General features: G+C 46.0%; 2 protein-coding genes across 3 annotated transcripts in view; one reads left to right on the top strand and one right to left on the bottom strand.

The window, feature by feature from the left end:
• The first annotated feature begins 17,835 nt into the window (after positions 1-17,835).
• On the top strand, positions 17,836-39,144 carry LOC112570233 (diacylglycerol kinase epsilon-like). Its single transcript, XM_025248577.1, has 12 exons — positions 17,836-17,982; positions 18,315-18,580; positions 19,067-19,270; positions 19,641-19,851; positions 20,204-20,347; positions 21,311-21,456; positions 21,616-21,670; positions 22,062-22,175; positions 27,514-27,585; positions 29,389-29,516; positions 32,801-32,912; positions 34,557-39,144. Exons 2-12 carry the CDS (start codon positions 18,315-18,317, stop codon positions 34,671-34,673), a joined length of 1,569 nt encoding a protein of 522 aa, XP_025104362.1. The 5' UTR covers positions 17,836-17,982; the 3' UTR covers positions 34,674-39,144.
• A 27,462-nt stretch (positions 39,145-66,606) lies between these two features.
• The window catches only part of LOC112568248 (meteorin-like protein), a 35,463-nt gene continuing 29,980 nt past the window's right edge, over positions 66,607-72,089 (bottom strand). Inside the window, exons 4-5 of one of the 2 annotated variants that reach the window (XR_003100045.1) lie at positions 69,364-69,747; positions 66,607-69,333 (exon numbers count right to left, since the gene is read on the bottom strand). Coding sequence is in view for 1 of the 2 variants with exons in the window: in XM_025245451.1 (XP_025101236.1) it covers positions 69,458-69,747 (290 nt within the window). In the remaining variant the exon portion in view is untranslated. Of the gene's footprint in view, positions 69,748-72,089 lie in introns of both variants that reach the window. The other variant, XM_025245451.1, reaches the window with a different exon arrangement.

Raw genomic sequence — 72,089 nt, 5'->3', positions numbered from 1 at the left:
CTCGGGGCATGAGGAAAGACGGCGCAGCCACACACAGGGCGTAGCGTTCATGCTGGAGAAGGAAGCACAGAAGGCGCTTATTGGCTGGGAGGCAAGAGGTCCCCGATTCATCACAGCGTCCTTCTCTACAAAGAAGAAGAGACTAAAGATGAAGTGATCCTGTGTGCTATGCTCCAACCAACGACAGCAGTGAAGACGCCAAGGAGCACTTCTATGACGAATTGCAGAGCATCCTGAACAGACTGAGTGACAGAGACATCAATATCCTCCATGGGAGACTTCAATGCTAAGATTGGAGCAGACAATACAGGATATGAAAGAAGTGATGGGGAAGCACGGTCTAGGAGACATGAACGACAACGGGGAGCTGTTTTGCTGACATCTGTGCCATGAACAAGACTACGTGATTGGTGGAAGCGTGTTCCACACAAGAAGATCCACCGAGCAACATGGGTTTCACCAGACCATGCCAGAGAACCAAATAGACCACATATGCATCGCAAAAAGTTCAGAGATCGTTGATGGATTCAGGGTCAAGAGAGGAGCAGATGTGGGCGGGGGGGGGGCGTCCGCCACCACCTTGTGACAGCAAAGCTTAAAACTAAAGCTGAAGAAGAACTGGACAGACCACGAAGTAGAAAAGCAAGATACAATGTGAACTACCTGAAAGACCCCAAGGCGAAAGAAGAATACAAGACAGCAGTCCCACAACAGATTTCAAGCACTCCAAGAACTACTTGACGAAGAGACACCCCAAATATCGAGACCCAGTGAACAACATCAGAGAGTCTTTCAATACAGCACATGCGAGGAAGTCCTTGAAAGAAGGAAACAAAACAGAAAGAATGGATCACACCAGAAACACAGAAAAGACCAGAAATCCTCGAAAAGAAGAGAAAGAAAACTGAAGTCAACAACAGCAGAACTAGATCGGAGAAGGCAATTAGCGCAGAAAGAGTATAGCACAGCGAATGCCGAAGTGAAGCTGAGCATCAAAACAAGACAAGAGAACTACATAGAGGAGCTAGCAAACAGAAGCAGAAGAGCAGCAGCAAGTAGGAACATGAAGAGACTGTACGATACGACAAAAAGCTGACAGAAAGATTAGACACTCAGAGCGACCAGTCAAGGACGGAAGCGGTAACACACTGATGGGAACAGACAGCAAGCTGAACAATGGGCCGAACACTTTGACGGAACGTGCTCAACCGACCACCACCAGTAAAGTCCAACCAGACATCGAAGAAGCAGCGAGAGACCTACCGATCAACTGCAACAACCAACCAAAACCGAGATCAGAAGAGCCATAACACAACTGAAGAATTAGTAAAGCCCGGACCAGACGAGATACCAGCAGAGGCACTGAAAGCCGATCCTGACCTATCCGTCAACATGTTGCACAGACGTTTGAGAGGGTTGGGAAAGAGGAACAGGTCCCGGCAGACTGGAAAGAAGGACATCTCATAAAGATCCCAAGAAGCGGGGACCTCAGCCGATGCGAGAACTACGAGGCTCACTCTTTTGTCCGTGCTGGCAAGGTCTTCAACAGAGTCATACTGGAGAGACTGAAGGGCCCAGTGGACCTGAGATACTTCGAGAGCAGCAGCAGGCTTCAGACAAGACCGATCATGCACAGACAGATAGCAACACTGCGGATCGAATCGAGAACAGTCCTATAGAGTGGAACTCGCGCCTCTCTACGTCAATTCGTGGACTACGAGAAGGCATTCGACGTGTGGACCGAGAGACGCTGTGGAAACTGCTGAGACACTATGGCATCCCGAGGAAGATCGTCACCTGATCCGCAACTCTGAGGGAATGACGTGCCGAGTAGTGCATGAAAGACAGCTAACAAGAGCTCGAGGTGAGGACAGGGTCAGGCAAGGCTGCCTGCTTTCACCGTTGCTGTTCCTGATCGCATCGACTGGTGATGAAGCAAGCCACCAATGAAAGGCGAATGGAATCCAGTGGACTCTGTGGAACCAACTAGACGACCTTGACTTTGCAGAACGATCGGCACTCCTGTCCCACAGCCACCGACAGATGCAAGAAAAGACATCAGAGATCCAGTCAGCCTCGGCACAAGTGGGGCTACACATCCATAAGGGCAAGAACCAAGATCCTGAAGGTCAACACTGACTGTGAAGAGCCAATCAGGTTGGATGGGGAGCCGCTAGAAGAAGTCGACACCTTTACCTACCTCGGGAGTGTGGTGGACAAACAGGGAGGGACAGACGCGATGTAAAGACAAGAATTAACAAGGCAAGAGGCGCTTTCATAAAGCTTGGAAGGGTCTCGGAACTCCGGGAGCATAGGCTACACGACAAAGATCCGTCTCTTCAACTCCAACGTCAAGTCAGTCCTACTATACGCGAGCAGAAACGTGGAGGACGACCAAGGGCACAACGAAGAAGATCCAAACGTTTGTGAACCAGTGCCTTCGCAGAATCCTCAGAATTCACTGGCCAGAAGAAATAAGCAACAGCCGACCTGTGGCAGAGAACGAAACAACAGCCCATAGAGGAGGAAATCCTGCGGAGAAGATGGGGTGGCTAGGACACACCCTAAGGAAACCAACATCCAACGTCACAAGACAGTCGCTGACATGGAACCCCAGGGAAAGAGAAAGCGAAGGAAAGCCCGAAACACCTGGAGACGGGACCTCGCCGCCGACACCAAGCTCACCGGATTTGGATGGGGGTCAGCTGGTGACGGTAGCCCAGGACAGGAGGCGTTGGAGGGCGGTCGTCGATGGCCTATGCACCAGGAGGGGCGAAGGGCATAACTTCATGTTCGACGTTCACGGATTTCTTGTAAATATTAATAGGTCATTACTACCTTGTGAATTAATTTGACCGTTCTATTTCTACTTTCCTTTAAAAAAAAAACTAATAAAATTGTCTGGCAATTTAACGTATTTTTCTCTCCTTATACGACGACTAGGTGTCAAACTGTGCAGGTTTTTCATCACCTCGTAAGTAACAAGTGACAGTTGGTATTGTGATTGTCATTCTCACTCTATCTGTTGTAATATGCATGCGCCTGCTCTCTCTCTCATACACGCACGCATGCATACTATCAGACATACAGTTAGCGACAGATGATAAAGAATAGGGAAAACGGAGGGAGGTACTAGGGAAGAAAAATTACTTTGTAATCTATTAGTTAACTTCGCCTAAATAAATTAATAACATTATTGCAGAATCTGTCATGGAGGATTTTTTTTTATCTCCCAGTGTGTTGCACCATTCCTTTCTCATTGGTATTTTGCGCCCACTTCTGTCCACAAAGTGTTGAAGTTTCTACAATCTGTTGGGTAAAGGTATACTATTCCGCTCTTTGTTTATTTGTGGGTTTTTTTCTATCATTCTGTCTGTTCATTATTTCTTTTTTTTTTTTTCCCCGTTATTGAAAATCGGCTTAGAAACTAATGTGTTTAAACAAAATTGATGGGGACATTTTTGTGTGATGCACGAGACCTCCTTGTATCGTTCGTGGGAAAAGTTAAATTAAATGAAAATGCGGGCGTGTTAAAAGCCATTGAGAACTCACTGTGCAGGTCTCCTTGTATAAGTCTGAAGTATAACGATGGGACTTGTTCCTGACGAGTAGAACACTGAAAGGAAAGTGAAATCTTAAAAAAATATTGTCTTTGCAAACTGAAGAGGTACAGATGTCAGAGAAAGAAGACGATAAATGTGTTGATCACACTGACTCACTATCTCCATTTTTTATGGTCATTAATTTGAATACGTCGCCTGTCACACACTTTGATTCACTGATTCAATAAACAAGAGAGTGAATAAGCAAGAAAGATAACACGAAACACGGTGTGACACAGTTTACCCACAGACTCCTATGATCAGTAGTCTGTGGGTTTACCCATCAACATCCGAACTTTTCTCCAACAGATAACTCCACACTGGTTGCTGGCAATGCCTACATGCTTCCCTCCCCTTATATCAGCCATGAGCTTAGACGGAAAAGTGCTTCCGCCTTAAAGGTGATTTCGTACTGGGAATCTGGGGAAGAGGGGAAGGAGGGTAATATGTGGAGTGGAGGATGGGGGGGGAGAGCAAAGGTAGGGGTTTGGGGAGGTGTGGGAGGAGGGTGGCTATTCAAGGACGCCGCAGGTGTTGTTTACTGTCTGGTGCGCTCTTATCAAGTTGTTGTCACCTGATTTGTGTCTATGTGTACTGTTATGGTTGCCAGACCAGATGTTGCAGTATTCTAGACATATTTAGTTTTAAGAACTTTTGGTTGGTTAAGGTGGGTTATTACCCATTTGTGTTCTGTCGAATTTTCGTTGACCATCGAAAATTTCCATCACAGTACATTTTGTCAATGAACTTTAAGTTTTTCAAAAGTCCCAAGAAACTCCCCGTGAGTTGGGTACATTTTAAAGGTAACTGACATCACGCAAGGTCAGATAAGGATAAAGATGGCATCATTCAATGTATGTCTCAATTCGATGCGAAACCAATTAAATCAATTAATATAATCTGCTATATGTCTTTTAAAAGCCCACGGGGCCACTACATTTGACACTTTTAGAGGGCATTGCATGTCAGGCTTTCTCTGATGTGCTTGCAATATTTTCTAATTAATTTAATTCTGTTTCCATTTTCAATAACCTGCCATTGATCACTATTGTATTTTATATACCAACAATAGAGACGAATCAATTAATTCTTTCAATGGCATCAATTGTGGTCACATAAAAACCCTATCTTACCAACAAAACGAAAATCTCAGTGGAGGTAAGTAGTGAAATAAAGTTGATTTATTATGCTTCCATCTTCCGGTGATTTCGCACTATGGGTGAGAGGAGGTAGGGGAGGAAACTGGAGTACCGGGAGAAAACCCTGACGTCTACCCCCGTGGATAGATGTCACATTGTGTTTTGTGTCCCGAGACGAGATGTGAACCCTGAGCAGCTCACTGCAGTGGTGACAAGCGAGTGTCTTAGCCACTACACTACCTGGCACCCCACAATATAAAATAAATGGTCTTAATAAAAATTTTATTGTATCGGTCATGATCACAATTGACTACATGATGACAAACAAATTATATGATAACAAGTATATTAGCACAAACAGTTCACTGTAACGTGGCTTTTACAAACAGTTCAGTAAACTCTTATTTACACCTTGTTTTATCTATCACAGCGTACAACGTTTGCTTGATTAAAAGGCATATGGCAACCTGTACATATACAGAAAGCGCAGCTGAGCAAAACGCACCAAACGAACATGACCGAAATTCAAGGTAGACAACTGATGCGTGACGAAGACGTTGAATCTAGCGTAGCTATGTCCCCTGAAAAAGGCTTTGTGCGTGCGTGCGTGTATCACAGAGAAGACAAAAACTAAAAATAAATAGCAAAAAATAAATAAATAAAAATAACAAAATAATACTCGAGAGAATCAGCAAAAACAGAGACAATGAACAAAGTTGGGGCGGGCGTTGTGTGGATCACACGTTCATCCAAGCTTTTATATGTTGCTTTACTCTCCCCATCATCATAGCTGAGGCGTCTGTGTGGTTTCCACCAGCTGATTTATTTTTGTAAACATCTCAGTGAAGGGAAAAACTTCGGAAGACTTCGGAAGCGTGACGTCAGCGACCTCAGCAGTCCGCGCTAAGAGGAACCCTCCGCTTCAAACTTTGAAAGCCATGAAACTTGTTCAAGCGCTAATTCAACAACTTTCAAACACTATGAAGGGCTGAATAAAGTTTATTGTGACATGTAAAATAACTCAAGGCCTAAAACTGGTGACAGGTTTCCATTCTGACGCTTTTCAATTGAAAGAAGAAGTTACGTTTACACCAGATACAATTCTACTTATTACTTATTATTACAACGCGGCGAGGGGCTGATGGCAGGGAGGGCCATGCTACATATGCGCTTGTCACTATGACAGTGAGGATCGGTTTTCGCAGCATCATCTTGATCAGTCACACGTGTTTCTGGAATTTTTTTTAAAACAGACAGAAATGTTTCAACGTTTACGCAGGCAGCTAATGGTATACAGCTCAAGAATTTTAATAATAATAAATGCAAAATTTGTAAAGCGCATACTCACACTCCCAAGGAGCACACTCTTAGCGCTGAGGAACAAGAAATATTTTCAAATATTTATTTACAGATAACAGAGATGCCAATGACACAGACCGTGACAGTAAGCGAAGGAGTGATGGTGATGGTGACACGTGACAATAAAAAGGACAGAATTATTTTCTGTCAATATTTAAATGTTTAGTGAAGTTTGGAGGCGGATATCGCCGTAATGTTTATGTCACATGTTTGGTGGGGAGGACGGAGAAAGGGAAGCAGACACGTCTGTAGGATTAACCTTCTGATAAAGAAATGGAGCATAATCCTGAATTAATTGGGAAAACAATTATTCGTCAAGAGAGTTAAACTTCCAAACCACTCAGTATATCGGGAAATAATATATTATTTACGGCAGTTAAAACAGCGATCGTTAAAGCAGAGGTGACGGCCTAAAAAGACAAAGAATCGGGGGCTCCTTCGTCGGCGAATGCCAGTAAAAACACCATGTTTATAGCTGCTGTGTTGTTATTTTCTTTTTCTTTTATATATTAAATACATTCTGATAGCACAGTCCTGTCCACGCGGCGAGGGGCTGCAAGGCGGGGGTGGGGATGCTGGCATATTTCACCACTGGGCAGGAGCACCACCACCTGATGGTTACCGACAAACCTAGGTTCTTAATTGTAATATATAACAACACACACGGACACGCACACGCACACACTCACACACACAAACAAGCACGCACGTACGCACAGAAAGAATAAAAAGACAGAAACAGAAGACAAACACACAAGTTAAATAGACATGAAATGATTTTGTTTCGCTAAAACCCCTATGAGGATACCACAGCATAACAAATTTCTTTCAATCGAAAACAAAAGGAAAGTACGGTTTATTTTTTTGCGGTCCTTTATTTTACAAGAACATAAGCTGTAATAATAAATACAATACATATGATTTCATTGTGAAACATAAACTAACTGCTGTTACATGCTGCCAAAAGGTCAAGTCACTATTCTACGGCTACAGTGGACATGTAAACAAATTATCTTCAGCTTACACAAAGTTCGTGTATTCCAGCCTCAACGTGAAAATCCCTGGTGCCGAGGTGTTTCTCTTTCAAGGCATCAGCTGGCATGATGCCCAAGCCCTGTCCAGGCAGGCGTGACACTGCTGACGGCGCAAAGGCGGGGTGGGTGGGTCGGCACCAGCTTTCTTTACTGGGCAGGAGCACCACCCCGGCTGCAAGGCGGGGTGGGTGGGTCGGCACCAGCTTTCTTTACTGGGCAGGAGCACCACCCGGCTGCAAGGCGGGTGGGTGGGTCGGCACCACTTTCTTTACTGGGCAGGAGCACCACCGGCTGCAAGCGGGGTGGTGGGTCGGCACCAGCTTCTTTACTGGGCAGGAGCACCACCCGGCTGCAAGGCTCGCACCAGCTTTCTTTACTGGGCGAGCACCACCGGCTGCAAGGCGGGGTGGGTGGGTCGGCACCAGCTTTCTTTACTGGCTGCAAGGCGGGGTGGGTGGTCGGCACCAGCTTTCTTTACTGGCAGGAGCACACCCGGCTGCAAGGCGGGGTGGGTGGGTCGGCACCAGCTTTCTTTACTGGGCAGGAGCACCACCGGCTGCAAGGCGGGTGGGTGGGTCGGCACCAGCTTTCTTTACTGGGCAGGAGCACCACCCCGGCTGCAAGGCGGGGTGGGTGGGTCGGCACCAGCTTTCTTTACTGGGCAGGAGCACCACCCCGGTGCAAGGCGGGGTGGTGGGTCGGCACCAGCTTTCTTTACTGGGCAGGAGCACCACCCGGCTGCAAGGCGGGTGGGTGGGTCGGCACCAGCTTTCTTTACTGGGCAGGAGCACCACCCCGGCTGCAAGGCGGGGTGGGTGGGTGGCACCAGCTTTCTTTACTGGGCAGGAGCACCACCCGGCTGCAAGGCGGGGTGGGTGGGTCGGCAAGCTTTCTTTACTGGGCAGGAGCACCACCCCGGCTGCAAGGCGGGGTGGGTGGGTCGGCACCAGCTTTCTTTACTGGGCAGGAGCACCACCCCGGCTGCAAGGCGGGTGGGTGGTCGGCACCAGCTTTCTTTACTGGGCAGGAGCACCACCCCGGCTGCAAGGCGGGGTGGGTGGGTCGGCACCAGCTTTCTTTACTGGGCAGGAGCACCACCCCGGCTGCAAGGCGGCAGCGGGGTGGGTGGGTCGGCACCAGCTTTCTTTACTGGGCAGGAGCACCACCCCGGCTGCAAGGCGGCAGCGGGGTGGGTGGGTCGGCACCAGCTTTCTTTACTGGGCAGGAGCACCACCCCGGCTGCAAGGCGGGGTGGGTGGGTCGGCACCAGCTTTCTTTACTGGGCAGGAGCACCACCCCGGCTGCAAGGCGGGGTGGGTGGGTCGGCACCAGCTTTCTTTACTGGGCAGGAGCACCACCCCGGCTGCAAGGCGGGGTGGGTGGGTCGGCACCAGCTTTCTTTACTGGGCAGGAGCACCACCCCGGCTGCAAGGCGGGGTGGGTGGGTCGGCACCAGCTTTCTTTACTGGGCAGGAGCACCACCCCGGCTGCAAGGCGGGGTGGGTGGGTCGGCACCAGCTTTCTTTACTGGGCAGGAGCACCACCCCGGCTGCAAGGCGGGGTGGGTGGTCGGCACCAGCTTTCTTTACTGGGCAGGAGCACCACCCCGCTGCAAGGCGGGGTGGGTGGGTCGGCACCAGCTTTCTTTACTGGGCAGGAGCACCACCCCGGCTGCAAGCGGGGTGGGTGGGGTCGGCACCAGCTTTCTTTACTGGCAGGAGCACCACCCCGGCTGCAAGCGCGGGTGGGTGGGTCGGCACCAGCTTTCTTTACTGGGCAGGAGCACCACCCCGGCTGCAAGGCGGGGTGGGTGGGTCGGCACCAGCTTTCTTTACTGGCAGGAGCACCACCCCGGCTGCAAGCGGGGTGGTGGGTCGGCACCAGCTTTCTTTACTGGGCAGGAGCACCACCCCGGCTGCAAGGCGGGGTGGGTGGGTCGGCACCAGCTTTCTTTACTGGGCGGCACCAGCGGGTGGGTGGGTTTTCTTTACTGGGGGCAGGAGCACCACCCCCGGCTGCAAGGCGGGGTGGGTGGGTCGGCACCAGCTTTCTTTACTGGCAGGAGCACCACCCCGGCTGCAAGGCGGGGTGGGTGGGTCGGCACCAGCTTTCTTTACTGGGCAGGAGCACCACCCCGGCTGCAAGGCGGGGTGGGTGGGTCGCACCAGCTTTCTTTACTGGGCAGAGCACCACCCCGGCTGCAAGGCGGGGTGGGTGGGTCGGCACCAGCTTCTTTACTGGGCAGGAGACCACCCCGGCTGCAAGGCGGGGTGGGTGGTCGCACCAGCTTTCTTTACTGGGCAGGAGCACCACCCCGGCTGCAAGGCGGGGTGGGTGGGTCGGCACCAGCTTTCTTTACTGGCAGGAGCACCACCCCGGCTGCAAGGCGGGTGGGTGGGTCGGCACCAGCTTTCTTTACTGGGCAGGAGCACCACCCCGGCTGCAAGGCGGGGTGGGTGGGTCGGCACCAGCTTTCTTTACTGGGCAGGAGCACCACCCCGGCTGCAAGGCGGCAGCGGGGTGGGTGGGTCGGCACCAGCTTTCTTTACTGGGCCAGGAGCACCACCCCGGCTGCAAGGCGGGTGGGTGGGTCGGCACCAGCTTTCTTTTACTGGGCAGGAGCACCACCCCGGCTGCAAGGCGGGGTGGGTGGGTCGGCACCAGCTTTCTTTACTGGGCAGGAGCACCACCCCGGCTGCAAGGCGGGGTGGGTGGGTCGGCACCAGCTTTCTTTACTGGGCAGGAGCACCACCCCGGCTGCAAGGCGGGGTGGGTGGGTCGGCACCAGCTTTCTTTACTGGGCAGGAGCACCACCCCGGCTGCAAGGCGGGTGGGTGGGTCGGCACCAGCTTTCTTTACTGGGCAGGAGCACCACCCCGGCTGCAAGGCGGGGTGGGTGGGTCGGCACCAGCTTTCTTTACTGGGCAGGAGCACCACCCCGGCTGCAAGGCGGGGTGGGTGGGTCGGCACCAGCTTTCTTTACTGGGCAGGAGCACCACCCCGGCTGCAAGGCGGGGTGGGTGGGTCGCACCAGCTTTCTTTACTGGGCAGGAGCACCACCCCGGCTGCAAGGCGGGGTGGGTGGGTCGGCACCAGCTTTCTTTACTGGGCAGGAGCACCACCCCGGCTGCAAGGCGGGGTGGGTGGGTCGGCACCAGCTTTCTTTACTGGGCAGGAGCACCACCCCGGCTGCAAGGCGGGGTGGGTGGGTCGGCACCAGCTTTCTTTACTGGGCAGGAGCACCACCCCGGCTGCAAGCGGGTGGGTGGGTCGGCACCAGCTTTCTTTACTGGGCAGGACACCACCCCGGCTGCAAGCGGTGGTGGGTCGGCACCAGCTTTCTTTACTGGGCAGGAGCACCACCCCGCTGCAAGGCGGGGTGGGTGGGTCGGCACCAGCTTTCTTTACTGGCAGGAGCACCACCCCGGCTGCAAGGCGGGGTGGGTGGTCGGCACCAGCTTTCTTTACTGGGCAGGAGCACCACCCCGGCTGCAAGGCGGGGTGGTGGGGCACCAGCTTTCTTTACTGGCAGGAGCACCACCCCGGCTGCAAGGCGGGGTGGGTGGGTCGGCACCAGCTTTCTTTACTGGGCAGGAGCACCACCCCGGCTGCAAGGCGGGGTGGGTGGTCGGCACCAGCTTTCTTTACTGGGCAGGAGCACCACCCCGGCTGCAAGGCGGGTGGTGGGTCGGCACCAGCTTTCTTTACTGGGCAGGAGCACCACCCCGGCTGCAAGGCGGGTGGGTGGGTCGGCACCAGCTTTCTTTACTGGGCAGGAGCACCACCCCGGCTTGCTCTTGGCTCTTGGCTCTTGGCTCTTGGCTCTTTCTTGGCTCTTGGCTCTTGGGCTCTTGGCTCTTGGCTCTTGGCTCTTGGCTCTTGGCTCTTGGCTGGCTCTTGCTCTTTGGCTCTTGGCTCTTGCTTGGCTTCTTGGCTCTTGGCTCTTGGCTCTTGGCTCGCTCTTGCTCTTGCTCTTGCTCTTGGCTCTTGCTCTTTGGCTCTTGGCTCTTGGCTCTTGGCTCTTGGATCTTGGCTCTTGGCTCTTGGCTCTTGCTCTTGGCTCTTGGGCTCTTGGCTCTTGGCTCTTGCTCTTGGCTCTTGCTCTTGGCTCTTGCTCTTGGCTCTTGGCTCTTGGCTCTTGCCTTGCTCTTGGCTCTTGGCTCTTGGCTCTTGGCTCTTGGCTCTGGCTTTGGCTCTTGGCTCTTGGCTTCTTGGCTTCTTGCTTCTTGGCTTCTTGGCTCTTGGCTCTTGGCTCTTGGCTCTTGGCTCTTGGCTCTTGGCTCTTGGCTCTTGGCTCTTGGCTCTTGGCTCTTGGCTCTTGGCTCTTGGCTCTTGGCTCTTGGCTCTTGCTCTTGGCTCTTGGCTCTTGCTCTTGGGCTCTGGCTTGGTCTTGGCTCTTGGCTCTTGGCTCTTGGCTCTTGGCTCTTGGCTCTTGGCTCTTGGCTCTTGGCTCTTGCTCTTGGCTCTTGGCTCTTGGCTCTTGCTCTTGGCTCTTGGCTCTTGGCTCTTGGCTCTTGGCTCTTGGCTCTTGGCTCTTGGCTCTTGGCTCTTGCTCTTGGCTCTTGGCTCTTGGCTCTTGCTCTTGGCCTCTTGGCTCTTGGCTCTTGCTGCTTGCTCTTGGCTCTTGGCTCTTGGCTCTTGGCTCTTGGCTCTTGGCTCTTGCTCTTGGCTCTTGGCTCTTGGCTCTTGGCTCTTGGGCTCTTGGCTCTTGGCTCTTGGCTCTTGGCTCTTGGCTCTTGGCTCTTGGCTCTTGGCTCTTGGCTCTTGGCTCTTGGCTCTTGGCTCTTGGCTCTTGGCTCTTGGCTCTTGGCTCTTGGCTCTTGGCTCTTGCTCTTGGCTCTTGGCTCTTGCTCTTGGCTCTTGCTCTTGGCTCTTGGCTCTTGGCTCTTGGCTCGCTCTTGCTCTTGGCTCTTGGCTCTTGCTCTTGGCTCTTGCTCTTGGCTCTTGCTCTTGGCTCTTGGCTCTTGGCTCTTGGCTCTTGGCTCTTGGCTTGCTCTTGGCTCTTGGGCTCTTGGCTCTTGGCTCTTGCTCTTGCTCTTGGCTCTTGGCTCTGCTCTTGGCTTGGCTCTCTCTTGGCTCTTGGTCTTGGCTCTTGCTCTTGGCTCTTGGCTTGCTCTTGCTCTTGGCTCTTGCTCTTGGCTCTTGCTCTTGGCTCTTGGCTCTTGGCTCTTGGCTCTTGGGCTCTGGCTCTGGCTCTTGGCTCTTGCTCTTGGCTCTTGGCTCTTGGCTCTTCTTGCTCTTGCTCTTGGCTCTTGGCTCTTGGCTCTTGGCTCTTGGCTCTTGGCTCTTGGCTCTTGGCTCTTGGCTCTTTTGCTCTTGGCTCTTGGCTCTTGCTCTTGGCTCTTGGCTCTTGGCTCTTGGCTCTTGGCTCTTGCTCTTGCTCTTGGCTCTTGGCTTGCTCTTGGCTCTTGCTCTTGCTCTTGGCTCTTGGCTCTTGGCTCTTGGCTCTTGGCTCTTGGCTCTTGCTCTTGGCTCTTGGCTCTTGGCTCTTGGCTCTTGGCTCTTGGCTCTTGGCTCTTGGCTCTTGCTCTTGGCTCTTGGCTCTTGGCTCTTGGCTCTTGGCTCTTGCTCTTGGCTCTTGGCTCTTGGCTCTTGCTCTTGGCTCTTGCTCTTGCTCTTGGCTCTTGGCTCTTGGCTCTTGGCTCTTGGCTCTTGGCTCTTGGCTCTTGGCTCTTGCTCTTGGCTCTGGCTCTTGGCTCTTGGCTCTTGGCTCTTGGCTCTTGGCTCTTGGCTCTTGGCTCTTGCTCTGGCTCTTGGCTCTTGGCTCTTGGCTCTTGGCTCTTGGCTCTTTGGCTCTTGGCTCTTGGCTCTTGGCTCTTGGCTCTTGGCTCTTGCTCTTGGCTCTCTTGGCTCTTGGCTTGGCTCTTGGCTCTTGGCTCTTGGCTCTTGGCTCTTGGCTCTTGGCTCTTGGCTCTTGGCTCTTGCTCTTGGCTCTTGCTCTTGGCTCTTGGCTCTTGGCTCTTGGCTCTTGCTCTTGGCTCTTGGCTCTTGGCTCTTGGCTCTTGGCTCTTGGCTCTTGGCTCTTGGCTTGGCTCTTGGCTCTTGGCTCTTGGCTCTTGGCTTTGCTCTTTCTTGCTTCTTGGCTCTTGGCTCTTGCTCTTGCTCTTGCTCTTTGCTCTTTGCTCTTTGCTCTTTGCTCTTTGCTCTTTGCTCTCTCTTGCTCTTTGCTCTTGGCTCTCTCTTGGCTCTTTTGCTCTTTGCTCTTGCTCTTTGCTCTTTGCTCTTTGCTCTTTGCTCTTTGCTCTTTGCTCTTTGCTCTTTGCTCTTTGCTCTTGCTCTTTGCTCTTTGCTCTTTGCTCTTGCTCTTTGCTCTTTGCTCTTTGCTCTTTGCTCTTTGCTCTTTGCTCTTTGCTCTTTGCTCTTTGCTCTTTGCTCTTTGCTCTTTGCTCTTTGCTCTTTGCTCTTTGCTCTTCGCTCTTCGCTCTTCGCTCTTCGCTCTTCGCTCTTCGCTCTTCGCTCTTCGCTCTTCGCTCTTCGCTCTTCGCTCTTCGCTCTTCGCTCTTCGCTCTTCGCTCTTCGCTCTTCGCTCTCAGCATGTCATCCATTAATTATCTCATCTTTGTCTATCCATCCACCACCCATCCATGATCATTATCCATTATCACCATCCATCTGTTATTATCATCATCATCCATCATCGATTGTTTAATAATTATCATCATTATAGATCCTTGATTACCATCCATCAGTACAATTCATTATCACCATCCATCATCATCATGATCACCATCCATTACCACAACCATCACCACCACTACCATCATCATCATCGTCATCTTTACCATCCTCCATACACCTTCATCATTTCCATCATCATCGATCATCAACATCAACATCATCATCCATAGAGCAAAGGGAGAACAATCCCTAAATTACAATAAGGTTAGCTTCATTTGTTAGTGACACACAGCATGTCAGCAGTTGAAGCACATAATACACCATATAGCATGTCATCAATTAAAGCATAGAGTAACACCACATTACATGTCATCAATAAAAGCACATCTACTTTCCATACATAATTGCAGCAAATGTTTCAAAACAGTTTGTCAAACCTTCTTATCTTTTAATTCCAATCAAAACCAGGGCACAGACACAGAGGACAGAGTTGTGAACGAAAGACAAGACAACAGTAGAAACAGAGGCTAGGCCCTTTCTGTCGAGGGAACTCTACAATCTCCACACACCCGTGAAGCTGGAGACGGGGTAGACTGCACACAGCCCAACAAAGTTTTCAACTTAACTTACTACACCACAGATGAACATCTATACTACAAGCCCAATGGCAGATGGCAGATGGTGGGGCAACAAAGTTTACATAACTTACATCAAAACACAGACATTACTGTCAACCATAAACAGCATATCAATGTCATAGATGACTTTCAACTTCTCCGTCATTCAGTTTAGTTAGACAACTGTTATTTTAATGGTTATCAAAATTCTTACTTACGGTTTGGATTCTGTCCAGGGAGGTTCACTTTCTTGAATAATCTTTCTTGAAACTTCCTTGAATATTCTTCCTTGAAAACTCTCCTAAGCTGGGGCCGCTGGGGTTGACCCTCTCCCTCCGGCTGACGATGTACTTATCTCAGAGCAGCGAGTGTCGACTAGGCGGACACACCTGTATACGAGATGCAGGCTGGCAAACTTAACAGTGAGGGCTGACGAGGCAGTCACACCTGACTTCAGTGTCCCCGAACCGCAGGTGCACACTTGGCAGACACACCCGACTGGCGACGATACACTTCAATAACAGGAACAGCGGGTGCTGGGGGGCAGATACACCAGCTGCCTACGATACTCTTCCAATCGTCGTTCCTTTCCTCTTTAATTCCTTGTCCTAGGTAATTCCTCCTCTGGGTAATTCCTGAAATGCTTAGCTTACTTTTAGATTCGTATTGAACTTTATCACTATTACAATAAGAACCACAGCAACTCTCTCCATTATCATCACTTATACACACATTAAATAATTTGACACCATTCTGTCACCTATGTGGAGGTAGCCAAAAGCAATTACTGAAGCGCCTGCTATCTACTTTTCTGTTCTGTTCTTATTATCTGTTATCTTGTTTACAGTGGTTGTGGTCTGGTCACAATAACACAAACACTCTGCAGCAACACACAGTATAAACACCAAATAATTCTACTGAGACAACTCCCATAGAGAAAACTCAATGCTAACTATAGCCTCCCGCACTTCTCAGTTCCACGCTAAGAATGTCAAGTTTCTTAAACTTGTTCTCGCGTCTGTCTACTTGCTAATCACAAGATTGAGATGACACTAGTCCGATAGTCCGATGACTAGTGGCAACACTGAAAAATTTGAGAAAGTCGAAAATAACACTTACCATTGCCGTCAGTCCGTGGTCGCCCGATGTACGATACTCTCACCAATCTCAGCGCCAGGAATGGTCTTCCCCACACAATCACTGTTGGGCAGGTGAGCTGACACACTAGCAACTACACTGACACGCCACTGCACATGTTGCCATGGAAACACCAATGCTGGTAGACACTTCCAGACTCTGTGGCCTTGACATTAGTGGAAACATCGACACGAAGCTTGATTCCTCGGCGACCGACAAGGGAAGAAACTCCAGGGCTACCCGGATCGGTTCGAGCCACCCAGTGCTCCATCGGCTGACAGTCATCCCTGGGTGGGTCCTGTGTAGGAAGAAGGTTCTCAGGTCCTCCTGTAGTTAGGGATCCGTTTCAGCGGGTCCTCCTTAACTGTTCCTCCACATTAGTTCCTGTAACTTAATGACTAATGAGACTACCATTCACTGCTAATATTAGTCTCCCTGAGTTAAACTCATCACCGCATTAGTTCCTGTAACTTAATTACTAATGAGACTCTACCATACACTGCTACTATTAGTCTCCCTGAGTTAAACTCATCACCGCATTAGTTCCTGTAACTTAATTACTAATTAGACTCTACCATTCACTGCTAATATTAGTCTCCCTGAGTTAAACTCATCACCGCATTAGTTCCTGTAACTTAATTACTAATGAGACTCTACCATACACTGCTACTATTAGTCTCCCTGAGTTAAACTCATCACCGCATTAGTTCCTGTAACTTAATTACTAATTAGACTCTACCATTCACTGCTAATATTAGTCTCCCTGAGTTAAACTCATCACCGCATTAGTTCCTGTAACTTAATTACTAATGAGACTCTACCATACACTGCTACTATTAGTCTCCCTGAGTTAAACTCATCACCGCATTAGTTCCTGTAACTTAATTACTAATTAGACTCTACCATTCACTGCTAATATTAGTCTCCCTGAGTTAAACTCATCACCGCATTAGTTCCTGTAACTTAATTACTAATGAGACTCTACCATACACTGCTACTATTAGTCTCCCTGAGTTAAACTCATCACGTGATTTCTTATTGAACGTTAAGATTTTTCTCATGAAACAATTTAACAATACTTTTGCCGTGAAACCAGAATTTAGAATTCAGGACAATATAAAAACATATTTGTTTACCTTTACTCGGCAAGGAACTAAAAGCACAGATTCCCCTGTCTGTATTTACACCTGTACAGGTAGGACCAAGCGTCTCGGCGGCTGCGGTGGGAATGTCACACACTGTTCACTGAGCGAAAAACCTGGAGGTGAGCTGTCGTCTCTAGTGTCACGTGTCATCAGTTGTGCTCCTGCACGGGGTGTACGAATTACAGAGACACACTCGTACATACTCGCGAACTACGCTTACACATCAAAAAAGACATTTCCCTGACACATGATCCTTATCTTGCAATCATCTTGTAACTAGCACTTGTTTGCTTAGTTTATTTTTTTTACTCTTTTGTTTATTTTTGTGTGTGAGCACACTTGTTAGTATCCCTGCACGATGAAAAGCGTTTAAGGTATGTTGTCATTCCGAAATACAGATATAAAAAATTAAATATATTAAAACAGAGGAAAATATTGCTTAAAATTTTTTTTTAATCGATCTGTTTTTGTTTTCCCAGACTTTCTATGAGCACGCGAGGCACGAGGTCCAAAGCGGGACGTCTGGTCTCATTAGAGACTTTGACAAGATTGACCATCTCGGTTACAGCGACAGTTGTTGGTATACAGAAAAAAGATAGAATACAGCCCTAAGGTCAGTCAGTGCACGTTGTGACGGAGTCAAAGTTCAGTTTGCAAGTTCTCGCTGCTGCCTGTTTATCTGGAAATGAATTACCTCTCTGCTCGCAATCTGTTGGTCTGTAAAATTTAATTGAGCTTTTTTAAATACTGAGCTGTCATGTCATGCCTCGCGTGCAGGTTTCTCTTTTTAATTTGTTTCTGGCTGTTGATGTGTCTGTGTACGTTTGTAGGCTGACATGTTTTAGTCCTTGTTAGTATGCCATTATAATAGGAAGATGCTCGGCTTCTGGGGGGTTAGCTTTGCTCTGACAGTGAACGACATTCACATTCCTGCCTCAGTCTCTGTTTTTGAGGGGACTGCTGCTACAGTGACAATGACCAGCTATTTAAATCCCAAACATGGGAAATGTGCTCGGTTACTATATAATATATATAAAGTTCTAGTCACAGCGTTTAAAGAAAGAGCAACTGATGTTCCAGCATCTACGCTGTGTGCGTTTCTTGTCTGGGGGATGCAAGGGAAGTAATGATGCATGAAAATATATTTTAAATGATAGTAGCCTCCCTTGACAGTTTAGGGGGGAGGGGGAACCAGCATGGCGTCGTTCGAGACACGCATTGACAAGCCCATTAATTTTTTCTCTGGTCATGTCGAGTCCATTTGGCTAAGCATTAAACATGCGATTCGTGTTCAGCTGTAAATACTTTTGTACTCATATCTTGCTGAAGTGGTAAGTGTATTGTACGTCGAAGTCTTTTTTCTCTCTCAGAAAAGGAATCGTCGAGATCTTTCTGTGTACTGTTACTAGTTCTGTGTTATTAGCGATTCTAGCACATTTTAAACATAGTATTTATAAAATCAATCATCAAAGTATCACTTTTATATGATTAACTTAGCTCTACTGTATTGTTTACGACATATAGTTTCCGTCTAATCAATATAGTTTCGTTGTAAAACAAGTTGATCAGTGATACGCCCCTCTTCATGAGTCAAGCGCAAAAATTCAAGTTTCTTCGTAGAAAATTCTCTATCATTAATGGAATTATTTTGTGGCTTTTTCAGATGGATACTATTAACCTGTCTTTAATCGTGATGCTGTCATTGCTGACTGCTCTCATCCTCTTGATGCGTTGGTACCGACAGTATCGTCTGCACCACTATGAGGTTCCTGTCTACGACTTTCACAGAGGCCATCGTTTTTTCATGGTGGATATGTTTGCGACACCAACATACTGCAACATTGACCATACACATATTATCCATGGTGCACAGTGTGATTCTTGTGGAATCTGTGTAAATGATCACAGGATGATCGAAGCAAATAAAAGGTTTGCTTAGACAATGCTTAGACAGTGCGAACACGCTCACCACAAACTTGTATTACCTATACACGTCCCTGCTCTCACACATCAGCACACATATTCCCATTTGTGTAGATGTGTGCAGTCTTGAATATGTGTATGCACTTGTGATCTTAATAGTACCACACATTTACAATTTAAAATGTATAAGATTGTCTATAATATTTTTAAACTTTTCAGTGCACATGAGTAAGCAGTTAAGACAAAAAGATAAAAAACTACCTAATCAAAAGAATTAATATCATATTAGTAATTGTATTCAATCAAGTTTCCATAAAAAATTTAACATTTTACTATTGTTAATTACAATTTTATTATTAGACTAAATATTGAAAACAATTTGTAAGAATGGCATTATTTGATCCTCATGCAGTTAATAATATTCAGAAAAATAATCTTTTTGTAAATGCTTTATTTTGGCATGGGTTTTGTCTTTCTGTTATCTCATAAAAGAATTCTTTGTAAAATACCATCAACAAAGAGTGCGCAACTGCTTCACCATTGGGTGCAAGGCAATCTTCCATTATGCAGCAAGTGTGCGGTGTGTGGAGAGGAGTGTGGGACACGTCCAGAACTGGCTGACCTCAGGTGCTGTTGGTGTTGTCGCACTGTACATGACCTCTGTGCTGCCAGACTCAGTGTGTGTGACATGGGAAGGCAAGTGTCGCAACAACAATTCTGTGGAAGGATTTTAAAGGATTGTATTTATGTTTGTTGTTATTTCATGTTGCAGTCCACTACTCTCAAAGCTTGAGATGTGTCTTGTTCTTTTGATTAAGCTCTCTGTGCTATGTTTAATCCGATTTAAACATCATTTTTCTCTTAAAACTAGTTTTAGACTACCATCTTATAGAACTCTTACTTTTAATTTTTTTAAAGCTATAATTTATAATTATCTGAAAATGATGAGCTTTTATTTACCTCTGTGATAAAGTTTTTGTAAGTTCAATTTCTTTTTTGCAAGCCCTTTTGTATTGCTACATATGTTTATAATCTTTCTTGTTTGCTGGATTGTCCTCTTGAGCAGATTTAGGCGACTTATTGTGCCTCCAAATTGCATAGAGCTCACATGGAAAGGTCTAAAAGGTACCCGGCAGCGCCACCTGGTGGTGAAGAAAGTGAAGCATCCAAATATTGAGGACTGGACACCTCTCATTGTTATTTCTAATGCAAAAAGTGGCAACAATGATGGGGAACTTCTGCTGCGACATTTCCGTTCAATTTTAAACACACCACAGGTAACAATAATGATCTAGAGGTAGATATAGGAATCAAAATTGTTTTGTATAGAGGCAAGAATATATGTGTTTAAAGATTTACTAGAGGGTATATGTTTATTTGGCTTGGTTCAATTATTATTATTAGCTGTTAAAGAATTCTATCAGGAGCATGTGGTAAACCAGTAGTATGCACAGTTCACTTGTGAACTTGATGGCTGTTATGCAACAACCTGTTTCAGACAGATTTGATTGATGCTAAAAAAAAAGAAATAAACAGCAAGCAGTAAACTATAGTTTTAAAGCTACAGTTGTGGTGTTACATATGCCTGTGAGTCTGAATGCTGAATTTATTAGAATGGCTTCCTTACAGGTAATTGACGTGCATGAGATTCCTCCAGAAAGTGGTTTGGAATGGTGCCACCTCTTGCCTGATGTTTCTTTCTATGTTCTTGTCTGTGGTGGGGATGGCACCATTGGCTGGGTTCTCAATGCGATTGAAAACTTAAATCTTAAGGTAAATGAGGATTTATTGGTCATTTGTTAATATCATCGGCTATCTAATTACAAATTTACTTTATTTTAGTATGCATATATCTTTGTATGCACTTATTGCAAGAATCATTCATCTCAAGACATGAAATACAAAAGTATTCAATTTTTTTTTAAAGTAACAATGCTTTTAAAGAACAGGCAAAACAAAGCTAGTCAAAATACAACTTGTACTTAACTGATGAAAAATCATTTTTGCAAACAATCTTGCTGTAAAATTGTGAACCTTGGAACAGTCATAAAAAGTTGATGGAGAATACTGGTGACCCAGGGGATAATTACAAATAGCAACATAGAGTTTCATGCTTTGATCATGCAATTTTTACTCAAAAAAAAAATTCTGCCCACAATTTCAGTTTGTGAACATTGAAGAAGGGCAGTAGATGAACCTTCTTCGGCAACACTTTTGTTGAGAACGGTTTGACTAACAGTAACATTTTCACAAATCCTTGCACACAAATGAAGCCCTTCTGTTTTCTCGAAGTAAGATGCAACCAAGACTGGTCTGCCATGCCTTTCCATACATTGCAAGCTATAAATTGAGGTCATGATGGCCAGTTGACAAAACTGCACACAGTATTGCAGCATTGTTTGAGACTTATTTTGAAATGGGTCTGCCACAAAACTGATAATACTGCTATAGCATTGCTTTTGTCCACTGGGCACACCTGCATGATGCACTAGAGTTAAGCTGTTCTCATTTGAGAAAGAGTACAAAATCATTGTGGCTTTATAGAATCAGCCTAATTTATACAAGATTGAAAGTAAATGTTTCATTTACAACCTGCAAATTTTGAATAAGATTGAGGACATTATTATCTATCATGTAAGTCTAGTGTATCATTTTCATATACACATTTTCTGAAGAAATGGCTCCCTTGCAATCTGCTGTAAAGTTTTGATATACTGTATGCATATGTCTTTGCAGAATCCACCAAAGGTGTGCATACTTCCTTTGGGTACTGGCAATGATTTGTCCCGCGTGCTGGGGTGGGGAGAAGGCTATGCTGGTGATGTGGATGTCACAGATATTTTGGACAATGTCCTCAATGCACATCCTGTTGATCTTGACAGGTGTATTTATGAACAGTTTACTTATATCTTAAGAAGTTTAGTCTAATGGAAAAGAAAACATGTTTGCTCTTCTTTAGGTTGTTGGATAACTGGTGTGACATAACTTACTAGTTTCCATTGAGAACCAGTTTAAAATGACTCTTTTGCTCTTCTTTTCAGATGGACCGTCAACATTAGGCACACAAAGCATTTTGGATTTGCCCGACCTAAGAAGGTAAAGAGTTCGTTCTGTCAGTCTGTTGGCATTTTTAATATCTCTGTCCAACATCTTTTTTAAAACAGTGATAAATAATTATTGTTTGATAACTACTTATAAATAAATTCTGAAATAAATAAAATTTGATAAATATTTCTTGTTTGAGGTTTGAAGTAGTTGAGTAAGCTTTTCAGTGTTTCTTGTTTGAAGTTTGAAGTGAATAAAAATTATGTTGTTTTGTGGCATATGCTTATTATTGCTATGTGTTGTTTTTAATCTTTAAAGACTCTGAAATTTTAATAATTTACTAGAAGTTAATCTTTTTTCCATTAGTGATTATATATATCATTTGTGAGAAGGATGTTTGTTTACCCTTTCACATGATGCAAATTGTTTGATTATTTTTTAGGAAGTAGTAATGAATAATTATGCCTCACTGGGAGTGGATGCCCTTGTGACACTTAACTTTCACAAGAGAAGACAAAACTGGCCGAGGATTTTTGCCAATCGTATTATTAACAAGGTAATGTCAGCATTGTTTCATGTCATGAAAAGTGGTAAGATTTTTACATAAATGCTTTTATATTTCATTATGAATACAACACATATCATACATTAAAATTTAATGAGAGCTAATTTTAATACTTTTAAAACAAAACTACTGTATTTTACATCAGGAAAGTGTTGGGGTAGATTAATACTTTTGGAGATGTAAAATTAGCATTATTGAGCTTGCCAATGATATAACCGCTGTGTATATACATTTATTTAAGGTACAGATATGTGTTGAGATATGCAGGAAATGTAATCAGACTCGACTTGTAGAAGTAAAATGTTTTAAAATAGCAAAAAGTAGCAGAGATCAGAGAAAAACACTCCCTTCTTATATCTGGTTGTCTCCCCTAGAGTGTTGGTGATTTTCAGTGGCATATACTGATTGTACTTGGCACAATAACAGTTTCCCCTAGCACTGAAGTTGCCATGTACATCTGACTTTAACACGGACTCAAAATTTGCGTGACTTTGGTTTACCTCTGTAGAGTACTGTCACTTCTCATCAAGTGACTTTGACAAGCAGTGAAAATAATATTTTCAGGTGGGTTGGGGAGGATGCCCTGTGTGGATCTCACTTGCAAAGTAGTAAAAATAGAAAGACAAGTTTGGAAGAAAAGATTTTTTAATTTTTTCTAGCCTTTCCACAAACTCTTTCTTTCTGACTCTCTTATTATCTCTTTCATTCTCTCTGTCTTTCTCTCTTCTGTCACCACTAACCAATCCCTTTTTTGTTTTCCCTTTGTTCACCTCTCCATCTTCACATCTTTGTCTCTCTGCCTCTGTACCCTGCCCCCACTCTCTCTCACTCTTATTCAATGCTATTCTCATTCCTACGACAGCTTCACAGATAGTAGTATCAGTAGGTATCCATTGCACAATAGACCTCCGTGTAGCAGACATAAAACAAACATAATTTAAAAAAAAAAAACTTCCTCCTCCACCTAGTTGTTTGAAATCGTAAGTTTCTATGGGTGTCCAATGGCAAGAGCTAGTTTTATAGTTGGTTTATGACGCAAACCAAAGGTGCACTGGCTGCCCTAAACAATATCACCACTCCGCCCCCAACTCCTCCCTCTGCTAGACTTTCCTAACCGCCCTCTCGTCCCCATTGTGGGGTGTGTGTGTTGGGGGGGGAGGGTGACGACGGATGACGTGCTGTTTTTCTGCGCTTGATTGCGCTCCTGTGGGACGCACGTGCAGAGAAGAAAGGAAGGTGATACTCGATCACCAGGGGGCGCCCTGATCGCACCTATTAACGGGCTTATCGCACAGTCAAAGAATCCTTCTAGTTCCTGCCTCCTATTGTTCCGGCCTGATGGGCCATAGTTTTCTCCATATGGGCCACCTTTCACGTCGCACAGAGCAGAAAGTTCTCGACGGCAAGATTGCGAATCCCCGTCGACGGATTCATTCAGTTCTGCACATTCCAAGCCTTTTTGCTGGCATGAAAACTTTGCAGAAGGGAAATTTTTTTGTGTAGTGGTAATTAAAAAGTTTGGAAGGTTGCTAAGGTACTTCTTTACTCTCAAGGCTAGCTAATTTAAAGAAGGGCAGTTTTTTTAAGACACTGCAACACATAAATATTAATATTTTTTCCTAAGGACAATTTATTTTAGCGGGTGGAAGACTAGGTTGTCTGTGGTTTGTTGCTGACACGATGTTAAATACCAGCAGCCATTCCAACCAATCCACCACCCTGGAATATTGTCTTGTTTACCCCTATCGGGGTGAGCTGTACCTCATGTTATTAGATACAGCCTTGAACATGTGCATCAGAGGTGTAAGGTTTTGTGTTTATGGGGTTGAGAAAGAGGGGAAGGCTAAAAGTGAGGGTGGGGGATGAAAAACTAACGCCACACAAACAAGTGCACGGCAAGTGATGCTTGACATGATAGCGAGCTGTCCAGGTTCTGGTACACGTCGTCTAGGGAGAAGATATTAGACAAAGGGACAAGATCCAGTGTAAGGCCTGGTTGTGTAAGGGCTTACTCCCGTACAGAATTGTTTTCAAGTGGTTGATTACAAAATATCTTTCTCCCTAAATTTGAATGAATAACGCCTTTTCGTTCGCGAGATACATTGAACATAGTAATTTTTAACTTCGTGTTCAAATGATATTTAGATTCCATTTCCTGATGAGGGTGTACTCACTCTAATGAAACGCCTCCTTAAATGTCCTTTCGCATTGTATTATGCTTTCAGTGATGTCAGACTTTAGAATTTAAATCTCTTCTTATCGCCTGTCAACAATACAGTGAGGGCTGTCCTGGGTTCAAACCTTCGTCTCGAGCACGCTGTTCTTTCTTTGCATGTGGCATCTGTTTAGAGGTCTGCCTGCTAATATGGCCTTCGTTACTGGCTTGTGTAAAACACCTATCCCCCCCCCTCCCAAGTTATTATCCTCCCCTGTCCCCCAACAACAAAATAAAATAAATAACAATCCCCGTTTTGTGGCAGGCTAATTACAGCGCTGTAGAGAGTACCCGTAGCTTTTTTTTTTTTATTTGGACTCGGGTGAGGCTTTAAGACGCAGGCGCGGATGTATTTGAAGCATGCAGGGTCGCGGCAATGTCCCAGGCTTGAGTCTGCGTTTGCTTTGACAATGCCTGGAAGATCTGATAAACTCTGCCTGCACCCAGTGCTTCCACTCAGTCACCCACCGCGTGACCGACAACAATACAAGACACTGCCTGACACATACTGCAGCCCGATTGTCACACACGAGATTGAAACAAATAAATACTGGCACAAACACTGGCGCCCTGATGCGTTGTTCGCATTCTGCGGACAGCATATCTACCTGGTAGATGAACAATTTAGGAGGGGATAATGGAGCGGGGAGATGTTATCAGACTTTCCCCGTGGTGCGAAGGGCTTCACCCTGGCTTGCCGACAGTTGCTGAACCGTGCAGCGTACTTTCTCCTGGCTGTGCACAGGCCGCCACTCGTGACCACACAAGAGGTGCAGACAGAACTTGTGCATCGTAGGTCGCATTGACAGAGGTTTTCACGTAGATAAATCGCATTTTATGTTTACAGGGTGACAGTTTGAAACCGTTTTGTGTTTAGATTTAGAGTTGCAAGAAGAAGTGTGTCAGTCATCTTGTTGTTCAGTTCGCCTGCCTGAGCGTCAACAAACAAGTTAAAAACATTTGAAAAGTAGGGCGAAATGGATATGGTAAATGTATACTGGTTTGGACTCGTATTGCACAATACTTAACGCTGCATACTAAACAGCATTGTCAGCTTTAGTCGTCTGCACTATGTTTTCTGGTTTGTGGTTTGTCTTTTCTCAGCCAGAACTTGCATTCATGGCCATCGGCAGCATGCACATGGGTAAAATTGCCCTGACTCAGATGGCAGGCGGACTAACTCCCAATCTACTATCCACCGAGTAGGCGAACTATTCAAGCAGGGTGGGAAAGAAATTACAAAGGCTTCACTGTTCTGTACCAAAAAGTCTAGAAATGTACCGAGAATGTCACGAAGAATGAACTATTCATACCCCTCCCCAAAAAAGGAAACAGCAGACAGTGTCAGAACTACAGAACCATAACCTTGTCAGCCACCCATGCAAACTCCTGTAGAACCACATCAGCATCACCGCGAAGTAACTGCGAGCAGAACAGGCTGGCTTCAGGCAGATCTTCAACTGTCGCATACTTATAAAGAAGCATCTTCAGTATAAGCGGAACCTCTGTCACAGCTTTATAGACTTTAGCAAGGCATTTGTCGAGTCTGACACTAGGAGCTGTTGCATGTGACGGGGAAATTCAACATAGAAGAAGGCCTCGTTCTATTCATCGAACGCAGTATAATAGTTTAACGAGCGCAGTACTGCTTGACAACCAAATGGTAGAAAGGAGGGTTGTTGTTTTTTTTGTTTTTTTTTAGTTTTTTTATCATATTTGTCTAAACTCTGGTCATAGCGTTTGTCATGATATCGTCAGAAAAACGACATCTTGGGTCCCTACTAACATGTCGAAGGTTGAGACCTCACTGCTAGGATGGTGGGCAAAGATGCTGCCCTCTGGTGACCGAGGTTCGAGAGAGGGGTTCACTTCCTACCTGTAACAGTTAGCCCTCGCTCTGGTGTCACATTCGTCGCCACGATGCTGCCTGGTGTCGACATAAACTAGCGGGTCAGGCAGGGTCACAATCGTACCTGCAGGGTTCACAAGGCGGACGTCAATTAGCGGGTTTTTACCTGGGCTGCGGCAGGTAACCACGGACACAGTATCCCCCTGAGAACGCATGCCTCACAAACCCATTCGCCTCATGCTGCCTTCTCCTCTAACCGTCACCAGTTCCAACAGGTGGTAATTTCTCGAGAAAGGTACTCTCTCTGTACTTGTCGTCCCTGGGAACCGTGTATATGTTTACTTCTACGGGAGAAATGTCGCTTGGATTGTATTTTACGATTGCACTAGACTGACTAGAGTCCCGTGACTTTTCTTACATCCCATACTTATGGCGGGTGCAAAGCTGTTCAATGAAAAGGCTGGACGCTGAGTGCCTCCTCACTGAATGTCAGGTCTAGTGGCGATGTACAATGCAGGCTGTACGTGATGTAATGTTTAGAAACACATTCCTCTCCCCTCGCCTCCACCTCGGACTCCTCCGTCTTGGTTTTTTTTTTTTTTTCCTATCTTTTTTTCCAGCCCTTCCCATTCAAAGTAAGTGTTTATCTATTCCGCTCCGTGTCTACTGAGGCACATCGAGGCTTGTTAGCCTCAAAAGATTTCTGCACTTTGTGACCGTCCTTCATCCTCTCAAATCTGTCAGTTGGTTGTTTGGCCGGTTGGTAAACATCGTCGTCTCCATTTCGTCGTCGACTGTAGTCCTTGCGTTCTCATCATTGACTTGAACAGTTCGCATAATGTGATAGTTAATGTCGACATAACAAACGGCATTACACAAAAATAAGAACAAGAAAACAAATTCAAAAGGTTCAAAATATCCTTTCTTGACCGACGAGGTGTTAAAATAATCTGTACGTGTACTTTTGGTTGTGCAGGCGTCTGTGTGTGTGTGAGAGAGAGAGAGAATGACCGCATCTGCTCAGTATCTTACTGCTGCTTAGTATGGGTTGAGGATAAAATTACATCACACACATACATCACCACACATACATCACCACACATACATACACATACATCACCACACATACATCACCACACATACATCACCACACATACATCATCACACATACATCACCACACATACATCATCACACATACATCACCAGACATCGATACCATTCTTGACCACACATCACACATTACAGCCATTCTTCTGTGTTGCAGCTGACTTATTTCACGTATGGCACCAAAGATGTCTTGGAGAGGGAATGCAAAAACCTGCACCTGAAACTAAAGGTAATTAATGGTAAATAACGGGATCAGTTTTATCCTTGGTAGACATCATGAGACGAGCGACAACTCCAGATCAAGAACTTGGCGGAGGCTGCCTGAAAGTGTAGAAGAGTTTATGTTATAAATCTCGTGGTACAAGACGTTTGTAACAAAGTGAAATACAATATTTCGTCATTGCTGCATAAAATGAAGTATACTTATTTATCTTTGCGTATGATATAGCTATGTACACGAGGATGCAGAAATGCTGGTGGTAATTATAGATGGCGCGTAGGAAATAAGGACAGGAAAACGAATCAGGTAAGAGTTGGGAACCGATAGACATGCTCCACACTATGACGATGACAATTCTTTATTAATGACAGATAAGAAAATGTTTTCCCATTTAGCCATCGCCCTTACTAGGAAAAGAATAAACTAGGTAATTAAATTATGTACTATACAGACAATGTAGCTGTCACAGTAAGGACATTTGTAGGCAGGTAATCTGTGACTGTAAGTTATAGAGTGTTGGGTTTTTGTACTCTCGGCAGTCAGCCACTAGAGCAGCAGATGGTCTATTTTTATGGCCCGAAGGGCTCGCGAGTTGCAGAAGAAAATAAAGATGGTGCAGGACTTCAAAGGGCCGGCAGAAATGGGCAGAAAAACTAACCATTGGCAGAGAATACTAATCGAAGGACACCCACAGCTTACCCATGCCGTGTTGAGCTTGTAAAAGCGAAGCCCTCGGGGCCAGGTTGACTTTCTTTGAACTGCTGCTATCGGTGGAAGATTCGGAGACCTAGGACAATGGCTTGGAATATCACAGCAAAGGGAACCGGTCACTGTCTTCTCCCCCTTAATGACCACAGTTTCCGGCACGAGTGAGGTGTTTATCCTTTGCAATGGCTTGATTATTGGTTTCACCGCTAGCGGGCGCCGCGAGAGTTCTGCGTGGACGGGAAAGTGCTGGAGGGTGGGACCAGAAAGTGATGATAAACAAAGGGAGAACAGAGAGGCGCGGGGTATTGCTGTTTATCTTGGTCCCCCCTCTGATGGTCGCTTGTCCTTGCCGGAAGTGAGACCTGTGTGTTGGGCTGGACCACCTGCAAACTGCAGGACGCTGTGACCTCCAGCTGTCTGTCATCTTCACTGAAGCCATCTAAACTCTGTTCATCCTGGTCCTTGTCACTTCCGCAATATGATGCAGTGCAGATGCCTTCTTTGGACAAGGTGGCTCGCATATTTGGAGCTGTTGACCTCCTCAAGATGTACTCCTTTTGTGTAGATATCTGCTTTGCTGTCCCCGTTGGTGTTAACCATGACTTTGTTCTTGTCAGAGATGGTCTCCATTCCATACGCATTCGCACTGTCTGTTAGTAATGTTGTAGTTGGTTGTGTTGCTGTTGTTGTTTGCCATCAATAAAAATAAATATCAGGCTGCCTATGGGTCTCTCACAGATGGACAGGGAGGTGTTCTGATCATAAGATGATTCTCGAATGATTTGTTTTTTCAAGACGAATACCCATTGCTGTCGAAAAATAAATGTCGCTAGTGGCTGTCGAGCAGTACCACGCCCATGGTGCTATTGCACATCGCATCTATGACCTGAATGTTGAATACTACAAGCTTTCCTGCCAGACTCGGCCGGCGACATTGAAACTTGGACATTACAGAGTGGATTGTGTCTGTATTTAGATTTTCTTTCGGGATGTTGAGGCTCAGTGTTATTATTAGTGTTAATAGTAGATTCTTTATCATCAACTGTCATTAACACTGAATTTTTTTTTATCAGCAAGTATTATTCATAGAATTTTGTTCACCAGGTGGAGCTGGACGGAAGAGTTGTTGACCTGCCAGAGATCGAAGGACTTGTTGTGCTCAACATCAGCAGCTGGGGCGGGGGATGCCGGCCTTGGTTTATGGGCAAAGAGGACACATTCTTACCTGCCAGGTAAGAGTTGATTGCCAGCTTCAAGGCGAGGACAAGATGCCTTGGGTGACATATTTTGTCTCATGTATTCCTTCTTGCCTGCATATGTCAGCATCCCTGTTTCATAGTTTCCCTCTGTATATGTGTGCCTTCGTTGTTATAGGTAAAAGGAAAAGGCATTCCCGTGACATATTAGATCACTAAGGAGTGTAAAAGTTTTACAGACCTCTTTTCTTTGGGACCAGTTGTTTTTTGCTTGCTTGTTTGTTTTTTTTTTATAAAGGCAGTGTCCTCTCTGTCGATGCTTACTTTTTTAAACCCTCTAAAGAGTCAGGTACCCACACCCCATAGTCGTGTCAACTAGGGAAATAGGTTGCGCCCATGAGTCTCGAACCCTGTAGTGTTTGTGTCTTATGGTTCGGACGCAGTTGCTGTGAGCGCTAGGTTCTTCGCTTTTCTTGCTGTGTTGTAGGCCACGTGCGTACTGGGCATGGCTGCTCGCGATTTTGTTGTTGTCCCTGATGTTTGTCTGGCGCGTCAGCCTCTGCGTGCTGCGAGCGACGCCCGCCGTCACACTGCACTGGCCATGTTTACGTGGCGGTCTGGAGGCAGACTGTTAACGACCACGTGATGACGTGCTGATGCCTGTGACCTTACTGCACCTGTTTCGACTTCACTACGTCCTCCTTGCTTTCTTGCTTTCTTCGTGCCCCCGCCACAACACCAGCATCTACCCAACCGCTCACCATCACCCCTTCCTCTCTAACTTCACTCTGCTTTGCCTCTGTTGCTGGTTGTCATTTGGAAGTTTCGGCCTTCCAAGGGTTTCTGTCTGAGGTTGCGAATGTAAAGTGCATCGTGTTTGGTTGCTGGAGCTGGGCTTCCTCCGTCTGGTGGAGAATCTTGCTGGCACCACGGACCTTCATTCTGTGCAGACTTGGTCTCCGACCCCCGCGTCCTGGTCTCGTCAGAACGAATTAACATCGGAGGGGGGAGAGGAAAATCTCTCGACGCTGCAAGTGGTTGGCGGGCAGGTTGCATGCAGTGTACGGGGTGCGGCAAGAAACTGCATGCGCGGCTCCGACGGACGCCAGCGCCACCTGCTGCAATTCGGATGCCGGCGGAGTGCGGCGTTATGACGGACTGGCGTCTCGGGTACAAGTGTCTGACTGAGATGGAGAGGTGTTCGGGTGGGGGTTGTGGGCGCCAGACGCAGTCGTCACGATGGAACAGCAAGCAAAACTCTCACTTTTGTCTCTCTCTCTCTTTTTGTCTTTTTCTCTGTCGTGTCGTTCTCTTTCTCATTCTGTCGCATTATCTCTCTCTTATTATTGTAGCTTTCTCTCCTGTGTCGCATTCTTTCTGTCTCGCGCATACTCTGTTTACTTAGCGAGTTAGCAGTGTCGAAACTAACCATTATCGAAATTCATACCATGGTTATTGTCAGTCGTCACTGAGGATACCGGACAAGTGTTTGACTCACAACATCGCCACAGCTGCCCGGCACGGACGAATCTCTGGGAGAAGTCTCTCTCCTCAGTACTCATCAAGATAACTCACATGCAGGTTTTGTAAGATGTCAAAGCCAGACAAAAGTGATTTAAGTCTCTTTGGTCGGTTAACAAACCTCAATATTCCCCACGCTAGAAACTGAAGATCTTTGAAGTTTGTGTGCTGTTCACAGGGATGGCGGAGAGTGGATGGTAGGGAATGCATTTCGACTGGAAGAGATCGGCCAGCAGTCACACCTGGCAAGCTAAGCAGAACGGAAGGTAGTCGAATGTTCCAATAGCTGTGATGGGACCATGTAGTCCTGGGAGGATCTGTCATGTCAGAGTCGTGTGTCGTGGCAGTGCAGACAGCACCCAGTCTGCTGCGGCTCCTGACGGGAGGCAGGCAGGGCCAGCGGCGATGGAGTTGTGGTTGTCTACGTGCTGGCATGCTGCGACGTGCCGACAGTGGTTGGCGATGGGCCTTGTGGGAAGTTTAGTTTACACCTTACATCCGGCGTCTTTCAAACGACTCCTCCTGACATGCAGCAGGAGTGCCCCGCGGGCGTCGTGCACAGCCGTAGTTTCTGACCTGAAGTAAATATGTCGGCTGCTGCTGGTGATGATGAGGAAGATCTTCCTCCACTTTTCCTAGCTGTGGTCCTTGTAGCGCTGCGCTGTAGATATTTTGACGACCTGCTCTTACAGACCATTGTAATGGTTTCTCTTTGAGGTTTTTTAATTTTTTTTATTTGTTCTTGTGGAATGTCTCATCTTTACAGAGCACCTTAACTTTCGTTGTACTTAAATAAGACGCCAACACAAATTGTTTTCCTTGATTAATTTATTATTTATTGGGGAGTTTGTTTTTTTTGGACAGAGGTTCTGACCTCACCCCGCAGGCCTTTGTGCCTTCCAGTGGCTATGCCCCCCTGGTGTATAACGAGACATCTGCGGACTGTTTGCCGAGGTTAACGACTTGTGGCTAATGGGCAGGCAAGACCTCCTTTCGCCTCCCTGTCATTCCTGATCGGCGAAAACGTGTTTCCAGCTGAATTGGCATTTTACCTGGTGCTGACACGCACTTCTTCTCCCACCGGAAGTGCTAGACGCTTGGCGCGCGTCACCTGCCCTGCTGGGCCCAGGAAATGATGTAGGAGGGACACCACACCTTTCTTGTGTGGGAGAGCTGGTCAGCGATGGAAGCCCTTTGCCCTGCCACTAGGAAAACACCGAATGATCACGCAAGCCTCGTATCAGAAAGCACTGGCTTGTCCACTTGTGAACGCACTGTAATTGCTACCCAATCGTTTGTTAGACGCCATTTTGGTACAAGAACACCCTACATGTGTGACATTTAAAATAAAATCTGTTTCCCCAGTGACATGAACGTACGCTTAATTTGATTCGCAGGAGATGATAATCGTCTCAATCTTCGTGGTACTTCACATTGTTTGTTTATGTCTTGTGCACCAGGAGTGGAGGCCAAAGTGAACAATTGAATGGCGCTTCACGAACATGTTGCAAAAGTCCAACGTGTTTTGTTTTGTATGTTCGCGAAAGGAGAGAGTCTGTCGATCAATGGAGGACACTTTCATCATTTCATATTTTAGCGATTTCTGGGGTCAGTGTTTTCTAGTAATCAATAACAATGTCAGAGAATGCTTTTTAGAAGGAAAAAAAGAATTAAGAATAAATAATGAAGTTGTTTAGAAGAAAAAAAAAGAATTAAGAATAAATCATGAAAGTAAAGTGTAGCTTACTTAGTGTCAGCAGTTCTCCCTGTTACCACTTCGCTCTTTGGGATTGTAACAGGTACGATGACGGCTTGCTGGAGGTCATGGCCCTCTACTCTTCCTTTCACATCGCTCAGCTGCAGGTTGGCTTAGCCTCCCCCATCAGGCTGGGTCAAGCCTCCAGGGTCAAGGTGAGTGTCAAGGCCATTATTTCTTTCTTTTGTCGCAGACTCTCGATCAGCTGGGGGCCCAGTTGGCTGTTTCATGACATTTTTATTTGCTACATCAAAGACAATAAATCATCACACGCAGTCGGTGGTCAACAACAAAATACGCTGGTGGGTGTGCTGGGCTGCAAATAGAATTGAAAAGTCGCGATGCTGGAAATAGAAAGTGTGCGATACTGCAAATAGAGTGTGCAATGCTGCTGGTAAAAATGTGCAGTATTGCCGATAGAATTTGCGATATTGCTTTTAGAATGGCAAAGCGATAGACTAGGAAGAACAGCTGATGTAGATATTGGTGGTGGGAAATACTACGATGTTGATGTCGTTGGGAGTGAGTGATGGGACTGAGCGTCCTGTGCCTGTGGGTTAGACATTCGCATGACACCTGCAGCTTGCCTTTCTTCAATTTCTCTTTCTCTCTCTCCTACACACACAGATACTGGGTAAAAGTGTGTGTGTGAGGGTTGAGGGGGCATCGCTCGAATAGTTATCTAGTATTTATATATCATCAGCACTACTAGGGGCGCGGATTGCGCCATTATGAACGAGAGTTTGCGAGAACTTGAAAGCCCTCCCTCGAAGCCATTCGCCCTGCCGTGAACTATTTTATTGTACAGAAAAAGACGAGCTGATTAAAGCCTCCACTTAACTACACGCGTCCATTAAGAGAATCTTATCAGATAAAGAAGTGGTGCGTTAGGTTTTGGCCGGGTTTCTGGTTTGGGGCTTCGGGGGGCCAAACTTTCCGCTTTCTCACGGTTCTTTTCAGCGACAAACAACCTATCGTCGGGCGATTACTTGTAAGGGAGACTGCCTTGGAGTGGAATATTTCAAACGAAATTAAAGACTGTAGTTTGCGAGGATCATGCATGCACACTTGCGAGGGTCTTGCCTATCGCCATGATGGAGGCCCTCGCCGTCTCTCCACGCCGTCCGATTAAACGTAGCGACGTGTACGCTCCTCCGATAGCGGCTGCTAACAAGTTGGGTCTGGAAGAATCGGCCGACTGTTTGCGTCAACCACCAGATGTTTCGTGTGCGCCAACCCATCCCAGCCTTGCTCTGACAAATTCTTACCGATGTTGGCGATGTAAGGGCCAGGAGCTGGCGATTAGGCTTGGGGAATTTACTTTTGGGTGAATGTGTGTAATTAGATGAGGAGAGTGTCTACTTGTAGATAATTATGTCAAGAAATTAAAAAGTGCACGGTTGAGCTCAAACATCTGAAAACAGTTATTCAAGTTTACATATTAGCAAAAATTAGGACAAAAAAATGAGCAAAAAGGTTACATACAGATTCTCTACTTTTCGCTGAATATTAGTACTTTTATTTTAATGGTAGCGAGACTCAGTCTCTCTTTTCTTTCTTTTAAAAGTGATAAAGGGAGGTAGGTGTGTTTCATTGCGTTCACATGAATGTTGTATTAATCATTCTTATTATCTAAGATGGATGTAATAAAACTTTGACTTGCTGCCAGTGCCAAATGGGATACTATTGAAGAGAGCCAAAAAAATTGTGTGCGGGCAAAGAGTAGGTGTTTTTACCCGGTGCTGGCTCTGCTCCTTAGAAAAGTTCACTTCTAATCATCGTGTTCACTCTTGTGGCAGATCAAACTGATGGGCGGTAACGCCCCCATGCAGGTCGACGGCGAGCCATGGGAACAGCATCCAGGAGAGATCACTATCACGCACCGAGGACAGGCTGCGATGATGGCCCTCGACTAGCGAGCACTTGCTCGCCATACACGCCCGATGTTGTTTGCCTTTTCGGCAACAAGTTTATGGCAAAGTTGTTTTTGTTTTAAGGCAGTGACAGGAGGTCTTCGTGAGTTGACGAAGTGCTAGCGCGAAGAGCCTCCTCCATGTTCAGACAGACCTTTCCGATGTACGCTGCAAGACTGAACGAGGTTCTGTCGATGGAGTAGTTTTTTCATCCTCGCACTACGTGCTTGGCGAGAATAAATGGCGCACAGCACGTTGCAATAAGGTGAACATAGTCATAGATTGAGGTGTCTAGGGTAGGGGGATACCCTATTATTACCCAGGTATTTGAGAGCTCAGTGGCCGGAGGCGTCGTAAAGGGACTAAAAGTTGTTTGTTGTTGTTGTTGTGGGGTTTTTGGTGGTAGGGGGAGGGGCTAGTTCAAATGATATTATCGCTATACAGCGATCTGTGCAATATTTGACGACGAAATATCACGATGAAAGTCAAAACTGTGACGAAGTCGTACCAGACAATTAGTATTTATTGCGGTGTTGTGTGTCCGAGGGACGCCGTATTCTGGACATGTCCTTTATTTATTTTTTTTTTTTCAACGCTTTGGCGAGCGCCTCCTGAACCACAGCGAGCTTCCTGTGCAGTGCGCGGTCAGGCGTGCCAGAGAGAGGCAATAAAGACTGGTCACCATCGTGTGCTCCTTCTACCTGCACATACCTCGCAGGAGGGACAGTACCCGCGGTAGGGATGTACAAAAATGTTCATTGCATTTTGTTCATTCTCACTCCGTCAGACCTTTTGTATTGTTTATTTATTTATTGGGTTTTGCTTTAGCTGTAAGAAAGTGCAAAGTGTGGAAACATATGTATGCAAACTGACTCGTTATAGTCATTATACTGTTATAGCTGTAAGCACTTATTTTGTCGTTGTACACGCGCATTTTGAATATTTGTTGGCAATGTGTCTCTCCTTGGCTCCTCTCCCCATCCACCCGCACTTCTCCTGCTTGCTCGGGTGTTTTGTCGCAGCTTTCGCGGGTCTCGATCTCTCTCTCTGTGGACTTGCTGAACTTTGGACCCACGGCCAGAAAGCGATGCAATAGAGTGAATAGACGATCACTATGTAGATGAAAGGATTCAATATTCTACAATCAAAGGTTGTGAGCAGATCCCAACCGTTTCCTTCCGCCGCCTTTTATTCCCCCTCCCTCCCTAATAAACCAGTTCCCCATTTCTGCTGTGTGGGCAGGTACAAAGAGTTTTCCAGTCACATACTCTGCAGGCCTCGAACTCGAAAGAGATCGGTTCAAACTCCAAGCTAAGGCGGATTAGCCACCGGGTTTGAGAATCTTTACATGAAGGCGGTCATCCAGTCCTCAACTTGTAGAAGTTGTCACGTTTGCGATTAAAGTATACAGGCGACCCTCTTGTCATATATGTTTCCCACGCTGCCGTCAGTCCTGCTCCACACCCAGGGTAAGCTGACTGCAGACATGGTGATGACTGCTGCATCCCATTTCATCAGGATATACATCCAAAGTTCACCAGAGGCCACTTCAAAGTCCGTTATTATAGGTCTGAGATAGGTAAACAGGACTTCGTGACTAACTGCCTATATCCAGGCTATTCCAATACCGTGCTAAGGCATTTTGTGTCTTGCAAAGCTCTCCAACCATTTGGGCATATGGTAAACGGGATTTATTTTTTTAACTTGTGAAATCTGTGGTTGGATTTGAGCTTCAGATGTTGGCAGTTTGGAACCGTATAGTATTACAATAATATCTTTTACTTATCTTTTTTAACAATGTACACAGAAAAAAAGCTTTTGGTAAAGAATGCGAAGTGCCTTCAGATGAGATTCCTTCAATCGGAAAGTGTGCACAGCTATGGATAGGAATTGTTAGGTTTAAGACAAAATGTACGCGTCGGGTCACATGTCATTCGTCAGAAAACGAATAAGAAAGAAAAAACTGACAATGAGCAGAAATATTTTATGAAACACATTTTTTATGTCGCCTGTGATGAAAGAAAACATTTAACAGTGTGATTTTTAATATATTGTACTATGTGACTTTACAGGGTTTTACGACTACCAGCAGCATTTCACTGTGGCACAAAGTCTGAGGGAGAAGAGGGTGGGACGGTAGGTGGATGTTGTATCTTTGTGCCCAGTCTGTGCTTGCGCGATACCAGAGGATGAAGTCCTAGCTGGACTTTCATTCTTCCAGTCGCAAAGCTGCCTCAGAACAAACAACATCGTGACTTCTCATTTTCTCCACTTCCGTCAAGTAAAATTAGTCCAAGAAAGACGAAGTTGCCGACATTTTGTGTCCGCAAAAGGTGATAATCTGTGAATAATGGCATTACAACGCACAGTGCTAGTCCCTGGTCAGTATAATTGTGTAGTGAGTGTATTTAATGTTGTCTGAGGTTTAAAAATATCACGACCGTACAACTAAAACACAGATATACGTGTGCATATATACACTTATATGTATAGACCTATTTCGATAAAACTCGGCACCTACATATCGTTAAAAATCTGCAGTTTCATTGATTTACTTCAGTTTATTAATGTCAGCTGGCATCTGATGTGTTGAGATACAGATGGACGGAATATATAAGTCATTGCTGCACTCGGTCTTACTAGGGTACACGAAACCATCACACTGCTTGAGCCAAGGTGAACAATTTTATGACAGCAGCACTTAGCAGCTGCCTGTGTGATGTCTGGTGACCACAGAGACTGCAAGGCTCGGTCCTGATGGCCTGTCATAGGTCGGTTGTCATGGTGATACTGTTTATTATTCTAGCTTTACTCTTACTTTATTGTCGTGGCTGCATGTCTGGAAGTTTGCTCGCACTTCGTTGTCGTAGGCAAATTCGCTTCTTGCTTGTGCTGATCTTGTTCGTGATGTTCGCAGCTTTTCTTCCTGAATGAAATATTTGTGTTTCTCACTCTCCCGGCGATGTCCATGACAAGAAACCTCAGTCTGCAGATAATGTGATTTTCATGTTTTATTTGTAAGCTGTATAGTAACATATACTACACCACTGCTTTCATTGTTTGCAGGTGTGCATGCCGCAGGCTCTACCTTCACTTTCTGCATTGTTTTTGTTTCACAGTCAGCACTGTAGGGTAGAAACATCATGTAACCCGACCCCTGTGGGCAGGGACCCCATAGAATCGTAGTTTAGAAAATGAAGGACGTGTCACGGGGAGGATATGGGGTACATAGGGGGGGAAAACGAATGGGAATAATCCGTTAAAGTCATACGCCACCTGTTAAAGGGAGATGCTTTACAACTGACAGATGCAACAAGACGAAAGGATAAATGACATATTGCTTGTGATATATTGGAATATAATATTTCGGATGGTTCGTTCTTTAGCGTTGTCTTCAGGACCCCAGGACGTTAAATATAAGTTGCCGTAGGTAGGTGGGTCGTACGGTTGTTGTTTAATCCAAGGAAATTTATTATTTCTTTCATTGTGTTCTTAGAGGTTGACATGAACAAGAGTTTAAGGTCCTTTTGCTCAGAAATACAAGCTGGAGTTTGTAAGTGGACACATTCCATCGTTACCAAAGAATACACTGAACCGTTTTAATTGCCGTTCAGATTTAACCATGACCCTGTAGGATAGGTCTTCACAAGGCGAAACCACGTGTGCTTTGAGTCTTTAGCAGGCAGGTCAAACTGAGGGTCTACCGAGGGCCGCATGGGTCACGTGTGTTGTCCTGAGGGCCGCACGCGTGTAGTGTCCTGTGTGCGGGCCGCAGGTGTGCTTGCAAGGGCCGCATGCTTTATGTGCATGCCTTTAGTCATTCAGCGCTCCTTTAACTGCCGGAAATGACTGCAGTCATGACAGCACTTCTCTGACTGCCGGAAATGACGCGCACGTCGCCGTCCTTGCTATTACAAGCGAGTTTTTGTCCTTTTTGTGATATAATGCGACCAAAAGTACATTGACAAGTCAGGCGGGAGTATTTCAAGGTGATATTGTTTTAATATGTTTCTTTTATTTTCATTGAAAAGTCATTAGTCCGACATTCGTAACGGTATTGGTCTTAGCTTCTTTTCCTAACAACAAATATGTATATTCCCATGCACACACACACACAGACTGTCTTAACATGCATTTGGCCAGACTAGTGATGATCTAGCAGTGAGCTAGTCTGGGTGCTAGATAAAAGAGTTAAGATATCTATAACATGTTACTCGTCAAGCATTAGCTGCACTATCTAGTTCTAGTCTGCTGTCTTCACAACTTCCATCTGAAGTTGATTGCTGGTGAGGATGAAGCTTGACAAGTGATATTTAGGATGTTTGTGTTAGTATCTTGATATCATGATCATTCTCACACATCAAGTATTTACTCTTTGCTGTTGTTTTGTTGGATTACTTTGTTTATAATGATCTCGCTTCTTTCGCCCACGTTTTAGTTTATTATTATTAATAAACACGTTATTTCTGTTAAATATTTGTCTGTTGTAACTACTTATTACAAGTGGAAGTGTGACAGTCGTCTTTCTTAACTTTTTTTTAACCAGAGGATATTTTAGCGCAGTAGGCAATGTTTTGAAACTCATTATGTATGCTAGTGAATTATTCAATGGCCAGCAAAGTCTAGAATGCTGTTGTCATTGACAACTAGGTGTACTGGCAGTGCAGTGGAGGGAGCAGCATGAAGTCGTTTGTCACCAAGATGTTGGAAGATCGTGTGTCCTGAACTGGACTCTCGTGTCCAGTACAATTAATTTCTGGTTGGACAGGACACTTGTTTGCGGGGCTGGACTAGTCGCTATGATTGTTGCTGACACTTGTTTACAGGGGTGGACTGTTATCATCGCTGACTCGGCATCAAAGACATACGCCGACACCTTCATAATAACAATAATGAACACAAACAGCAAAAGCAGCCTCCAACGATGGAGTGGACCCTGCTCCGACTCAACATCCGAGATTAACATCAACCGCCGCCTGCTGACACAGAGTGTGTCCGATGTCTGTACCTGACCAAGTACAAAACCTGAGATATTTCGAAGAATATATTTTCGCTAAGGTTTTCGTTTTTGATTTGCTGGCCTCAGCAGTTCTGTGGGTGAGGGAGAGGTTGGTGTCCACCTGCATTATTAACTGGATGACATGGCGGACCGACGCGACAGTGTCCTGAATGCCAGGTGAATGAGTCAGCTCCCACCCCGTTAAATCCACCTTTCTTCCATTCCGTTGGCGGTCCCGTGGATTGTTGTCCCGACAAAGGGAACTAGTCTCTGATTTCCTCCCCAACCGCCTGGATGAAGAGCAGGTAACCCAGTTCACACGCGAGAAGAGACGTGAAAGCCACCACAAGTTATTTTAACAATGAACTCAACTGAATCAACCATCCACCCGACCAGAAAACATGCTCGCTCTCTCTCTCTCTGTCGCTAGCTATCATGCGCGCGCACGAATACATAGACAACAAGAACTGTGAGGCATGTGACCACTCGGTGCAGATGATCGAAGCATTTTTGTGGTTAAAATGACATCCAGTGTCGCTGGCACTTTAAATGCCTACCCGAGACGATTAAAGGGAATCAGGGCGTGAGAAAACTGAGTCCTGGAGTCTCATCCGTGACACCAACTGACAGGTGAGTGAAGGAGAGGTGTGAGGCGTGATCAGACCTCAGTCTATTGACACACACCTGTTCCTCCATTGAGTCCATCCCCTTCAGCACCATCAGCTTAGTGCACCGAGGCGGCGACCTTTCATTAGCCGAGTCTCTCCACTTTCAAACTACAACAAGCGATGGTTTGGGGATGTATGTAGTGGTTGTTGTGGAGTAGGGGAGGGTCTGGAGCACAAATCTGTCAAGTGAGTTTTTCTGTGAATCATTTTTAATCACTTGAGTTGGTAGCTGGCAACCAGGCCTCGACAGGTCACAAATATATACACATGCTACAAAAATTTAAAAAAAACAACCGTATACATAAATATAAGATATGCTAAGTAGTAGAGAATGTTATCTATTCATTCTTGCAAGCATCTATGAAATCATCATTGTGATATTTTGATCACGTGTGGGAGTGGAGGTATCAGGTCTCATGCCCGCGGGTTAATTTTCTCCTCGAGGTAGTTTGAATTTTTCCCCAGCTTGTGTATGTACATATGTAAAAATGCTTACAGGCTCACGTGTGCCTCAGATGAAAGGGAGCTGACGATGCATACATCTGCGAGTGTTTCTGCTCGTGTTTAGATATGTATCTGCGCTTGTGTGCGAGAATTGCATATGAATGCACGAAGGTCTCTGTGCAGTGAACCCAAAGGTCAACAACGCCGCGCCACGTCGTCTGTGTCCTCGCCAGTGAAATTCCCGGCAGCTATTCACTTGGCTTCTCCTCCCTCGGCCACCCCTGGACTTGTCCCCTCCCTACCCCACCCCGAACACACACTTTGTGCAGTTATGCGAAGATGAGTCATGATCCGCGTGCACAGCTATCAGCGAGCTCACCTGTACTCAGGTAAAGAATGGCGGCTGACAGGCCGCTGAGAAAAATCACATTGCGTGACGTGTGCAGACGACTGAGTTGCTAATAGCAACCACTGCCGTTAATGAACCTGCCGGAGGTTTGAACTGTGGAGTGAACGATGTAAACACTGAATACCGTAAACATTATTTCACTCGTTACATTGTTGTTGTTATAGGGTTTGGATTGTGTTTCTGTCTGAAAGTTTGTCGTTTGTTGTCGCGGGCGTTGTTGTTGCAGACCCTGATGAGGTCGTGGAGATTCATGGGCCGTAACTTCTCACCTGTCCTGCTGACGAGGGCTTTTATTTTCTTGGCGCTTTCTTAATGTGCATCGTTAGCACGAGGGTAGCATGTATACAGCAGCCATGGTCAGGTCTAATGATGGTCTAATGATGCAGCGAAAGGTAGGATAAATAAACAATAGAAAGCATCACTTTTTTATAAAAAAAATGAAATGATTTGCACATCGCTATAAAACACACGATTATCATACCTTGCTTCATTACAGTAAAGGTAGTGGATCGCCAATTTTCAGGTGGATATGAAGTGTTAGAATCTCACTTTCATTGCGGTTAGCTTTACGAGACGGGGGTACAACTGACTTCACACCGGCTGTGTCGACAGGGAGACCTGACCTGCGCCACATGGGTATCGAACCGGTGCACCTCTCCGTTCCGATGCCAGCGCTCTAACAACTCAGCTATACACTCTCCATAATAATACAGGACATTGTTATGAATCCTTTTTATGAAATTTGTGTTTCCTGACTAACATTAGACTATAACTTTATACAAAACATCAACACATACCATAAAGGCACATAAAATATTTATATCCCAGTTCTGTTATAATAATGAGGATCAACACAGTTCTTGAAGAAACCGTGTTGCGTGGTTTTATATGTTGCAAGTTGTTTGGTATTAATGTATTGGTAATGGTTTGTCTTTACTCTCTATGGCCATTCCATATATTTGTCTTTTTTCTGTCTGTTTGACTCTGTGTCTCCTCCTCGTTGCCCTCCGCCCACCTCCTAACCTGCCAAACAGACGTCAGGGTCGTGTGCAAACATGGAGATCAGTTCGGAAGGGATTCAAAAAATTGGAATACTGGCCAGGACGTGTGCGAGACGATTTTTTGATGATGTTGTTTAGCCAGGAGCTGGATGGATGGGGCAATCTACACCCCCCGTGTGTTTGGTTGTCTGGAGGGCCTCGTGCTGCTGGAGCCACCGTGTTTGCACCTGGATGAGAAGGACGTGTTCACCTGTAGGAACCCGAGTCGTTGATTGCCTGCTTGCTGTCTGGTGGTCAAGTGGACAGTCGCCACATGTAGGACAGCAGACGTCCATTGACACTCAACTCTTTTGTTATTGTTGTTGTTGTCATCGTTTAAAAACAGTTTTAAAGATAAGAAATTTGTGAAAAATGAATTACGGTACGGGTGACTATCATTGTAAACGAAATCATAAAAAAAATGTATGGATTCGAGGTCTTGATGGCAGTAGTGACAATACAATGATGACAATTATCTATCCCAAGGACTTGGTTATTAAAGTTTGATGAACAGCACTGCAAAGGAAGAAGTCCTTGCTCGTTAACTAGAGTGGCTCAGTGTACCTACCCGCCCTGACTTCAACTGTCGTGTTGATGTCCACTTCTTCACCGGCTGGCGATACGACATTGTTTTCATCTTTTATTTCAGTAAACAGACGAGAAAGTTGGTGATTGGAGTCTTGCGAGCAGATAATGATTTAGTCGATCAAATTTCAGTATCTGTAATGACTGAATCTCTAGTCACGTGATAACAATTTTGCACTCTAGTAGGCCTTAAAGAAGTGTTTTTGTCACCACATCATTAGACAGGATCCGCCTGGAGAGAGCAGACCACGTGATGTCTCCCTCTCTCTGTTTGTTGTCGATGATGAAGTCAGCCTGACCGCGGTGTATGACAATCCACAAAACACCAGGATTATGGGATGTCGACCGGAAGTCCTGTGGAGTCTCATTGAGGACATGGCGCTGTTGCTGCAGGGACACAAGAACGGTAACTCTCAACAGCAAACATCAAAAACGGATAAAGACGCACGCGCCTGTTTACACGTGTGTGCGTGTGTTTGTGTACAGATAGAAAGGCTTAAGGGTTTGGAAAAATATTCTATAAGCAATCCCAAACTGAAGTATTGCAACAAATGAGAGAAAATGCAAACATCTTTCACACATTCTTTTTTCTTTCTTCACCGTCCTGTCTTCCCTCCCCGACACCCACCAATGGATGTATATGCAGACTCAGCGATTTCACGGATAACAGAGCAGACGACATGGAGCAGTGTTTTAGGGGTAGCTTCTCCCACCCCTTGGGTGGCAAATACCTTCACGAAATCAGCTTCGCACCCACCAACTGCTACTTCATTTCGTCCTAATCGCTGGGGGAAACGGATGCCACCCGGGGTAGAAAAATGAACATACGATTTAGTTACGCTTCTTTGCTCGGGTTGCAGGAGTAGGGATACGCGGACAAAAAGAAGAAAAAAATAAATTCGATGGACACCTTGAGGCCGTGGGAATGTTTCACCGGCATTGAAAGCAGTAACTATAGCACCTGACAAGTACCTCCCGGGTACTATGTGAGGCGACACTTCACCCGCCCTGTACCCGCCTTCACACACAGACGACTAACAACGGGATCACCGACCTTGCCTCTCGGCCAACTCACCTTGCAAAGAAGAAAAAAAAGATAAGTAAAAGACGACTCAGGTGGAGTTGGGGGAGGTGGGGACGCTGCTTATTTCCGGTGTCCACTGGATTGATAGCCATGAGAGCCTCGGGTACAGTGTGGTGCAGGATGCCATCCTCACTAGAAGGCCCCAGACATCCCGTTACATACCCCGTTACCGCCTGTCCCGTGAGTGTGTTTGAACTTTGCTGTTCGAGCTTTATTATTTGAGTTTTATTTTGAACTTCGCGATTTGAGCTTCAGTACTGGAGCTTCATTAGTTGCTCGAAGACGGGAAGGTGCAGTGCGTGTGAGAGGGAGGACGGGTGGGACTGCCGGGTGGCTGGCTGATGACGGTGAGCTTGTGTAACCTATCATCACGAGGTGGTTGTGTTTGAGGGTGGCAATGGTGGGTATGTTTTTAGGCATGCTGCACGAATGACAGGTATGTTATGGACATGGTACACACCTGACAGGGAGGATATAGGCATGTTGCATACACAGGACAAAGCTGCCCTTGTCAGAGACTTTTGCTTACTGGCGAATGAGCATCTTCATTTTAATGAAGTTGAATTTTTCTTTCTTTTTTTTTTTAACCTTTCCTCTTACCCCTTTCCTTCCATTAAATATCCTCTTAGGCCTTCATTTCATTTTTATTGCTGTGATTTCATTTCCTGTAGCCTCGGCCTTGACTCTGTAAAATAGGCGAAACAGTTCGCTGTGAGTGAAGAGTGAGATCCTTCCTCCCATCCGCCTCACGGAGCAAGCAGGTGAGTTGGTAAGATGCTGGTTCAGCAGAATATACATCTCAAGACGTTGTCCATAGCAACAGGCAGTATGCCAGTATGTATATTCCTTGCCTGTGGCCATCCCCATAGATAGCAAGGGCTCGGCCATGTCAGATTGTGTGGGTGAGGTGGGCACCGTTAGGGTGGACTGTGACCCAAGTCACGTGACTCCGGTGAAGCAAGGAGAGGGAGACGAGGTGTATGAACCACAGGACGGCACGTGAGGTTACAGTTCACCAGTTCATCACATCACATCACATCACATCACTCCTGTGGACATTTGCCTTCTGTCTTTATGTCTCTCACTCACACACTCTCTCTCTCAAGGGTGTGTATGGATAGCACAAAGAAGGATGGAAGGAGAGACCTCGCCATCTCGCCCAGGGCACATCCGGAAACTGCTCTTTGCCCTGAAATGACATTATGCACGCGGACTTCTTGACTTTGTGTGAGGCATTGCCATTAAAATATTTAGATGTTATCATGAGCCTCGTACCTTGCAGCTACAGCCTCGTCAGCCTCAAAGCGCCGCTTGGAATACATTTATCATTCATTTTCCTGTTTACTAGACCGACAGACCAACGGGTCCGCCTGGAGAGTGTTCCAAGGGAAGTAACTGTGATATATATATATACATATATATTTTTTTAAGTGCAAAAAATAAGCTATCGCTGTTTGTAGTTCGTTAGCATGAGCATGTCACAGGACTAACGTGTCACAGGTGACAATTCGGGAATTCGTATGACAGTGATAACAACTATCACGAGCTTCACATGTTTGCTTTGATTTGTTTACTTGTCCCAAGTTATCACATAATTTGTCAACATTGTAATTTGCATATTATGCAAAGTGTCAAAAACGATTGCATAGTTGGAACATCCTGACACCATTGCCAACTTGAAATATGATGTATTCAGGTGCACGACTGTAGATAACAGCGATGTATTCAGTTGATAACAGCGATGTATTCATGATAACAATGATGTATTCAGGTGATAACAGCGATGTATTCAGGTGATAACAATGATGTATTCAGGTGCACGACTGTAGATAACAGCGATGTATTCAGGTGATAACAATGATGTATTCAGGTGCTTGACAGTAGATAACAACGATGTATTCAGGTGATAACAACGATGTATTCAGGTGCACGACAGTAGATAACAGCGATGTATTCAGGTGATAACAATGATGTATTCAGGTGATAACAACGATGTATTCAGGTGCACGACAGTAGATAACAATGATGTATTCAGGTGATAACAACGATGTATTCAGGAGCACGACAGTAGATAACAATGATGTATTCAGTTGATAACAATGATGTATTCAGGTGCCTGACAGCAAGCAGGTGAGTCACTACCGGCGCAATGCAGCAGACGCTGTCTTCTCGGGTTCCTCAGCTTTTTTCATTCACCAAATCGTCAAAGCCTCGCCGACAGAGTTGAGGAGTTGAGGGCGTCGGCTCGTGCCAGGAACGTGAGGTTCACGTCAGATTCACGTCAGCGACCCTTGCCCTTCTCCACCAGCAACCCGAGGGTCGCGTCCTGGAATGCATTCACCACCGCCTTTCTCCTCCTGCCATCCACCCCACCACAGACTCCACTTTCACATTCCTTGCACCCTGTCCCCCGCCCAGTCTGTCACAAAAAGTGCAATCTACTCTTTTCTCCTCCTTCTGTCGGAGTTCGCGCCGGTGGGCGGATGAAAGGACGGGGGGCCTTTTTCAGGTATACTTCACAGGTCGTTGGAAGAGTGCCTGACATGGTTTGTTTTCTGTGTTCTTTCAAACTTAGAATGCTTTCTGCTGGCGTAGCAGAGTGCAGCTGATTATTTCGTACCTCCAGGCTAGGAGAGCGTCAAAGGGACAGCACTCTCAGTCACTCAGGTTTGGCGGCCATCATCCAGATTTTATCTGAGTGAAGCTGTTGTCTTTTTTTTATAAACAGGGGAAAGTATGCTCCACTTACATTTCAATAAATGTTGTTCTTATTGAACTGTAGTCTTCAACGAGTGACACGTGGGACAACAGTTCTTGTGACGTATGAAACACGCGCGTTCTTGTCAACTTACAAATAACGGACCTGTTGTCTGTTCTATAGTCACATTCAAAATGTGCAGCAGTTTTGTTGACACCTTCCGAGACTTGAGATCCTGTTTTTGTTTGCCAGCTTAACATAGGATGTAAACATTGAACAAATTCGTCAAACGTCAGTCAGTCCCTTGACCTGCACCTGTTGGGGAGATGGGGGATAGGGGGTAGTTAGCCTGCCACCAGCACAGTGGGGGTTGGCTGTCCTGGGTTCAACTCTCGTCTTGGGCAGGCTGTTCTTTCTCTGCATGTGGCATCTGTTTACAGGGCTGGCTGTTTACAGTGATATAGCCTTATATTGCTGGCTCGGAGTAAAAGACAAATTTCTCCTGGTTCAGAGCTCTGTACAAATAAACATTTACATTCTGTCTGACGAAAAGGTTAGTCTCAGACTCAGGACCGCCCCAACTTGTGACAGGTAAAAAATGACCCAGCAGCACTCCTAGTTCTCGCACCGGGATCCCATGACAGTGTAGGAACTGGGGTGGGGGTCCCCTCAAAATTGACACAAGAAGGTAAGAATGTGAACATCCTCCACTGTCAGCATGGTGTCCACCCCTACCCCCACACCCACCACCCAAGCTGAACATCCTCCAACGCCACTGCATGCTACACCTACACCTGTACACCTGTGTCACACCTGTGTCACACCGGCTTTCAGGTGTCACTTGAGGTGGTGTGACCCCAGCAACAGTCCACCTTCTCTACACTTGCAGTATCATGCTGGCTCCCCGACCACGTGACATCTCAAGGAAACATTTATTTTAAGAAGTGGCCGTTGGCGGAAATAACTTGTTTAATTAATGAGTCCCGCGACATCGTTGTAGATTTTTGTACCACCCCCGGCCCTCACCCCATCTTTCTCTCCTCCATGTTAGCTGAGGACGGGCGATAAATCTCGCTACAAGAGGCGCTCGTGCGAGACACGTGCTGGCCCCCTCCCTGCTCTGCTAGCCCCCACCCACACACGCTGTCAGCAAGAAGTGGGGCTGGTGCCACCTCTTACCCACTGTCAGCCATGTAGATACCCTCCCTCCCTTCCTTCCCGACCTGCTTCCCTCTTCCCTCCATCTCAGTTCACACCCTCAGAAACACGCACAGAAACACACTCACACTTTCTCTCTCTCCTGTTGTTACCAGAACTTAGAATGACAAAGTTACAGTTCCTGCAGGGACAGTCCAGTTGTAGTAGCAGCGATGAAAGCTGATGACAACAACAATGAAAAGCTGATGACAGCGACTTAGACTGTCAGACACCAGAGGCCGGTGTAGCCTCCAACGACAACAACCTTAGTGTACATCAGCTGACACTAATCAAACTCTACAAACAAACTAAAATAGTCTAAATAAACATTTAGCGCTGTGGAAGCTGGTCGTGATGTTGTCATGTCGATGAAGTAACTTGGATCATAGAAAAGGTTGCTGAGCAACAAACTGACCCACATTTTTCATCCTCCTAAAAAAAAAAAAAATCCACCAATCCCGAGGAAGATGCAAGACCTACATAAGGACGATGTCACCCGACAGCAGGCCACCCGGGGACTTGTATAAGAGGCACTTGACTGCAGGAAGGAGTGGGGAATATATTCTTGCCATTCCAGGAGGCTTCCACCAAGCGCCCTCTTGGAAACAAGGGCGGTAATCACACACAGGACCCTCACACGCCTTATCGTGTGCCCCTGTCAGGAAATTCACCTGAGGGGCTCCCCTGAGTGGCAGGTAGTTCTGGTCCCGCTGGGCCACTCACTCCATCCTGTGTGGATTGCGTGAAAGTAGCATCCATAAAACCTTTCATCTTGTAACTTCTACGGGCGCTGGATGTGGGCGCGAGCGGGAATTTTTATGATTTGTAGTTTCTACAAACACAATCTATTCTATAATTATAATATAATTGTATAATTAGAGAACTCTGTCTAAAACTAGAGAGAGAAAATTGATATCGAACATTTCACAGTTTCGATCCACATGAATGAATGTGATAGGAATAAGCTTTTAAAAAGTTTCTCATAGTCTGTGATCAACAGTTGCTGGACCTGCTGTGTCACTGTCTTCATCTCACAAGTTCTTCCTCAGTGAATTATGTTTCCTACACTTCGTTACTTTACTATGATAGTAATTGGCCTAAACGAGTTTATTTGTTCTCTTCTGCTGATGAAAAGACCAATGAGCTCACATCACCTGCAACTTTTACCTGATACACATGTAGACTCAGTTCTTGGCTTTTGACCTTTAGATACGAATACGAATACGTAGACGAAATGTTGAGTTTGCACCACAGAGCTCGTACTTGTAACAAGCTCTCTCTTTGAGGATTTCTGGCTCACTGACTTTTCACCTGACTGAAAATAATTACAAATAAATGTTTTGTATACAATGTATGTGTGTAGTGCATAGTTAATTTATTAATACTACTATACATTATATCGCTAGAATGCAATCTACTACTATAGAGTTGAATCGTTTATACAAGACGAATTGGGTAGCATCATCTAGATTTCACCAAAGTTTCTCTAATTATAGAATCAATTATAATTGTAAAATTACATTCTAGATTCTTTAAAGCTCGAGAGAAAATTCTAAAAATTCTTCTGTCGGCGCCGTACGGTTGTGTAGAGAATTAAAAATGTCTGACAGCTTGACGGTTATGACCTGCGAGACCCCACCCGCCCATAAACTGTCATCCCTGTCCAGCAAGACGGTTACATGCATTCATTTTATATTTAGATATCTTCATTCCTTCTTGGTTAATGTGTACCGAGGGACCTGTCGTCAGCGTCTATTGGATGACAACAGACTGTCAACACCACCGACTTGGAAACGACGACAGGAGACTTCATGGCATTCACTTCGCTCATTACTTGATTAACGGTTGTTGAGGTCACTGGGTGCGAGACTTTTCCATGCGATGACCTGTAATAATAATTAATAAAATAGAAGTCAGTGCATTTTTTAAATCCCAGCTAACGGAATTGTAAATGTTTGTGTTACATAGTATTTTATTTTATAATTTCTGTACCTGATGATGATAATGTCTGTGTGGTGTTTCTTGATGGTCAAGTGAAAGTGTCATCGGACTTGCTGCAAAAGCCGTTAGTCTGTAGAAACTGAGAAGCTGCCGCCATCTGACGTCGACAAGGCACGTGACCTTCTTGTCAGACAGGTTGGCATGTCACGTTGTAATGACCAGAGAGTGTCACAAAGGCTGTCAGCCTGCCTCTCGGCAGAAAGCAGTGACCTGTCACTTAGAGACGCCTCACAGAATCCATCATCATTGTCGAGGGCTCGCCCCCCGCGCCGTCCATTAACGGTTGACAGCAGCGGCGTCTTTGCAGTTTGTCCAACAGGTTTGGCGACATCAGGTCCTCGTGCTGGGGTCACGGCCAAGGGGAGAGGGTGCGCGAGCAAACAAGAGAGAGAGAGAGAGCGAAAAGGAAAACTGCAAACTGACCCAGAGATCACCTGGACTGCTGTTCGACTGAGTAGCCATCCCATCCGGACCTGGCAGTTCTTCAAGCAGCTAATGACTTCTGTGGACAAGTGGCAGACGTCAACAACAGCGGCAAACCGTCTTCTCTCCTGCCGACAGCTTCAGAAGCTTGAGGACAAATGAGGGACAATGTCTTTGACGACTACATTGACAAAAATGGCGATGGTCAGCTGTCAGCATCAAAGGACGAGTGTAGCCGGGATCCTGGTACAAAGGGGAGACTTCGCACGTGCTGGGCACGAGACAGGAGCTGGTTGATTAGCTTAATAGGAGCGTGCTTGTACGTGGAGGCGATCTTGCACTTTGGTGAAGAAAACGCAAAGATGAGGAGGGTGGAGGAGGGCAGAAACAAGAAGACTAAGGTTACATTCAGCAAAAGCTGTGGAAGTCTTGTGTTACACAAACATTCACATCCTTACAACACCCGCCATCATCAAAAATCTTCTACAGCGGACCTTGAACCCGGGCTGCAACTCTAGTAGTTAACGGTGACAAGGTTTGATGACAGTGAGCCTTAAAGTTTATTGAAAACTTTACTACTGCTATTGTTATATAAATAACGAGTTTAAATACCGGTTATTATTTTTTTTCACTAGTTCCTCATTTCATCTCCTTCTCTCCCCACGTGGCCACCTGCGCTTTTACAGCCACTGGAACAAAGAACTTTCGGTTGAACTTTTCAGATTGTTTTAATTCTTTGTCTGTTGTCCCTACTGCAGCCTGTCGTGAACAGAATGTCAAAACACTCAACACTCCCAAAAATGTAATCATGTTTCCCATTACTCATTTCAGAAATTCATGTTTGTAAATCGTAGTCCAGGCTGTGAGTCAGTTACGACCTCAACATGGCGCCACCCTGGCCACCCTCCTCACCAGCCTGACTGTGGGGCAAGTTAAAATAACACACACTAAGCTCTGTTTACTCTTTCTTTGTTTGTTTGGGTTGGTTTGTTGTTTTTCTTTTTTCTTTTTTTACTTTTTGTTTTGCTCGCATTTTTTAATTATTTTGTTATTCTTCTTTACTAAGTTTACTTTATTTTTTATTTCTTTTATTTTTTACTTTTGTTTTGTTCAGTTTTTTCTTTTTTTATTATGTTATTGTTGTTTTTTACTAAGCTTAATTAGGTTTTTTTTTCACTTTTTCTCTTGTCATATAGTGGATGAAATATTAGACATACATTTTTACAGCCGGTTACATGGTGAATTTATTGGTCTTTCCCCAACCACCAAAACCCATTTCTGACATCAAAATGTTAAAAAAAGAAAGAAAGAAAAAGAGAATGAGTGTGAGAGAGAGAAACGAGTGATGATAGCCATTCTCAGACCTTTCACGACTGTAAGAAGACTCGTCTATTCTATTCTACACTCAGCTTCTAAATGTTTGCTAAACTTGATGGCGATATTGGATGAACACAAACTCTCACAACATCTTTTCATGGTTCGATGCCATTTGTCTAATGAAGCACGTCGACGCAAAATATTTCTGTTTTCACAATTTTCCCTGCACTACTTCTCCCAGCTTTTGTTTATTTATTTACTTTATTCTAAACGGCTTGTTGGTTCATCTTCAGGATGCTGACATGCACACTGGTGTCAGTGGCACCACATCGTGACATGCCAGTCAGTGTCAACAAGTCAGTGACACGTGACACTTCACGGCAGACTGCTTTCGCCAGTTTGTTTATTTGTTTAGCCCCACGCATGCTCGCACAGCCCAGCGAGTACAAACATCCCCTTTTCCTCCGATGTGTCCTCATGTGGCGGAGAGGAGGTTCCCCCCATCTTCTGGTTAGAGGAAAGCTGACCCACAGGTCACATTAATGACTTATCTGGGTCTTGCATGGGTGATCAAGTGTTGCAGGGCGGGCATGACCCAGTGTGACATGTGTGTCAGTCCTTCTCTCTCTCTCACGTTCTCTGTTCCTCACATCACTCTCCCCTTCTTCTCTCTTCCTCACACCACTCTCCCCTTTCCTCTCTCTACCTTTATTTCTCCCTCTCTCTCTCAAACATAGATATTTATCGCAATGCACTGATACAAAATATGCACATGTGGTCACACCCATGACCGCACATACCTGCTCCCCCCAAACACAGCCATGTTGTACCCGGAGATGATAGGGTGGATCCCACCGACTGTAGGGTTTAACTACCCCTCCCCTACCTCCCGACAACTTTATTTTAAACAATGCAACTGTGATTGTTTTTAAAACTGAATGAACTACTTGCTCACCCACTGACATCTCCTGTCAACATCCATCACACTTCTCTTCTCACGTGCCCCAGATGATGTGAAAATTGTGAGAGAGAGAAAGAATGTGTGAATGTATTTGGACCACAGGTTAAAATTCTCTGTTAGTGCACTTTATGCATATACCCTGTCACAAAGAATTTTTTTAAAAATACTTTAAAGTTGATCTTTTTCCAGAAATACATAACATTCATTTTTTCTTACTTGTGAGAGAGAGAAAAAAAAACCTACAGAAAAGGAAATAAAAAAGCAGCAGGTAACCACGTGCAAGGTTAGAGGTCGCACGTATCACGTGTCCGGGTGCGATAAGGTGACCTGTACACTTACCTAACATGCCCCCCGCCGTGTGCGCGCGCATCACCTTGGGGAGGAGGGCGAGGGAGGGGCTGCAGCTCGCGCCGGGGAAGAAAGAAGTCTTTGAGCTCGTCACCTCCACATCCTCAACGCCTCTATTCTCCGTGCGTCCATCCAACATATGGCGGCAGAGATAACCAAGTGTTTGCAGACACACGATTCCAGACAGATTTTTTTTCTTTTTTTTTTTACTGGTTTCTTGTAAAATAAATTTGTGGAGGCTTTGTTCCCTCCTCTCATGTCCTCCCTGTCAGCCGCTAGCCTCCCATAAGGCCTGAACTCGCCAAGCGCTCGGTTTTATTTTGAAGTTTCAGTCATTGTTTGGATTTCTTTCACGTGCTTTTGAACTTTTTTGTATTTATGTATTAAAAATTATGTTTTCATGAACACTACGGGATTTTTACAGGAAGGTAATTACTCTGTTGTGTGTACCGCTGCACGTGGAGACACGCGTTTTATGTTTATTTTTATTTTTGTTTTGTATGTATACGTGTGTGCGTCCGTGTGTGCGTGTGTGCGTGCGTGTGTGTGTGTGTGTGTGTTTTGGGTTTTTTTTTCTTTTTCTTGAGTGCGTATTTGCATGAGGACAAAAATTTCTGTTTGTGTGCTCGCATGATGCGTTCATGTACGAAAGACTGAAGGACGACTAGACTGATAGATGACTGGTGGATGATGGATAGATAACTGATAGATGGATTGCGAAGAGGAGATTATCTGTCACAGTAAAATGCCTTCATCAGTCTTGTTAACTCCAGTGACGACGACCTCGTTCCTCATGGAACCCACACCATGGAACGGACACGGGGCCTGCGCAAAAAGAAAGTTTTCGAGAAACATCTCACACGATGCTTGTGTTGCTGTGATGCAGATGATATATGTATATGTTGGTGCTAGTGGTGGTCGTCGTCGTGGTCGTGGTCGAGGAATAAGATGAAGAAGGAGGATGATAGTAGGGCTGAAGTAAAGTTGGAGGAAAAAATTACAAAGCAGAAGGAAAAAAAGAAAGGCGCGGAGGTAGAGTGGCCAGGGGCCAGGGGTTGGCACAGGATGTCAAAGTTCGATTTTTGGAGAAACAAATAACGGCGCATGTCAGGCGGTCTCTCTCTCTCTGTAGTGGTGAGGGTCATATACACAGCCACTGAGATGATGTCTTTACTCGTTGTTCTCAACCGACTTGTCACTTCCTGCAGACAAAAATATGGAGCTGATGGACTGGCTGGCTGCAACATTTGCAGTTGCTAAACTTTCTGTTTCTCATTATATCTCAGATAGGACTAATTTACTTTAACAAGCAGAGTCGGCCATAGAAGACATCAAAAAGGACACCGGGCGGGGGGGGGGGAGACAGAAAGTAATCTTACCGCTGGCTCTGCTATAGAACTGGATGCTTCTCCCTGTTGCACGACTTATGTGTCTAAGGCGAAGATGTTAGCACGGAACATACACCTGTAGGGTACAGACGCCATCTTAAGTCACGTGGCCTCTGTGTGCTTTACGAGGAGACAACAAAGAATATGAAGAGTGGAGCGATGGAACGGTTTATACACCCCCAACCCCTCCCATGAAGCCCGCAAGTAAGTGAGCTGGGGGATTTCTTTTTCTTTTTTTTTTTTTTATTTTTAGTAATTGGAGTCCAGAGACTGGTCAAGGTTCTGGGTAAACACGCACGCGCGCCTACACACACACATCTACTACTATAACACACGTACAGTGACAGGCCAAACATCTTCGTCCTTCTCTCTCTCTGCTGTATAGAGAAAAGACTTCGTGGTGATGGTCCCTCGATGGCTCTCTAGCCTGTGAGTCAGAAAGAGACGATATCCGTGCTGAGGCTGCACATCACACACAGCATCCCTGTCATCTTGTTTACCCTCCGACACTCAGCTTCCCGCTCGCTGACCCTTCAACCGCAGCGTGGGAGGAGGTTAGTGGGAGGAGGAAGGGCCGCAACTCGCAAGCAGGTTCTTGGGTAAGCGGAAATGACGAACTCGACCTCTTCGTTTCTTCAGCGGAAATGGCAGCCGCGAGCTGCGTTTCTTCCTGAACATAAAAGTAGTTTGAAGGTAAGGGCTGGCTACACACGTGTTTCGATTCAACGACGAGGTCTCGAGAGAAATTTGGGGAACTGGAGGGAGGACCTTGATTTTCTCCTCAATTTTTTTTGAAGGCAGACAGAAGACGTTAATGATCGTTTGAGAAACGAAGTAGCTCTAGCTACTTGTCTGTCTGACTGCTCGACATGTCCGTCTGTGTGTGTTTCTCGTTGTTCAGTCACCTGCACCACAATATCAATGAAGCTCAGAAACAATGGGGAGGACAGCAGATGTGGATGGAGCGGGTTTCTTTGTTTGCAGAGCAGTAAGTGGATGGAGCACTTTACTCCATCTTCGCCTTGCAGACGACAGCCATCGGAGGGCAGGCACGAACAACGAACTTACTGACAGACTGACAGACAGACAGACAATTCAACCTGACATCAGCACTGACAAGAGTAAAGTCAACGGTAAGGGAACAGCAGACATTTACACGAATAAAGCTCAGCTTCAGGAGGTGAACAGCTCTAGGTACTTGGAAGCCATCTTTTCCAAAGATGGCAGCTGCACGGCAGATGGCCAGGCTGGACACGATATGGCAAAGCAACACCCATTAGGTGTGTTACCAAGTACAGACTTGTAGGATGCCGTCGACATTTTGACCAGTTCTAGAAACCAGACCGAGGCTGCCCACGAAAGACAAAAACAACAACAGCGAGATCGCCACACTTTGGGTGGTGCCAGAAGACGGACAAGAGGAAGGCTGTGAAGAACCTGGTGATGGTGTGGTTCAAGACTTTGTCGTCGGTTCTGATTGTTCTCTCCGATGTGCATTCCTGTTCCTACCCTCAGGTAGCTGGGTGCATACCTGCTGACACCTGCAGGTAACTATGTGCACACCTTTTTAATGGCCGCAGGTAGCTACGTGCAACTTTTCATGTTTCTCTCGACGAAAGTCGCTGATCTCGTGCAATCTCGAGGGTAGTTATCGCCTTTCTCGTATTTGGCGGGAATGAGCGCAGTGTGGTCCCATGCATTCCTGGGCGAGATTACACTGGAGATGCACTCGACCCTTCCTCTCCCTCAACGCCGGATTCGGACTTGGAGTGCTTGGAGTGCTCTTCGTCACGTGCTCTTGGCTGCACGTGGTCTGAGGGTGGGACCAGCAAAATGACAGTTGTACTTGATGCGATCTGAGGAAGATTTGGTGACTGTCCCGTGGTATACTTGTGTCTGTCTCGTGGTCACGTGGTATACTTGTGTCTGTCCCGTGGTCACGTGGTATACTTGTGTCTGTCCCGTGGTCACGTGGTATACTTCTGTGTGTCCGGTAACAAACGTTCCCTGCTTGTCCTTTATAATTTCTTGTGTTGTTATGATTTCCATAATATAAATGTATGTCGCTATAAAAGTTTTGTACATTTCTAGAATTTCGAGTTTCACGTGCGGGACCAGACGCTCGCCACGCCCTCTAGTGGCTAGAAGCCAGTCGCAGACTTGGTGCTGGAAGTCACAACCGACCGTTGGAAGTCCTGCGTGGGCGGCAAATGAAAACACATTGAGTAATAACATTCTTCAGGCCCTCGAATGTACACTGAAACCTCTTTTCTGGCTTTGTACTTCGTATGTATATGCTATAGTTACAGTTATATATACTTTTGTGTTAAGGTAGGTGTACATGTGTGTAAGTGCTGTGTGTGGGTGTGTGGCATGGTGTGTGCGTATATAATGTGTGTGAGTGAGCTAGAGGAGGAGAGGACGCCCTCGTGTCAGTCTGTATGTGGCCGTGTGTGTGTGTGTGTGTGAGCGTGTGTGTGTGTATGTGTGTGTGAGTGTGAGTGTGAGTGTGTGTGTGTGTGAGTGTGTTTAAAGGTAGGAAGGGGGGACACTAGACTTGCAGGCTCAGCACAAGACCAGTTGTACATCTCTGCCAGCCCCCGAGTCCCCGCCTGGTGGTGATTCACGTTGGCTCCTCCACGTGGAATGCTGCCAGCTCGTGCAGGTCGTCTTCTGGGTCTGGTCTGAGTCTTAGTCCCTCCTCTTCCTCTACTCCTCCCTCCCTCTGTGTCTCTCCGTCTGTCAGTCTGTACACACACCCTAGCTAATATGCTGTCCCGTAGATGTCATCATATATTATCTCTCACACACACAGTTATACTTAGTACGACAGTCGTTTTGTACAGAAAACCTTGAAAACCTGTTGATTCGTTCTTAATGAACATTTGTTGGACATTTTTAATTTGTCACCACATTGTGCAACAACCGTTTGACCTCATGTATGTATGAAAGTATTTACCTTATTTTTATCCCTTTTTTCTGGGTGTGCCTTGTGTATTCACAGTCTGCACTTAACGTCCTCTCGTTATGAGATTGATAACAACAAGAAAAAATATATATCCGGGCGTGGAGCTGGCCTTATAATCAAATCCTGGTGTGTGCGTGTGAGGTGTGTGTATGTGTGTGTCTGTGAGGTGTCTGTGTGTTTTGTGTGTGTGTGTGCGTGCACAAGTATGCTTTGCACGTTCTCCCCATAACTGCCAAGGCCTCTCCGGGTACTTCGTTCTCCTCCCACGTGCTGTTGGTCTTTATTTAGAAGTCTGAGGATGTGTTTGTGACCAGAAATACCTCAAGGAATTCAACTCTTGTCTACCTGTAGTCGAGCTACCTGTGGTAAAGCTGATTTTACACAAAGTCGCTGTTTTCATCAACCTGTGAAATAGGGGGCTACTGTACTCAACATCACAAACATTTCTGTAAGTCTTGCAGATTCTTTCTTCACAGAACTTGACACAAATCATTTTTAGCTGCCATCCCATAATACAACCACCCCTTCGCCCTTTTCCAAGGAATGTCTCTGTTTTTTTAAACTTTCAGCCAACAAATCCTGCCATTAATCCAGGTTTGCTCGTGTTGCTAATAATAACACCCTCCAGACATATTTTAGTTCATGAAGACAAATACTCTTTATTTTCCGTTTCTAGTTTGACTACATATAAGACATATATATAGGTCAGGGTCTCATCCACCCCTCGCTCATTTCTACTCCCTGTTTCGAAGAGGGAAACGATCTGCAGGCTCCACGTCTTTTCCTCAAAGACTTTTTCTGGTCTAGCTGCACACCAGAGCAACGAACCAGCTCCTTGTCAAATAGCAGTTCACGTAAAGTGATTCAAATCAAGAAATTAAAATGGCGGAGCGAAAAACCCAAAGATGGGGGGGTGAGATTGCTAAACCTGAGCTCTAAATCATATTTTATAGAGATCCCAGACCTCCTGGTTTTTAGGGTTTTTTTCTTTTCTTTTTTTTTGCAACATCCCCCTCCACAACCACAACCACCTCCTCCTCTGGTTGATGCCCCAGCCCCGGCCAGTGCGCAGCGTCAAGCGCGTGCAGAGAACGTCACCAGGGCGGCTGCGCACGCAACTAGAAGACGTACGTCACAGCGCCGCCCTCGACTAACCGAGGAGATGTCACCAGCAACAAGAGGAAGCTGGAGGGCAGACCCACAGATGACGGTTCTCACCCAGGAGGCGGCCACGATGTGCACAGCACCAAGGGATGGGAGGGAGGGCGCTGCAACGTGTTGCCATGGAGACAGAAAATGACCTTTAAAAAACACGAGACAAACTGTTTTTAAAGTCCATTTCAGTTGTAGCAGCCCGCCGTGTGGCTTATGTTCCCAAGAAATTGGAGAGCAGATCCGGGTGGGCAAAGCGTTTTAGCAGTTATTTACCACACAGATGCTGAAGGAATTCACACGCACAGTCGCACACGCAAGCACGCGCGCACACACACACACACACACAGACAGTCTGTTTCTATTTTGTCTGTGAGTGTGTCCGTGTCAAGACAGCTCGACAGACAAAACTGCGCGTCAGCTTGTTTATTTAATTCTATTCTGTCGACTTAAAAATAAAGCAAAACATTCCATTCTCTCCAGACTGTGATGCAGCAGACCTCGGGCTGCAGCCACTCGTGCACAGCTGCAGCTAGCGGCAGAGATGTGGGTGAGCACGTGACACTGGCTGTGGTGGGGTGCGAACTTTGTGAGGAGGGTAGATAGACCCTTGGCTCCTGTAATTCCTTCTTCTTGTTCTTTTTATTCCAAAACTTGTTATTCTTGTGTTTGTTGCGGTATTTGTTATTTCTGTTCGAGTGACTGTTTTCATTGTACAGCAACGACACTCCACCCTGACTCCGCCGGGTGTTGTACTAACCCAGCAGGGATCCACCCGAGGACAGTTAGAGGACGGTCGAGGGGGAGAAGTACCCGTGGGAACATGAGAGGCGATACAAGCAGCACACCCGGCCAACTACTCCACATCCGTACCTGGCCATTCAGTGGGAGTCATCCACCCATGACTAGCGGTACCCGGGTAGTACTAGTTGACACCTCACACCCACGCTTGTCAGATTTCACTGGTACCTGTCTCTGTCACCCCTACCTCCCTCCTCTTCCTGTCCAATCTCCTCTCTCTTTTGTGTTCGATCCTCCAACCAGTCCTCCGTCTGAAAGCTAACCTTGTTAATGTACCCGGCCCCGGTCCCGCTGGCAAAAGAATCGGGGAAATGTTCCCCAGTCACGAGCCCACAGTTTGAGAGGTTTTCAGCACAAGTCGTATGACGATACACACTGTACAAGTGCACGTGCAATGCTGTGTGTGTGCGCGCGATATGCAAATGTGTGTGTGTGTGTGTTGTGTGTGTGTGTGTGTGTGTGTGTGTGTGTAATATGCAAATGTATGTAAAGGTGTTTGTGTGATGAGACTTATGTGTAAATATGTCTACAAAGTTCGTATTTTTTTTTCTACACCGCGAACAACCCGCACACCCTGTCATACACACAGACGCACACACTCGTGTTCCCGCTCTCTCCCTCTCTCTCACACACACTAATTATTATTATTATTATTATTATTTTGTGTGAAGTCATACTCATCAAAGGCGTCCGATGAATAAACGATTCCTGTGAAGATGCATGCTCAGTAATGTTTACCATCATCACTATTTACCGACACAGTTTCTGATTTTCAAGCTGACTTCCTGTCATGCGCAGAACTGTGGGTTTTTCCCCTATCCTTAATTTCTCTTTCTTTGTATTAAAAAAAAAATGTTTCAGACTGCAGATGTACTGGTGGTGTGTCATTTTTCATTCAGTCGACTTTTTATAGACTCCTGCGGAGGATGGGAGTCGGGTGCACAGCTGCAATAGCTGGATGCCGATGTCAGCTAAACTGTGCTAAAAGTCGTTTAGCGGGTCTGTTAGTGGGTCTGTTATCGAGTCTGTTAGCGGGTCTGCTCGTGGGTGTCAGCTTAGTGGGTCTGTTAGTTAGCTGTTAGCTTAGTGGGTCTCTTAGCTGTTAGCTTAGTGGGTCTCTTAGCTGTTAGCTTAGTGGGGCTCTTAGCTGTCAACTTAGTGGGGCTCTTAGCTGTCAACTTAGTGGGTCGGTTAGTTAGCTTTCAACTTAGTGGGTCTCTTAGCTGTCAACTTAGTGGGTCGGTTAGTTAGCTTTCAACTTAGTGGGTCTCTTAGCTGTCAACTTAGTGGGTCTCTTAGCTGTCAGCTTAGTGGGTCTCTTAGCTGTTAGCTTAGTGGGGCTCTTAGCTGTTAGCTTAGTGGGTCTCTTAGCTGTTAGCTTAGTGGGGCTCTTAGCTGTCAACTTAGTGGGAGGGTTATTTAGCTGTCAGCTTGGCCCGGTTGTGCTAACAGCCTGTGACGAATACTGCAGCGCCTGATGTCATCGCCATTTTCCGAGAAATCTTTTTCTTCTCCGTCGCCATATTTCGTCCCCGGATTATCATGTCTGATAAGAGCAAGCCTGCTGAACACCTGCACCTGGCTAAGTGCGTCGGCGAGACTTGCAGCAACGGTTTTTGCTGACGTGTCCCGCGCCACCTACAGTGGGTGGTGCGCCACCCCGGACTACCAGGGATTAATGTCACCGGAACCCTCTCTCGCTCCACCTGCCGGCCGCGCGGGCTAATTAGGTTTATTAGCTGCCTCTTGATTGGACGGACACTGAGGGTGCGCCACGCTCGTCTCCCTTTGCAAGCAACCTGATCCGAGTTATCTCCCTTGTTCAACCTCTTCTGAGTCGGAGTCGGGAAGGGGATGTGTCGTGTCATGCGCAGCTTGATAAGAAAGTATCTCTCGTTGCGAGTCAGATGCTCCTGCTATGTGGAAGATAAGTGAAAAGCTTTGTTTGCAACAGTTGGGTTCTGTGCCACGCTTCAACCTCTTTCTGCTTGTCTGCCCCTTGCCCCCACCCTCCCCGGGCCCCATCCACACACTCGCCCATTAACCGTTCTCACTTTCTTCCACGGTTCACCCTGACATGTTATCCGCGTGGCCTGATATCTAAAATTGTCAGAACAATTTACAATGAGTAATAAAAACTTGCTTTTGTTTTCTCTGGTCTGGTTTCCACAAGACATGTCCACCGGCCCCTAGGGTTGAGGGCGCTGCTAGAGCACGTGCTTTCCCACTGCAACTGTTGCCCGTATGAAAAGAAAGGTGATGATGGCTGCTGCAACATGTTGTTCTCTGCCTGTAAGGCTAGGTCAAGTCTGTTCGGAAGATTTGATTGGTAGCATCGATACCTTTGGAGGCAGTTTCTGCTCATCGTCAAGCAACTGTGTAGAATGTAAAGTTTGTAACAGCTGAACCCTCATGGTGTTGATATTGGTCCATTTGGGTGAGTAGATATCAGTGTAGCTTGATACAACAGGACACTGACCACCCGCTGACCACCCACTGACCACCCACTGACCACCCTCTAACCACCCTCTAACCTCCCTCTAACCCACTGACCACCCTCTGACCACCCACTGACCACCCTCTGACCACCCTCTGCTACTTGAGCACCTTACCATGTTCTAACTGCCCATTGGGACAGATAGTGATGGTCATTGTCATCGCCATTGCCTCTAAAGGTCAGTTTGCCACCTTTCATACCACTGATGGAGGCACTGACTGTGCCAGTCTGGTGTTGGTCAGTTTAATCTCAAGTATGGCAACTATTTCACAATGTTCATTTTCAGCAAAGATCTTTTTCATCTCCTTGTCGATCGAAGCCATCTCATTTCGCCCTCTCTTACACAGGGGAGTTACAGCCCCCGTCTCCCTACCCCCCGAGTTACAGCCCCCGACACAGAGCTACAACCCCAGGGGGCGCCTAAAGCTGAAGGATTATCGTTCCTACCTTTTACCTCCGTCTGTGAAATGTGTGGACCCGCAGTACTTCCGGTTTGTAGCTACAGTCAATCGGTTCGCCCCACCTTGCCTCTGCGAGCCTCGTTATTGTGAGCCTAATGTTTGTGGATCCAACATCTAAGACCGTGGACAGGGGAGCTACAGAAAGATAACTCTGCTGTCCCCAGACTTACTCAGGCACTTCCGGTACAAGAAACATGGCACCCACTTCATGCAGCGTGAGGATTAGCTCCCCTCATGACTGTTCCGATCGCGGAGGGAATGAAGATTGAAGGAGAGAAAGTTGACGGCCACTGACGATTAATAGAAGCGACGGGAGACAGGGTGATGGAGGATGACGGGGGTGGGGAGAGAAATGAGAAATGAAAACTCAGAAGGAGACATGGTCAAGAAAACATCCTTTACAAAAACAAACAAAAATCTGAAATAAGAGTAAAAGTAAAAGAAAAACACAAAGAAAGGGGAAAAGAACGAGAATGAAGCCTGTCATTTAATGTTGAAGTCAGCTTAATTTAGAGAACGCTTTTCTACATCCTTTTCTCCAAAAAAGAAGTTTGCCAGTTTTATATACTTATACCTGTTTTCCCAGTTTTGTTTGTTCGTTTGTTTGTTGTTGTTTTTTTTACTATTTCCTGTCTGTCAGCCTTAGGTCACGTGTGTACCTTTCTGCGCATGCGTGTGTAAAGAAAATGCGGAAATGCTGAAGCAACAGCGATAGGAGCGGGAGAGAGAGAAAGCTACAGAAAGAGAGGAGTGCGAGAGAAGGAGAGAGAGGTGAGAAGGTAAAGAGTAATTATGTGCCGACTTCCCTCAAAATAAATTAATGTAATCTGTAAACTACACGCTGCAAATTTTTGGAGTAAATTCCCTTCAGCCACTCCCACCCTCATATCCCCACCCTACCCACACCACCCGCCCCACCAACTCCACCCCTTATCAGCTTTGCCAGTGCAGCAAGGTGTTTGCTGTTCTACGACTTGTGTCATCTCTACATGCCCGCTTGCCAACATCAGCCGAGGCGAAAAAATGAAAAAAAAAATGAAAAAAAATGCAGGATTTGGGGTTTGGTCTCGGGACCAGATTGGCATCTTGTCGAAGAGTGGCAGCAGGTTATCGTGGCGGAGGGGCGGATGGTGTTGTGGTGGAAGATGGCCGGCACTTAAAAGTCAGAGATGTTTGGCAGACAGGGCGGGTGCATGCGACTGGTGCTTATGTTTTCTCGTTCTCACGCCTCGAGACTTGGACCCTTATCTCCGAGACACAGAAACTGATGGAACTGCTTGTGTCTGAGAGCTCCGCGTGTCCTGGTGCTGCCGCCTGTGGGGGAGGTCACTCGCAGTCCCTTGCCCAGGTCTGGGAGAAACCAAGATGGATTTCCTGGCATTGGAGTCAACATGTCGTGGGCAACACCAGCGGGTGTGACAAAAACTGTTTATGTACTTTGTTTACAATGGTTGTGTCCTGTCACGTGGCCTGTTAGATTGTATTCTTTTATTATTTCTGAAACAGCATGGGGTATATCGCCCGTCCTTCCTTTACTTTTTTATTCGTTATTTGCTTTAGTCCTTTTTTCCTTTCTTTCCTGCTACACTGATAACCTTTCTTTAAAGGATGTTTTAGCTGACTGCTTTCTGTGTCGCCATCTAGCTAGGTGGTGGTGAGCTGTGCTCCGGCCCCTGGTGACGTCCCTAGCAACAAGACGTAGACATTAACAGATTAAACCGGAAGCGGAAGTCGGATAATTCACTTGCAAATGTTCGTCGAGTAAGGAAATCTCATCATGGGATTTTTTAATTTATTTTTATTTTTTTTTTTTTTTTTTTGCGTTTCATCTTCTTGTTTCTTTTTGGCTTGATGTTATGAATGATCACAGGGTAAAATATAATAATCTGTAACACCTGATCAAAGAAAGATGAAAAGCGTGCGGATTTTTTTAAGCAGTTAATGTAGAGTTATCTATTTTATTTGTATTTTCTACTTAAAAGCGAGGTGGAGTTAAATATTTTTTCTCTCTGCTCAAATCATGAGTCCGCAAATCTCCATATCAGGTAACTCATCAGCTCTCTCTCACTCTGTAGATGGAGTGAAGCGGGTTACTATAGACATGAAAGCAAGTTCATCATCAACTCTAGAGCAGGTGAAAGGTTGCAGGTCAACTTTGATAAACTTCTTGTTTTATTCGCACTTCATTTTAAATATGTCATGAATATTGTCTGCATTCCATTCACTAATCACAAGCTACAGAACCTCCATCAGCAACAGAAGTCAGGAAAGATTGAAGCAGATGAATTGTTTACATTTCGCATTCTGTGTTTTATGGCGGGAATCATGTTACTGCAGGCCTCACAGTCAGTTTTTGTAAAGTTTTTAAACTCGTTTCTCACTGCAAGTGTTAATTACGGAAATTGCTTTTAAACTTTTTTCTGATCGTGAAAGAAAAAATTATTTCCTTTCCCGACATCGCTCCGTCAGTCAGCAAATTAATGTCTGGAGGTTGAGGCGCGTGCTGAAAGCAAAGAGCATTAAATGTTATCATAAACACACACATACACACTCCTTCTCTCCTTCTATCACATACTCTTTTTCTCTCTAACACACTTTCTCTCTCTCTCACACACACACACCCTTTCTTTCTGTCTTTTACGAACATGCTTTCAGCAAGATTCTTTTCTTCTCCATCTGAAATGCGAATGTAGCATGGCCGTGCGAGGACTGGTGACTAGTGGAAGCCATGTCCGTGGCGGTCACGTTCCTTTGTTTACCTTTCTTTTCGGGACTTTCCTACTAGGTTACCATGGACACGCCAAACATTAGCTCCCAGGTGTCTTCCGGTCTCGCCCAACGCTGTCCTCTGTCGCCCACACCTGAAAGGTCATGACCCGCGCAGCGAGAGCCGCACGTGGAGGCAACTGCTGAGACGCTATGGACAGACCAGTGGACACACACTTTCTTCCTTCTTCCGTCTGTTTTAATATTTTCACAGACGTGGCATCCATTTTGTTCCTCCTTGTCTGCCGCAGACGATCGCAGGTCAATGAGAAAGAATCAGGTGTGAGATGTTTGCAGTACTTTCACCATTCTACTGTCCATGAACATGAAGGTCCCTATACCCGGTATTCTTAACACCTTCTATTATTTTCATCATTATTATTGCATTGTTGTTGTTAGTTGAGTATTGGATGATATCTCTCTGTGCAGCTTGAAATAGCTATCAGGTCATTGGCAACATGAAACATCAGTTGAGCGGAGCACAAAGAGCGATAAGACTGGAAGTTTGAGTCATCTGGAAAGACAACAACACTCAGTCCAACATTCCCTGGAACTTTTCTTACCTTACATCATCGCCCTCAGTCTAATCTCCGGAATTCCCTCTTTCATTTTTTTTTTACTCGACATCGATGTTTTGCGTTTATTTGTTTATTATGTCTTTATTTATTACTGTGCTCATTGTGCGTGCTGAACAGTTGTTACCACCCATTACAGTAGCACCTGGAATGCCAAGGTGGGTCGTGGTTCACTGTTCACATGGTTGTGATCGCACGCAGTCGCCATCCATTATTCACTTCGCATGTTTGGCAGCAATGAGGCATTCCTGTGTTGCACCATCCCGAGTATTCCTTACCCGTAATGGCTTCTTGACTGGAGCCGGGTATTCATTGCCCGGTAATTGCTTCTTGCCGCCAGAGACCAGTCCTTTGGTGAGCACTGCCTTTGGGTCTGCTCCTTGGTTCCAACACCTACACAGCAGCTGTGTGAGGATTTGTTTCATCGGTGTGGACATTTATTTCGCTTAATCACCATTTTCACATGGCTGCTCGCTTCATGTATCTGTTTGTGTGTACTGATATACTAATCACTAATTAAGAGTGGGACATGGGACAATGGACAGAGTTGTCGTATGGGAGACATTATCACTATAGTATTCGCATTCACTCCATTTTTTAATAATTTTGTCACCAATACAGTAAAGATCAGTTCCAATCAGGTTTCGGACACTTTTTCCCCTGCACGAGGCCCTGATGTCCTCTCGTTGCTGACAACAGGACCTTTCTTCTCTGACCATCCTGCACTCCTCCCTGTAATTGTGTGCAGCAGCCATTGGGAGGGAGCCTGCAGCCTCGAAATGTCAGAAGGAAAAGTTCACAAGTGAGTTTAGTTGGATAAATAAACAACAGCTGGGGTGACAGTTTACTGTGAACTCTCTGCCAACCGGAGAGTGAGGGCAGCTCCCTCTCTCCCCTCGCAACACCCTGGCAACTACAGAACACAAAAACCTGAGCTGAAGCTGCTTCTATTTATGTTGTGTCTATTTTTCTCCTCCTATTTTTTGTAAGGACCTGCTGTTTAGTTTTTTATATTTTTTATTTTTTATTTTATTTTTTAATACCACGGGAACTTTGTTGATCGACCTCTGGAACTGGGTTGCAGGTCTTTCTGTCTCTCATACACACCCATCATGCACACCAGTCACATGCCAGTAACCACAAAAGCATGAAAGTCAGGTTTTTCATTAAAACATGATTATTTCTGTAGTACATTTTTTTCAACATTTCATGATATAAAAATAAAGTTCATGCTATACAGTGTCAAAAGAATTTTGTTGACACCACTCCTAGTCTTCAGAGACGAACACACACACTAAGGCGATGCACTGAGACAAAAAGATGGAGAGAATGAATAGGAAAACAAAAACACTGGGAGACAGGCGGAGGAAAGATGATGGGGACAGTAGGAGGGATCTGACGATGACAGGTGGGATGCGGATAAGTACAGAAGTACATGGTCTGTAGACTGGCAGTCTCCGGCACTCCTTGTGCATGTGTGAGAGAAAACAATTCATCAACAAATCATGGACACAGGAATGTAAAAATATTTCAAAATAGAAGTAAGTAAATGTTGTTGATCAGTGACTGTCATTAATGGTGATGAGGACAGTAACAATGAAGTGAAAGAGGGGAAAAAAGGAAGAAGAAAATAAAATGAGAAAATCAGTAGTGATGTGTCATCGTGTAAACTAGCCAACATCTCACCATCACATCAGAACCGTGTTGTACATGTCATAGATAAACCATCACACCTGACATCTGTACATGCCATCTTTGTGACCGCCGAGAGAAAGCGAAACTTTTCTTCAGCACTTGTTGCACTCACATTGATTTTATCTTGCATGCATCCCACTCCACACTTGCCTATGCACCATGTTCTCTTCACGATTTACAAATGTAATCTCACACACACACACACACAAATACAAAGTGAGGGAGAGACAGACACACTGAGCAAAATCTTCAATTCTACCTTTTCTTCTTTTTCACGCGTTATCCGTTCTCCATCCACATCTGACGTCATAGCCACACCCATCTTGCACTCGACACTAACAGCAACATTTAATGCCCGCCGCCATCTTACCGTGTCATCAGAGCCCATCTCGGTGAAGTAGTGACGTCACACTTTAAGACAAACTGCGTGACGTCACTACACCCGTTCCGGTCTACCACACTGACGTCTGGCTGCCCTCATCTTCATCCTACAAACACCTACAGATATCTACAGTCGTCTACACCTGGCCCGCCATCAGGTGAGGACAGGCTGCGGCGCCATGTTTATCACAGAAAGACTGACACACACACACAGAGGGTCAAACACGTGACCAGCAGTGGTGAAGGGTGTCATCGTGTCCATATTGCTCTTAGTGAAATGTCACAGTGTCTTGGTGCAAAATGCGCGAGTGCAGTTCATGTCACACAAAATGTGAAACTTGTTTCAACAATTCTTTCTTTAAAGAGGAGGAGAATAAAAGTCCAACCCTGTTCAAACCCTGTGTTAAACACAAGGATAAAAATGGCAGGTTCTCGTAGGGCATCTACTGGCGGCTCAGCCGTCCCTTAGTGGTAGAATAAAACAGAATGGCAGTTGAATTGTTGCTGACACATTGTTAGTCACAACAATCATTCGCCATATTGAAAAGTAAAACCAACACAGCACGTGAGTTCCTTAAACTACGCTGGTGACTGACCTCGTGCACCAGAGGTTCTGAACCTTCTTTACACCGACTCCATGTCCTGTTTAAAAACTAAGGATTTCCAATAATGACACAAAAGTGACAGATTGCTACATGTTGATCACAACGATTACTATGGAGATGAGATAATTCAAGCTCACTGACTTGTCTGTCGCTCTATGTAGTTGAATGTATTCATTACTCTTGTCTGTCTTTGAAAGGCAATATCCAGAAGAGCTATCTTATAATTTTATAAACTTCTTCACAAAAGCTACATACAGTGTTCCATTCCTAAAGGTCAAGAGGGCAGTAACTGTAAGCGTTTCACAGTTTCTAGAACACATCGTATGGTTGTGGACACGATTCCCTATTGTTACCACCCATTATGCCTTAGTTTCTGCTGGACAGGCGACGAAATGTTTTTTTTAAGCTCTTTTCCCCGAGGAGAACTCGAACCGACAACCTTATGTTCTGGGGGTCAATGGACTTCAGGTTTCAAACCTTTGATATAATCGATATAGACATACATATTGAAGTAAGATGATATAAAGATTTAATATGTGTTACATTAATATCGTACATAAAACAAGTCTTCATTTTAACTGTCATTTTGTGCGCTCAACCTTTGAACTCACGTTGGCGCATTAACACCAGTTAGATCCTGTTTGGAAGCTGCCTTTTGGATATAATGTCTGTAATTCCTGTCAACTGTCTTAACGGCAATATTTGACTGTTATTTCATTGTTGCAATCACTGAAGAACTTGAACATTCTTAGTCTCAAAGCCACAAATGCCCGGTGTCGCCGGCCAAACACAAAGAAATAGTTTGTTCACGTGACACACAAAAACGGTAACGGACAAGTGTTTACACAAAAGGAAGAAGGTGAGTCAGTGAGGACAAAGGTCACTCGCCACAACGTCCTCTCCACTCATAGTTCGCACACCTAAAGGTTTGATTCCCTTCTCAGTGATCCCAAAGGTTCTAGAATATGTTTCAGATGTCAGTCTTGTAATGCTGTGTGACATGTCACTCCTTTCTTGATATCACAGTAGCGCCATCTCTCTGAATGTATCACCACGGTCACATGATCAGCCAGCGCGCCTAGGCGACCAATCATTTTGAATGAGTGAACATTGCCGCGAGCAACTTCACTGTCCAGAAGCTTAAATGTTTTTCGGTTAGACCGACACGACCTGGGCAAGTCGTCCACAGACCGACACGACCTGGGCAAGTCGTCCACAGATCGACACCACCTGGGCAAGTGGTCCACAAGCTCAGCCAGCAAACACACTCACGACGGTCCGAGTCTTGTTGTGCACAACAGCAGTACCTGTCGGCCCTCTGTCCTCAGTTGTAGTGACACTCGGCCAGCGCCGCGATCTTCTGCCAACGCTCCAAGAAGGGAGCGCAGCGCAGGGTGGGCATGCCCAGTCGCATCCGGCCAGTGAACAGGAAGTCACCTTTGCCCTGTCGTATGCCGCACTTGCGAGGCGCGCGCAGTGTGCCCAGCAGGAAGTCGTCACTCCGGTGCACGCGGCGGAAGACGTCACTGGTCTGGTAGATGAGCTGCGCCACCGCCACGTCGATGTGCGTCACCTCGTCCTCGTGTCGCACCTGATGCATGCTGCCCATGACCACTGCACACACAAAGCGTTACGTCAGTAGCACGTCACAGGTCAGCGACGAGAGCTGACAGTCAAATGATGTCACAGAACATAACAGAAATAACGCCCGCGACAACTCTCAACGGTGGACACGACGGGTTAACATCCAACATCAGGTATTATCAAATTATGAGATAACGGCTACAACTGTGGGCTTTGCAGTGTCAAAGGTCAACAAGATGTCCGTGTATTGAGGCGGAATCTCCTGACCTTCGTTATTCAGGGTCTGGGTGCTGCTTTCAACAAAAAGTCCGGCAGGCAAGACACCGACAAATCATCTCAGTCATCGCCAACTATCGCTGCAGCGCGATAACCGATGATGGAGTGATACACAGCTACTGATTGCAGGATGCAGGCGCCAGTCATAAAGCGATGAGGTCGCCATCTTAATCAGCTGCTCAATTTGTCTTGTGGGAGGCAGCAGCACATTCATCTGTCTCCTAAAAGTGTCTGGAAACCAGGGCATGGAATGGAGGATCTGCTAAGTCACATGATAGTCTGCCAACCTCCTAGTCCCGCTGCTCGTGCTTGGCATTGGAAATCGGCGGAAAATGAGTTACAGATAGTGGATGATATATATAAGCATATATGTTTAAGCGGAGATAAAGTAACAAACCTACAAACAGGCAAGACGAAGTACAGCTGGAACACAAGAAAAATGTAATCTTACAACTCTGTCGCTACCTACGCCAACTTGTCAGTCGCTTTGTGTGCGTGCTTGCGCAAATATTCTACGATCATTTGGTTAATAATGATTGCAGTCATCCGGGGTCTTTAGGGAAACCAAAAGTAATGCGTGTCCGCTTCGATTTTTATCTCAATTTGTTCGAAATATTTTTGGAGACCGCCAGGTCGTAAAGAAACCCGAGCGTTAGTGTTCTCACCAACAAGTCCCTCAGTGCACGCCTGGGTAGTTTTATTCTGGAGCGGCATGGAGGGCGGTACTACTGTTGTGGTTTATGTATGTACCCGGGGAAAGGAATTTCAAGCCAAGAAAACACCACATGACCGCCGCAACCCTCCACACCTGTAGGTGGCGCTTCGGGAATGCAGCCGCGCGCACCCTCCCCACCTTAGCTACCACCCTCCTCTCCATACCCCTTTAACGCTTATTTCACTTTCAAACCACGCCAGACATAACCGGCCGGAGCTGGTCTGTCCTCAGCCCAAGTGTAAACATGTAAATATGGTTTCCCCCCCCTCCCAGTGAGGTTCTAATCCCTCGCCTCATCACAGGTCCCGCGGCGGTCCCCCCCCCCTCAAACCTCCACCTTCCCTCGTTTGAAGGTAAGCGCACTCTACAGGGTCGGCGGTCGTTAAACGATGATGGCACCGCTGCAGTTTGCATCGTCAACGATACTGAGGACGACCACGACAACAATACAGGCGCTCGGAGCTTGAGGAGATGGTCGCCATGTTCGGTGTGGTGCGAGTTGCAGCTTCAGTCTATTTCAAAAGTCGGCTAAATAACATTTTCTAGGGGAGCCTCTCCCCGAGGCAGGCGTGTACAGGTTCCCCACTATTTGCAAGTTGAGGTGCACTTGATATGCCACCGGACGCCGTAAAGTAGTCGCGGTGGTCGTGTGCGCGGTCGTAAAGCAGTCGCAGTCGACTTGCCCTAGGGATTCGAACTGAACGGCAGTGTGGTGAGCAGCGGGTTCAAAGCGTGTCACAAGGCAATCCAGGTGTCTCTCGCTCTTATTTATTGCCATCGCAAACCCTCCTTCTGCTTTTTTTTCTGTAGCAACGACGGGAGTCAATGGCGGGTTGCACAGACACTTTAATTCGGAATGTTCTTCGCGAAGTTCAGGGGTCGACGAAGTTCAGATTGAAGATCTGGCGAAATATTGCATGGATACCCGGGACTCGTAGAAGCAACCTGCCTCGTACTCACCTGAACCTAAGATATTGTAGCTCTTTACCTGAGCTACGCCAGGATGCGGGGTACTCACACAATCCTGAGAATTTAAAAAAATTGTTTGAACAAGGAGAGGCTCTATCTGCATGGCTATAAAACTTTCAGTTTCATTGCCGTTAGAAACCTTCTTGCACCCGTTGGTGAACGAATAGCAAAAGCTTTGTCATCTAGTCCAGCTCTAGAGGGTTCATACCATCAGTTTTGTGTCTTTCGGGGGACAATCGCAAGGGTTTTCTGAAATTTAACTCTTCATTAACTGGCTTCATGACCTTCTGTCATGAGTCATCCATCTGTTTAACAGGACCTGCAGGTCGTTAGTCTGGGAAACATCAACAATCATACCCTCTTCTTTTCTTTACCTTTCAGAGAAAGGTTTGTTTTCAATTCATGTCTGTGT

Source organism: Pomacea canaliculata, linkage group LG1 (assembly GCF_003073045.1).
Source record: "Pomacea canaliculata isolate SZHN2017 linkage group LG1, ASM307304v1, whole genome shotgun sequence".
Taxonomy (NCBI): Eukaryota; Metazoa; Mollusca; class Gastropoda; order Architaenioglossa; family Ampullariidae; genus Pomacea; species Pomacea canaliculata.
This window is presented reverse-complemented; position numbering and strand designations above follow the sequence as displayed.

Excerpts from the sequence above, each read along its gene's own strand:
- LOC112570233 (XM_025248577.1), top strand. The coding sequence starts at position 18,315 with ATGGATACTATTAACCTGTCTTTAATCGTGATGCTGTCATTGCTGACT. Across the intron at positions 19,271-19,640 it reads AGTGTGTGTGACATGGGAAG|ATTTAGGCGACTTATTGTGC; the intron begins GCAAGTGTCGCA and ends CCTCTTGAGCAG. Across the intron at positions 20,348-21,310 it reads TTGAAAACTTAAATCTTAAG|AATCCACCAAAGGTGTGCAT; the intron begins GTAAATGAGGAT and ends ATGTCTTTGCAG.